This window comes from Amphiura filiformis, chromosome 17, assembly GCF_039555335.1.
Source record: "Amphiura filiformis chromosome 17, Afil_fr2py, whole genome shotgun sequence".
NCBI lineage: Eukaryota > Metazoa > Echinodermata > Ophiuroidea > Amphilepidida > Amphiuridae > Amphiura > Amphiura filiformis.
In genome coordinates, this window is record NC_092644.1 from 54,146,547 (window position 1) to 54,218,635 (window position 72,089).

Sequence of the window (72,089 nt, forward strand, 5' to 3'; positions counted from 1 at the left end):
ATATTTTATGAAAAGACCAAATCCAAACATAATGACGCTTGTGCATATGAATTTTACAATGTCCCATTTCATCAAGCGTCTCTCCAATATAACTGTCCAATCAATGTCATATTGTTCAATAGCATCTTTTGTAATTGTTAAGAGTGCCTGTTTCAAATCATTGTCTTTGAGCCTATTTCGGCACAAGTCCATGGTAAAGATATACAGTGTGAGTGCTCTAAAACATTGATTTTGAAGATTTCCATTCGCAAACAATGAATTTACACACAAAGTTTTAAATTTGTCGGTTATTTTATCCTGTCCAAGTGGCCAATCTAGCAATATTCTATAGTCATCATGTTTTCGGATGAGGCGAATCATATTTGCTATATGCATCATTTCATCACAGTTCAACAGTTTGCTCTCAAGTCTCTCCTCAGCAAGATAAAGTTCGATATAGTCAAAAATGCCTCTGCTTTGTACAGTATTTACATAATCCTCTAGGCTGATATGTACATTTTCTTCTTCATAGTCATGATAGTCTTTCAAGAATTGATCCTCTTCTCCAAGACAAGAAGTTTCAGCCGAGCTGTCAATAATACCATCACAACATGTACAGAAACCTTGCTGCTTTCTTCCAAATTGCTTCATTCTGTGTGTCTCCAGTATATGTTTCTAATTCTTACCAATACTGTTGATGACACGATAGTCCATGAAAAGGTTACTTGCTGATTTAATAAATTGTAGTCGAAGATTTATCAACACTTTCTTTTGCAAGTTCAAACAGAATGGGACGCCAATATATTCTCTTCAGGAGCTTGCGGCTGAGATGGATGATCAGTTTGACATCCAACACACTGAACGTTCCTTCACAAGTGTACTGAAGGCCTGGTTGATATTTTCAGCATATACGCATGATAAGTAGAGGCGAGAGTAGAGGCCTATGCTACCAGCTGTTGCAAATCTTGGATTGCCATGGTTGCGTTCAACCCTTTACAGGTTGTATGTCATATTAAAGTTATTCAAGATCTTGACTGCTTCAAGATGAAAATTGCAAGTGAAAGTATCTGATTAAAAATCCCGCTATATATCACAATCTACTAGGAGGTGTTATTTGTGCTTTTCATTGTGTCTGTTTTGCATTTCTTTCCACTTTCCATTGTTGGCTATTTGGTTCAATAATTCCATCATACGAGCCTTGACATCCTTAGTAAGTTGCAATTCAGCGTTGTTGTTTTTCTGTTTTGATACTCCTGCTATATAACCGCTAGATACTTTTTTCCATTTCGATTTTCTTTCACTATTGTCCCTTCCATTACTTCTGTTTTTCTTCTTGGAGATTCCATCTATGCGACCAGTAGTTATTGTTTTCCGCTTTGATTTTGTGTCATCCATTTTATCATCCACTGTATGAAGTTCTGTAACATTATCAGTCACAATTATTCTTTTCGTTCCATCATCTTTATCAGAAAAACTAACCATGCTAACAGTGCTTTCACGATTGATAATAAGTACAACATTTCCATTTCCTGAAATACGTACCATGTTGAATCAGATCTATATTCAAAATGACATTGATGGCAGAAACTATTTTCTTTTCTTATAAAGGAATTCATTGTTTATCATCATAGATTCTTTGTTTTTTCTATGATGATTAAAAGTTTTCTAGTTGATACAATGAAGCTAGTTGACGGAATGCGAGTAATACACTTGTAGAGCAAGATCACGCTTATATAGCCATAAGCGGTAAAAGTCATTTATATTGACTTCCAATTCAAAATCATTCACTCTAAAAGGATATCAAATAGTGAGCGGTCAAGTTGATCTAACAATTATATCAACAAACGATTAATTGCAAACCTTGACTTTTCTTTAATTCAAAACTTCTTTAAGACAATGCCATAAACCCAGGTGTGTTCGAGTTTCAGATCTTACATCTTTGTTCAATTATTCTTCAATTTATTTTAACTAGAGTTGATACCCGTATGCGTAAATGATTATTAAGCTCAATATGCCCATATGCATAACAGCAACATAGCCGGACCCACATGACCTTTGACCTGTTTGATGCCCTTTGACCTCGGATGACAATTAATTAATTCATTCATTTATGTATTTATTTAACTGACCATTTCTTTCTTCAGTTAAAGGGTTTTATAATACAATCACCAGCATAAAGTGGTATGTCTAATCCTAGGGACTTTTATTTAATACCATAGCCTGATTCCTCAGATTTATTTTACCAAGTTTAAGCCCAATCCAGCTGATAGGGTACTGTTTCACCCCGTTGACCCCTTTTGACATTTGACCCTGGATGACCTGTTGGATGACCTTTGACCTCAGATGACATCACTTATTTACCGGTAATTCATTAAATCAATTAATTAATATATTTTTATTGTTTTACTGACTACACTTTCTTTCTTCCTTCATTTAATGGGTTAATATAAAACCCACATTGGCTTTGTACTTTTATAGCAAGAGTTGGTATATTGTGCAAGGCCTATACATGTATCAGCTTGATCATAGCATATCATCAGAGCTATTTATAGATTAACTGAGAGGGCATTCAGGGTGCAATACCATACTGTGGATTTTGGATAAAACAAACAAAAATCACGTTTTCGCCGATTTTGAGCCCAACTCTTTACCGATCTCAACCGAATGTGACCCCGCATTCCCCTCACATCAAGGATTCCACCCACCGAGTTACAGCCCAATCGGACCAAGTTTAAAATTTGACCTTTGACCTTCGACCTCCGATTTCGACCAAAGGTAGCTTACGACTCTCCCCGTATTTTCCTGCTTCCCCCGTGCGAATTTGGCGAGGCTGGGATCAAAACTGACGGAGCCTTTTACCCACATACACACATACATACATACATACACGCATACACGCAACATAAGGCAAATTATAGTAAGATTCCAACTTCTTTGACATAATCCCAGGTGTTTTGGAGGACATCTCTACTAAAAACAAAAGAATTATATTCAATTTATCTTAATTCCAACTTCGTTGACATAATCCCAGGTGTTTTGGAGGACATCTCTACTTAAAACAAAAGAATTATATTATCAGATGCAAAACTTGCGGGCAGTTGAAAACCCTGACTTTTCTTCAATTCACTCTTCTTTGACACGATCCCAGGTGTTTTGGGGACACTTTTACTTAAAACAAAAGAATTATATTAACAAACAAGTTATAACTTGTTCAGCGACCTTGTCCATGACGCTTCGCGCCACCATTTCAGGGGGGAGGGGCAGGGGGAGGGGCAGGAAGAGGTCATAGGGCGATTTGTGTTGAAGACAACCCTATAGTAGTTACCAACCCCTAGTTACGCCACTGCCCCCAATGTTGAGGCCTGTATGCCTATGTAGGTTTCTGACCAAATTAACCTTACATATGGCCATTTTAGTCTAAAAATTGCAAAATTTTTTGCGCTTTGCATGAATTTATTCCACTTTTGCACCATATTTCATCAGTTTAGCTTCAAAATTGCCACAATTTCCACGCGCTTTGCGCGCATTTGTACAATAGACTTGTCGCCAAAAAGACCTGGATTACTATGATTTTAAGAATTTTTTTCAAACCCCATCCCCAATGTCAAAATCCCAATCTCTGTGACTGAATTAATAAAGTTTGCTTGAAAGGGGAGGGAGGGGGGGGTTATGTGATTTTGTTTGATTCAATAGGGGGTTACGTGAAATTGATTCATCGCAATAGGGGGTTAGGTATTTTCACCCATAAAGCTCAACATTCCTCCGACCCCCTCCCGCGTTAATAATGAACGGTCCCTTAAAACGTTTTTATACCCTTTATATAATCCGACATTTAAATGTTTTCTGTAAAACATTTATGTTTGCTATGCAGTAAATTACCAACAAATGTTTTTTAATGTTATGAAAACGTTTTATACCATTAATGTACCCTTTATATAACCCGACATTTAATCGTTTTACTAAGTGTCGTCATTTTTTGAAACTACAATATTCATGTGCGATTTTAGAGAACCGCAAATCACACAAGAAGGCTCCTACGCTCAGTACAATGATCGCACCGTAACATCTTCTGCTATCTTCGGGCCATGATCATAGTGTAAATCACTTCTTTACTATAGCAGTACCAGAATCCCAGATAAGATGGCGATATTGGTCCGATGGTGACCCGATATATGTTCAATAATGGCCCAATATTATTTGCTCATGGGCTCAAGATTGGTCCAAGATTGGGGTTGGGCCAAATATTGGGTCTATATTGGACCAATTTAGGCTGCCACTGTGATGCCAATATGAAGATTACCAATGGTAAGCCAAGATTGGCCCAATATGGGCAGCAAAATAATGCCGATGCCAAAATTGGCGTTCGAAAACCAACGTTGGGCCAATAATTGCATGTTATCTGAGATAGAGAGGGGAGGGCGTTTTCACCCGTTTTCATTTGGCCAAATATTGGGTCTATATTGGACCAATTTTAAGGCTGCCACTGTGATGCCAATATGAAGATTACCAATGGTAAGCCAAGATTGGCCCAATATGGGCAGCAAAATAATGCCGATGCCAAAATTGGCGTTCGAAAACCAACGTTGGGCCAATAATTATATGCATGTTATCTGAGATAGAGAGGGGAGGGCGTTTTCACCCGTTTTCATTTGTTCAAACTATACTTTTTCTGCATCCTTATAACGAGAGGACTACAATGGTATGGTGTTTTTTTATTAAAGCTTATTAAGAGTTGACAAACTTTTACCTGCCACATAAACGGCCATTTTGGATTTATGCAAATTAGGCACTGTTCCACTACGAGGATTTTCAGGGGCTTATGATGTGTAATTAAGTATGCTTTTCTCAGTAGCGTAGCCAGCGGGGGGGCAGGGGGTGCAGAGTGCCCCCTGACAAAACAATTAAAGAAAAAGTGCCCGTCTGACAAAAAATGAAAGAGAAAATCAGGAGGGCAAAGGAAAAGAAAAAGGGCAAGGAGCCCCTTTTCTAGCAAAATTCATGGCCAAAATAGTGTAAAATACAAAAATGTTTCCGCGCTACGCGCGCACATTGTAACAATAAAGCCCATTTTAGCCGGATAATGGGCGAAAATAGTGTAAAATACCATTTTTTGCGGTACGCGCGCACATCATCCCAATAAGGCCCTTTTCGGGAAGCTCGAAGACACACAGTCTCTATGTATTGTATGATGCAACTGCAATTTTTTTCGTCTGTGCCCCAAAAATTTTATTTTGCCCCTCTCCCCCCCTCCGATCAAGAAAGCTGGCTACGCCCTGGCTTTTCTGAAATGAATGGTGATTAAATGGATTCTGTTGCAATTAGTGTGGATGATTTCATATTTTGACTGGCCTACTGGCCTAGTCCTTCAAGAATGACTCTCGGCTTGAGAAATTTAAAACCCCCTAAATCGAAGCACGCGCGACTCGGCCTTCGGCCTCGTTGTTCGCCGAGCCTCCCACACACATAGCCAAGGTCATTCTTGAAGGACTATACTGGCCTCGTAACAAAATACTGTTGTTCCATAGATTGTTCAATACTTTTATTATATCGTAGGGAGGCTATCCTCCTACGATTCTTGAGTTTGTACGTGGCCACGAGCTTACTTCATTGTCAGTGAAATAGTGTGAGTGCTTGGGTACATGGTATTAGGTTTCGATAAATGGTGGTGTAGTAATTAATGGATATTGAATTGTTTTTTCAATTGCGATTTGTGTAGTGGAGCGTGACAGGGTAGGAAAATGTGTTTTGGGAGGAGTTGATGATTTAATGAATGTGGTGTTAATGAATGTTTGGACTGGTTTTTGTGGAGTTTCAAGGGTTAATATTAATTGGAATTTGCAGTGGGAATTGGTAAGTTTGTTTAGTTGAACTTGGCCAAATTGTTTGTTTTCAGTTGATGGAGATTAATGGAGAGAGTATTAACATATGGATTGATAAGGTTGTGAATGCACAATGATCCCTTGGGAGTAGTGAAAGCTGTTTACTGGAAGTGAAATACCAGTAGTGATTTTAGGAGTTTTAAGTGCAGCAAGTAATGTGATATTGATTGAATGCACTTGAACCGAGTTCAAGGTTGTAGGAGGTTGTAACCAAATAATTTAGTTACTTTGAACTCAGAAAGTTTTGTAGATGCATTGTGTGATGTAGCTGCTGTAAGGTGAGTGGGTGCTGTTTGTGTTATTCTTAATTGTGTGTAATATGGAACGTTTGTTTTAAAGCAGCTGTTATATTAGTGGCAGGATTGGTGTGGCTGTTTTATAATGAAGGGAGTGGTGTTCACACTAGCTAAGGGGTGTTCAGTTGTAAGTATGCGAAGGGACTTTCACACTGGCTGTATTGGGAGAGGGGGTATTTAACTTGAGTAAACAGGGTATTTATACCTCGAGTAAAGTGCCCAGTTGTGGTAAGCGTGTGGTACTGTATGCTTACCCCATTGACTCATTACAAAACGTTTGTTTAAGAGCTTTAAAGACAGATATTACTAGTACTTGAGGAACATGTCACTAACCATTTGCTTGACTCATCAGGGTATAGATAGTACCCGGGAGATAGTAAACCTTAGAGGAGAAGGCTCCGTAAGAATGGGTGACCATTGGGAGAGTCTGTTTAATATTCCGTAGTAACACTAACATCAATCCCCATCGCACCAGTTCTTTTGCCCAATATATCTGTACAATAATTGAATGACCTTTGAATGTGCTAGGTACAAAAACTCATATTCCAAAAGATGAGGTCAAATTTGAGCAATGATTGGTATTATGCTGGTGAAGATAGCCTTTACCGAGATGGTGTCACTGCACTGTACATACCCACAGATTATAGGGTATATATGAACTTGACCAGGTCAGTGACTTTCTCTGTCAAAACATATTATGGTAGGCCTATTGTTTCAGTGCGAAAGGGGAGATATCTGAACAAAATGATCATAGTGCAATTATCTTGATTGTATCAAACAATTATAAGCCTTTTTGAAACCAGTTTTATGATGTAAGTTGATGTAACAACTTATATATGAACCTTTGTTTGAGATAAAGAGGTATTGCAACAATGTTAATATGTCTTCTCATCGGAACTGGATAATATTTTGATGGATTTGGACAGATTTGTTGGGTGTTTTGTGTTTGTAATTTTTGCTATTCGTGATGTGTTTTTTGAGTTGTGTTGGTGGAAAAGGTAAGCTTCTGAACCAAGTTTGAACTGATGAATGCCATTGGAACATGTAGTATGAATTGAGGGAATCATTCTAAAAATTGTCAACATTACTGATTGATCAGAATTTTCAGCAGTAGGCCTATTGATCAGAATGAAATGGGGGGAAATGATAAGTACATTCAAGATCGCTAGTTCTTTATTGACAGAACGAACTCATAAGTTCTGAATATTGGGAAAATATCTCAGGTTTGGGCATCTAGCCAAAAAAAAAAAATTGGTATTTATAAACAAGCAACAAGTTAATAGGTCATCACTGGAGTGATTGGTTTCTGGCCCCCAAGTAAACAATATAATAACAAAGCTGTTGTGGCACTCGACTGCCCATCTATAGGCTTGTTCAGACGATCGCTTGTAAAGTCGCTTGTAACTACATTCAAATGTAAACTTGCATGTAGTGCCGTCTAAACGCACTCGCATGTAGCTACATGCAAGTTACAAGTGACGATTTTACATGTAAGATATTTTACATGTAGCGAGCCCGGGGGGTACTCCCACTTTGGAGGTGACGCGTATGTAGGGCTGTTAAGACCCGGGGGGGGCACTTCAATATGAAATGGATATAGATGTAGGGCTGGCACTTTCGCACTAAGGGGCATTCGGTGAGAGCAAAATGTAAAAAATATGGGGTCATTGGGTGAGAGCGTGAGTTTTGGCTTTCGGTGAGAGCAAAATGTAAAAAATATGGGGTCATTGGGTGAGGACATGACCATTTTTTAATGGAATCTTTGGGTGAGAGCTGAAACAGCGCCACAAAAACCTCGAACATCGAATTTCTAGTTCTAAATGGCTTCACATTTCATTGGTTTTTTTAAAATAAGTAACAAAATCAGTGATAAATGAAAGTTGCTGTTCAAATTGAACTTGTAAAGGGTCTTTGGGTGACAGATCAAATGGAAAAATAGGGGGTCTTAGGGTGACAGAGCATGTGTTCGTGAAATATGAGGTGTTTGGGTGACAGCGATTCTGAAAAAGGGGGTCTGAACAGCCCTACATACGCGTCACCTCCAAAGTTGAGTGCCCCCGGGTTAAGACCCCTTTTCAGCGTCGCTCTCACCCAAAAACCCCAAATTTTTTACGAACACATGTTCTGTCACCCGAAGGCCCCTTATTTTTCCATTTGATCTGTCACCCAAAGACCCTTATTTTTCAATTTGAACAGCAATTTTCATTTATAATCACTGATTTTGTTACCTATTTTTTGAAAAAACAAAGAAATTTTAAGCCTTTTTGAACTAAAAATTGTTGAGGTTTTTTTGACGCTGTTTCGGCTCTCACCCAAAGGTTCCAAAGGTCATGTTCTCACCCAATGACCCCATATTTTTTACATTTTGCTCCCACCGAATGCCAAAAATCATGCTCTCACCCAATGACCCCATATTTTTTACAATTTGCTCACACCAAATGCCCCTTACTGCGAAAGTGCCAGCCATACACCTATATCCATTTCATATTGAAGTGCCCCCACCCCGGGGTAGCGAGCTACATTCGAATATAAGGCCAGTGTGAACAAGACTTGCTTGTAAACTCGCATGTAAGCATGACCTTGATGACCCAATTATATTCTGATTGTGCATAATCATGGCATAATTTACCAGTGAAGGTCACTCTTACTTTTGAGTTGGCTTACAAGGGACACACACTCGCTTGCAGCATAATTTAATTGCCCGCTTGCTTGTAGGCTCATACTGCAGTTACTGTCCGTTTTCCTATACACAATACACAGTGCTCTCACCATTGAGCTGTGACCTGTACAAATCGTGCCATGTTAGAAGAATAGGCATTTGTCTAGTTAACGTCAATGTGTGAAAAATAACCGGCCAATATTAAAAGTACTCTCAAAAACTTCTAGCAAATATATTCCTCTAACATGACCTAAAATTACAGCTAGGTTAGATGCTCAGAAATATTCGTACTTTGGTAAAATAGTGAGTGAGGGCAAGACATAGCTAGCCAACGTCCCGTGTTAATTGAATGGAGATTTGACCGAAAATTTTGGTAAACGGACCGCTCACTTCTGAAGAATGCCACACGAAAACGGTACAAGCTACATTTAAAGTACTCTCTGTTCGATCATCATGATGAGTTTCTTACATAGTATGCCGAAATTGGGTACTGTAGGAGGTTGACAAGGGGTCGTACTTCGCTGATGAGTAAGTGACAGTGAACATGAAATTCAGCGCATATAACCCAAGTTAGTAGCTAGTTAGTGGAGGCCGTCACGGGACTGATTATTGATTATTGAAGTGCCTTATTAATAGATACGCACGATTTAGGGCAAGAAAAAACCCGGGACACTTTTGGAGACATCATCATCATCATCATCATCATCATCATCATCATCATCATCATCATCATCATCATCATCATCATCACTTTCTACATATTTTTCTAAACAACATACTGTTTTAATAAGATTTTTTTCTTAAAATGCATTTAACTATAATTATTGTTTAGAGCGTGGTGAAATAAAACATCACGATTTTCATCACAAAACAAATATAATGCATAAGAAATCGTTTGTTTTAGAGCGTGATGATGAAATGAAACATCACGGTTTTCATCACGAAACAAAGTAATGCATAAGAAATCAATTTTTCGTGAGTGATGAAATAAAACATCATGATTTTCATCACGAAACAAAGTAATACATAAGAAATCGTTTGTTTTAGAGCGTGATGAAATAAAACATCACGATTTTCATCACAAAACAAAGTAATAGGCCTACAAAAGAAATACTTTTTTCGAGAGTGATTAAATAAAACATCACGATTTTCATCACGGAACAAAGTAATACATAAGACATCGTTTGTTTGATTGCAATCAACCGCGACAGTTCGTCTCACACATAACAATGCACTGCGATCAAATAGGTTGATGACAACATTTGATTGAATGGACTGCACTGCGACATGATTACGGTGCACCGGTTCAAATCCTTTGTTTGGAGCCAATCAATAATTTCACGTACAGCCTCTATGCAAATTAGAGTTTACACACGCTGCAGCTGGGGTAATCGACCGAAGCTGGTTGTCGTTAGTGATCGAATGCATGAGCTTATTTGCTTTACAGAATCGATTTACTGGATTAATATCCTGTTAACTGGGTTTAATGCCACAAAGGTCGAATCGGGCTTGCCATGGACCATAAGTGCATCATGTACCGTCTAAACACACCTAATTTGCAGTTGGTGGTGCAATAGGAAAGGTTTTGGGAAGGATATCAGCCTTTGGTAGGGCATTAGGCACAACTAACCACCAACATCCTAACAACCAAGCCCCAACCCCACCTCATCCCCGTCCCCATCCACAGTTACAACAGCCATCACAGAAAAAACCTACGATATATGTGGCTCGAGAGCCACAGCGGCTCTAGTTTTTATTGTGGTTGTGTTTGTGTTTGTCCGTGACAGAAGTCATTTGACCTGACCCATCATAATTTATATATAATAGGCATAATTCATCTTGCTCGCTGATAATGACGAAAAACCATTTGCCCATATCCAGATACCATTATGCGAGGTGCGTTGATTAACCAATGAGATGCACTATTGCTTGATTCGCCGCATGCTACGATCACGTTCATTGGTTAATAAAGTCAGCGCTCATGCAGATTCTTGTATAGCCAGCGATCAAATTAACTGAGTGGAACTTTATTCAGTAATGCAGGGGAGACGGATATGATAGGGATATGGTGTTTGTTAACATAGGGCAGGAATAATCATTCTTTCAAGATGGATCTCGATGTTGCCTCTCAAGTGAGTATTAGCTCTTTTGTATAACCTAAAAGCTTTCTAATAATCAAATAATACAGATTGATTCATATTACTTCATTCGCATAAAATTATTTTTTTCATGCTAACCTGACCCTGAACCTGGTTTGCCAATCAAAATGAAGATGTTGCTAATACCACGCTGACATAAAGATTCGGTTGCGCATTATTCGGTTGCGGGGGCACGGTGGCACAGCGGTACAGGCTCTACCTCGCAAACGGAGGTTTGCGAGTTCGAGTCTCGGCGGTGCCATCGTGTTGTGCACTTAGGCAAGGCGCTTTACCTCACTTGCCTCTCTCTACCCAGGGGCAAAATGGGAAGCTGTTAGGAATAATGTCCATTGAGCGCCGCCCAAAGGTATAAGCATGCCTTGGGCATTGTATGGCAGCTGACATATTCTAATGACAGCGGAATAAATGTAAAGCGCTTTGTTACATGTGAAAGGCGCTATATAAATGTCAACATTTTTTTAATTATTACTTTAACTTAAATTAATTTGGTCTTTACACTCCCTGTGAACGGCTTCAAATATCATCCGTCATAAACATCCGTCATAGCCATAATGTACGATCTTATAATATGAAATTGGTTAATTTTTTTAAAACCTGATTTTTTGGCATGTTTGTAATGTTTACAGATGTCCCAACTTGCACCTAAAGGGAATCAGTCTAATTTGTTGTGTTTGTAAGTCAACGGAGCAATGCCGACATGGTGTGGGTTGAGTGCAAAGTTGGCAGTGTCCATATTAAGATTTGCTGTTATTATCGCCCTCCTCGTCGTAACATAAACACTATTCCCATATTGAGCAATAGCTTAGCTCTTACTTCTGGATCCGGTTTGCCCATTGGAGCTAGCCATAAGATTATTGTCATAGGTGACTTCAATGTCAACCTCTTGGACCAATCCCACTATCTGTTCAATGATATCTCTGATTTTATGTCTGCTCATAACCTCCATCAATCTGTCTCTGAGCCAACTTACCACGCACCCAACACTACTCCCTCTCTCATTGATCACATATATTGTAATGATCCTGATTTGATTACCAATGTCAATCACCTTCCTCCTGTTGGTGCTTGTTATCATTCTGTTATTCACTGCAGTCTTGATATTCAGCTAACCAAACCCGACGTTGTACGCCGCAAAATCTGGCAATACAGCAAAGCCGACTGGGAAAAGGCCAATTATATATTGTCCACTTACCAACTCACCAAAGGGGAGGATGTTGATAGTGCATGGAATCATTTCCATTCTTTTTTCATTGACGTTATCACGGAATGTGTCCCTCAAAAGACTGTCTCATGCAAATCAAAAAATCCACCTTGGTTAAATGGGGACTTGCGAAAATGTGTCGCAAGAAACATATTCTTTTCAGAAAATGGAAAAAACAAAAATGATGAACTCTATGCCAAATACAAAACTATCAGAAACAAATTAAGTAATGAACTTAAGTATGCTAAACAATCTTTCTTTGACAATCTCCTTGACAATGATTCTCCTAGCAAACGTTTTTGGAGTTATTGCAAATCCAGGTCAGTTAAATCTCCAATTCCTGATAGTGTTCACCATAACGGCACTTCTGGTACCACTTCGGCTGAGATTGCAAATATTTTTTGTAATTTCTTTTCCGAATGCTTCAACGATTCCAATATTTCTGACATTCCATCTCTCCATTATGACATTTCTTCCTTTATCTCTCTTTGCAGTTGTTCCAGCGATGACATCCACCCCTTAATCTCCAAGCTTAACAACAACTCAGCCGCTGGGATTGATGGAATCACAAGCCTCATGTTGAAACACACTGTGGTTACTGTCTCGCCTATTCTTTCTGATATTTTCAACTTGAGTCTCATAACTGGCCGTATTCCTGATGCATGGAAACTGTCTCGAGTGATCCCTGTGTTCAAGTCTGGGGATCATCACGCTGCCTCTAACAACAGACCTATCTCTTTGCAACCAATTTGCAGTAAGCTTCTGGAAAAGGTTATTCACAGTCAAGTTTTGCAGCATCTCATCAACAATAATATTCTCACAAACAGACAGTTTGGTTTCTTACCCAAGTCTTCCACCACGGATGCACTCTCAACTGCTCTTTATGAATGGTACAATCACCTTGAGGATCGCAAAAGCATCGCCATGGCTCTTTTTGACCTATCCAAAGCCTTTGACCGCGTCCCCCACAGCCCTTTGCTCCATAAACTCAGAGCTGTTGGTATTTCCGGTCCACTCCTCTCTTGGTTCAGGTCTTACCTGTCCAACAGGTCCCAGTTGGTTGCTATCCGTGGTGTGGACTCACAATCTGTTCCTGTGCTTTCTGGAGTTCCCCAGGGCTCTGTCCTGGGGCCTCTGTTGTTTCTTGTCTATGTTAATGACTTGTGTCTTTCTTCCTTTTCTTTAAACAGTTCTCTTGTTCTTTATGCAGACGATACTACTCTCTTCAAGCCTATCTCTGCTCCTGATGACTTGGTTGATTTCCAATCCGACATTGATTCCATCCATTCTTGGTTCTCCCTTAATCACCTTTCTGTCAATTCCTCCAAAACAAAAGTCATGGTCATTTCCACTAAGAAGGACCCTTTTCCGGATCTCAATCTTACTCTTAACAGCCTGCCTATTGAACGTGTGTCATCTGCGAAATTTCTTGGTATCTGGCTGTCTGACAAGCTTTCCTGGAATCTTCACATTGATAACATATGCAGAAAAGCTCGCACAATCATCGGCTTCATTCATAGATCTTTCCAATCAGCCCCTTCAGCATCCGTCGTTCTTTGTACTTGGCCTTGGTTCGCCCCATTCTGGAGTATGGTTGTACTACTTGGCATCCTCTTAACATAACCCTTACCAACCGTCTTGAGTCTACCCAAAGATTCGCCTGTCGTGTCATTCTTCAGTCTTGGAACCTCTCCCATGAGGACCTTCTATTGGATTCCGACCTGCCTCTTCTTAGTAAGCGTCGTGATGTTGCTTCTCTGTGTCACTTATTTAAAATCTTTGCCAATCTTTGTTCTTCTCCCAACCCTTTCCAGCCTCATCCCAGACCTGGTCTACGAAACCTCAATTCCCGCGCTGTTCAAGTTCCTTTCCGCCGGCTTTCATTGTCCCAGAGATCATTTTATCCGTTTGCCTCCTCCATCTGGAATTATCTCCCTGAAGCTATTGTCAATGCTTCTTCCCTCGAGGCCTTCAAATTGGCCATCCAGTCCCACCTCCTCTAACCAGTTCACATAATTTATGTTTTGTTTTATTTTATTCTGTATTGATTACATGTATTTTCTAGTAATGTTTCTGATTTTAATGTTAGGGCAATCCTTCAATTTATTGTGTAATCAATATTGGATCTGCCTGGCCTTGTGCCAAATGTTATAAATAAAATAAATTAAAGTTACAATTTGTGATTATGACATTATGTCCTCCTATAGAACTGCATGTTAAACGGCCAAAATAAGCAGTAGAGTTTCTTTCACTTTACCATGTTATTTCAACTCAAAATGGACAGAAACCCTTCCCGACAATTATTACTAGTATTATTTCAGCATTTTGAGTATAGAAGAACAAATTTAAAATTTGAAGGAAATTGTACATTAAGACTTTACACATGTTCGTTACCATTCAGAATTGGTGGCTGGGCGATGGCACCGGTCAAGTACAAACTTTGTACTCGGATGACTACAGCAACAGAGGTCAATATGGAAAAAATGGACAGCAGCAGGCCGGGTTCGATGGCGGCCCACAAAGTCGTCGTCGCGTCCTGGCGCGCCTCTGTCTCGGTGGTTTAGTATTACTGGCCTTGTTACTGTTGGTTGCTTTGGGTCTTACTATTGGTCTCACATCTACAGGTAAGAGAATATTAAACTATAACATTCAAATGTTATTACGAATTACGCATAGCTAACACGAGTCACGGTCTAGAGTTTAAAAAATAGAATCCCGAAATTTGCCCCGCCCCCACCCCCAACTCAATACAAAAATTGACAACCATGCATGAGAGTTACCAAATAGCGCGGAAAATGGGCAATTTTTTTACCAGTAGCGAGGACCGCGAAATTGGGAAAATAGGGCGTATTTAATTTGGACAGCACGCGAAATTTGACCGTCAAATCAGCATTAATAGGGAGTATTTAATTTGGATAAAAGGTGTATTTGGAAAAATCCGGTAATTTTATGTCAATATTTAGTGTCACTGAAAAGGGGTGTTTGAAATTCTAGTCATTGAAAAGGGGTGTTGGAAATTCTGGTCATCACAAAAAAGCATTGTTTTTTTGTCAAATTTTTTTACTCGATTTTGCATGTAAAAGGGGGTAAATTTGATGAAAAATCATTGCAAAGGGGGTCTTTAAAAGATTTGGTAACTCTCATGGTTACCAACTTTTGTCTTGAGTTGGAGCCCGGGAATTTGCCCACTTATGTATTTTCGACCACTCCCCTTTATTATAAGTTCTATTATAATAACGTAGTTTCATTTCTTTCCCTGCTTCTTTATTCTTCTTCTTGTGTAAACTTTATACCACCTTGCTCCGGACCTCCATCTTGTGAAAACTAATAATAGGCCCTATAAACTTTCCTTTCCATCTTGATTCACTGTGTATACTAATGTAAACATTCCTTGCTCCGGAGCCGGGTCCGGAGCTCGATCTTGAATCACTGTGTACAATAATGTAAACTTCCCTTGCACCGGAGCTCCATCTTGAATCACTGTGTACACTAATGTAAACTTCCCTCACGCCGGACCTCCATCTTGATTCACTGTGTATACTAATGTAAACATTCCTTGCTCCGGAGCCGGGTCCGGAGCTCGATCTTGAATCACTGTGTACAATAATGTAAACTTCCCTTGCACCGGACCTCCATCTTTAATAACTGTGTACACTCCCAGCAAACACAAAACGTTTTCGACATCATTTGCAAAAGGTTATAGAAGGTTATCAGAAAACGTTTAAATGTCGGGTTATATAAAGGGTATATTAAGAGTATAAAACGTTTTCATAACCTTAAAAAACATTTTTTGACAATCTACTGCTCAGCAAACAAAAATGTTTTACAGAAAACGTTTAAATGTGGGTTATATAAAGGTATAAAAACGTTTTCATAACATTACAAAAACATTCTTGAAAATTTTTGGGGTTGAAAAAATATTTTGCGAAAATGTTTGCCCAAAATATTTTCAATAACGTTTTAAAAACGTTTGCATGACCTTTATATAACCCGACATTTAAATGTTATTATAACGTTTCACTGTGTATATTAATGTAAACTTACCATGCTCCAGAGCTCAAAATCTAGAGTCACTGTTTACACTAATGTAAATTTTCCTTGCTCCGGACCTCCATCTTGAATCATTGTGTACACTAATGTAAATTTTCCTTGTTTCGAACCTCCATCTGGAATCATGTCTACAGTAATGTAAACTTTCCTTGCTCCGGAGATCCTTCTTGAATCACTGTGTATACTAATGTAAACATTCCTTGCTCCAGAGCTCCTTTTTGAATCACTGTAAACTTCCCTTGCTTAAGTAATTTCACTTAGTAAAGCAAGGGAAATGATCCATAGTATTGTACCCCTACCCCTTAATTTAGCAACTCAAATAATATTGATATTTAAATATATACATGTCGTTAAAATATAAATAACAGTGACTATACATAATAAATAATTGTAATTAATTGATACTTAGTCATCCAGATGGTTGATATCGCAGTAGTGACATAAAACTGATTAAGGGTAGACGAGGTATTGTTGGTCGAAGCAACCGAAAAATCGATTTTCATTATCTAAATCAATATATTATTGAAAAATAACACTTTGATCTCTTGCAAAAGGTCATTCTACAGATCATTTACTTTGAAAACTTGCTTAATTTATTACTGCTAATGAGTTATCTACGTTTTACAAAAGTGTTGTTGTTTCAGCCCTTTTTACAACATGACTCAAGAACCACAGGTCCTACAAAAGTATATCTGTGATATTTAGATTCTTCTACACGCTCGCTATGAATTGAGCAATGCAATTTTTGCCAAAGCTCACTACCATTCGCAAGATGCTGTGTAGGCCCACTACCAAATCGCAACAGTTTAAAGTTGTTGCTAACCTTAAAACTGTTGATTATTTCAATTTCAATTTTCAGAAAATTGTCAATAATATATGAATGAACTAATTTGTCTTTCAAGCAGTATTCTCAGTTTCGTTAAGGGGGTACCACACCCCTCGATAAATTAAGGCCTATTTTTGCATTTTTCAAAAACTAATAACACAGTGGTAACAAAAGATATGTATATTATAGGGGCAAGGAATCCAATTACTACACTGGAATTTCATTTACCCAAGACAAGCGGTTCGGTATTTATGACTAGAAATAAGGTACCGCTAGGATGTACCTCATTTCCTATCATATATACTGAACCGCTTGTCTTGAGTCACTGAAATTTCAGTGTAGTAATTGGATTCCTTGCCCCAATAATGTACATAACTTTTGTTACCAGTGTGTTATTATTTTTTGAGAAAAATGAAAAAATAGTCACAAATTTACCACAAGGGTATAGTACCCCCAGTAATTATTAAAATCTCAAACTTGAAAGCCTTCAGAGTGAAACCAGACTGTTTTTACTTTTACAGTACTAGACACTTATAGATGTTTATTTAACACTGCAGAATATATGCCATGAACAATATTGTACAATTTCATATCCCTTTTCATGATATAGATCGGACAAAAGCAGACGAACCTATTCAAGGTAAGAAGATCTATTAATCATTTAACAAAAGGCGTATTTTTGGGCTAAATATTAAATAACACGCTTCAAGTGGTATCACTTTATTTCGTCGTTGTTTGCATTGAACATGTACGTGCGATTTCATATACGTGTACTATTATAGAAGTCTATAATCTGAAACCAATTTTACACAACTCCGACCTGTTTTATATTTACACCTGACACGCACATGGTTTTGAATTAAACTTTTGTTAACAAGTACTACACCCTTGATAAATTTGTGACTATTTTTGCATTTTTCTCAAAAATAATGACACACTGGTAACAAAAGTTATGTATATTACAGGGCAAGAATACCAGTTACTAAACTATACTGGAATTTCAGTGACTCAAGAGAAGCGGTACGTTATTTATGATAAGAAAAGAGGGACCGCTAGAATGTACATCATTTCTATTATAATGAACAACAGAATAATAGAAATTTCAGTGAAGTAATTGGATTCCTTGCCCCTATAATATACATAACTTTTTTTTTACCAGTGTATAGTTATTTTGCAAAATTAGTCACAAAATTTATCAGGGGGTGTAGTACCACCTTAAGGCGTGCCAGAGTGGTGTTTGCACTCACAATATTGAGACATAGGCTGAAGCTTGCAATGACAAAAACAAATGATGTAACGTACTTTAATGTGTGTACCTTCAAGTTACCCAAATGATGTAACTTACTTCAACGTGTGTACTTTCTTGTTACCCAAATGATGCAACGTACTTTAATGTGTGTACCTTCATGTTACCCAAATGATGTAACGTACTTTAATGTGTGTACCTTCATGTTACCCAAATGATGTAACGTACTTTAATGTATGTACTTTGCCACCCAAATGATGTAACGTACTTTAATGTGTGTACCTTCATGTTACCCAAATGATGTAACGTACTTTAATGTGTGTACCTTCATGTTTACCAAATGATGTAACGTACTTTAATGTGTGTACCTTCATGTTACCCAAATGATGTAACGTACTTTAATGTGTGTACCTTCATGCTACCCAAATGATGTAACGTACTTTAATGTGTGTACCTTCATGTTACCCAAATGATGCAACGTACTTTAATGTGTGTACCTTCATGTTTACCAAATGATGTAACGTACTTTAATGTGTGTACCTTCATGTTACCCAAATGATGTAACGTACTTTAATGTGTGTACCTTCATGTTACCCAAATTATGTAACGTACTTTAATGTGTGTACCTTCATGTTACCCAAATGATGTAACTTACTTCAACGTGTGTACTTTCTTGTTACCCAAATGATGCAACGTACTTTAATGTGTGTACCTTCATGTTACCCAAATGATGCAACGTACTTTAATGTGTGTACCTTCATGTTTACCAAATGATGTAACGTACTTTAATGTGTGTACCTTCATGTTTACCAAATGATGTAACGTACTTTAATGTGTGTACCTTCGTGTTTACCAAATGATGTAACGTACTTTAATGTGTGTACCTTCATGTTACCCAAATGATGTAACGTACTTTAATGTGTGTACCTTCATGCTACCCAAATGATGTAACGTACTTTAATGTGTGTACCTTCATGTTACCCAAATGATGCAACGTACTTTAATGTGTGTACCTTCATGTTACCCAAATGATGTAACGTACTTTAATGTGTGTACCTTCATGTTACCCAAATGATGCAACGTACTTTAATGTGTGTACCTTCATGTTACCCAAATGATGCAACGTACTTTAATGTGTGTACCTTCATGTTACCCAAATGATGTAACGTACTTTAATGTGTGTACCTTCATGTTACCCAAATGTTGTAACGTACTTTAATGTGTGTACCTTGATGTTACCAAAAAGATGCAACGTACTTTAATGTGTGTACCTTGATGTTACCCAAATGATGTAACGTACTTTAATGTGTGTACCTACATGTTACCCAAATGATGTAACGTACTTTAATGTGTGTACCTTCATGTTACCCAAATGATGCAACGTACTTTAATGTGTGTACCTTTATGTGACTTTTAAAAAGTGGACTATTTTGGACCTTTTCCAAATATTTTGGTCTTTTTTGACCAAGAAATGTTAAAAACCTAATTCGCAAATTTTGATCTTATTTGACAGCATAAAAAACCTGTTTTTCCGCTTGCTCGTAAAGTGGACCTTTTTGGCCTTTTTTGGCTGATATGTAAGGGTATGGTTATACTAACAGATTGTAACTGAAATAACATCAGATATGTAACCAAGCAGCAGGATGAGTAGAGATGGGCATTAATAAAAGAAACATTTTAATTCTAAAAAATTATGTCAGCGTTCAATTTTTACTGTTATGTCTGATGGTCTTTCAGAGCATGAGAATCTGCTTGAAAATCATCTGTATGAGATGACTGTTTAAGCTCTGTCTCCGATCCGAGCTGAAAGTTACAAATAAAGACACCCAACCACTTTTTGTTACTTTTTGTTTTACAAATTAGATTCCTCGGTGTTCAATTATCCAAAACCATTTCCATAGCAGGTTTAATATGCTTCCAGTTTAATAGCCAATTTACTCTAAAAAGTAACAGCATTGTGTGCCTGCCACTGTAGCAGTGAACCTTAACTAATATTAACAATTGACCCTATCTCCGCATTAACTCAAATTATTATACATATTATGAAAGGCAAACAGACCATGGGCGTCAAAAGATCATGAACTTGATTCCCTCTATTTGGGACCTGGGAATTAACGGTAACAAAAATGTCCAAGCTGCTTTACTTTCTACATAGGAAGCTACATAAGGACTTAATTAGGTAGATACCCAGCAAACACGAAAGTTTTCGACATTATTCGCAAAAGGTTAGAAAATATTGCCACGTTTGAATGTCGGGTTAATACATGTTATATAAAGGGTATATAAAACATTTTCATAACATTTAAACCATTTTTTAAACGTACTGCAAAGCTATTCTAACATAATGTTGGCGAAATATTTGGCAAAAACGTTTCCAAAATATTTTACAATAACTTTCTGACAACATTTTAAAAAGGTTGTTGAGTGTGTTTTCATACAAAACGTCTTAAAAACGTTTTCATGACTTTTATATGACCCGACATCTAATGCTATTAAATTTTTTTACCAAAACCAAAACCCCAAAATAACCAGTTTAAGGGCTCTGGTATGGTATGAGTGTTTCGACAGTATTTTTTGTGGGACATGAGAGCTCATCAGACATATCAAATTGAATTCTGAATACGAGGAATGTCCTTCTGATATCAAATAATTCTGATTTTTGAAATTCGCCATATAATTCAAATATTATGACAAATTTGATATCTTTTACATTTTTGAGGTAAACCATCTAAATCTAATGATATGTATTTAAAGTGTACGTAGCTAGGAGTAAAAAGCCGAGGGTCAATTGAAAATTTTGACCTTTCATATTAAAGATATACATTTTTCCCCTAAAAAACCTAATTTTTTTGATGTTTTGGGAAAACAAATCCATATCTTCAATACGAAAGGTCAAAATTTTCAATTGATCGTCGGCTCTTCATCCCAGCTACATACACGTTAAACATTCCTTGCTCCGGAGATCCTTTTTGAATCACTGTGTACACTAATATAAACATTTCCTGCTCCGGAGCTCCTTTTTGAATCACTGTGTACATTAATGCAAACTTTCCTTGCTGCGGAGCTCCTTTTTGAATCACTGTGTACACTAATGTAAACATTCCTTGCTGCGGAGCTCCTTTTTGAATCACTGTGTACACTAATGTAAACATTCCTTGCTCCGGAGCTCCTGTTTGAATCACTGTGTACACTAATGTAAACATTCCTTGCTCCTGAGCTCCTTTTTAAATCAATGTGTATATACACTAATGTAAACTTTCCTTGCCGCGGAGCTCCTTTTTGAATCACTGTGTACACTAATGTAAACATTCCTTGCCCCGGAGCTCCTTTTTTAATCACTGTGTACACTAATGTAAACATTCCTTGCTCCGGAGCTCCTTTTTGAATCACCGTGTACACTAATGTAAACATTCCTTGCTGCGGAGCTCCTTTTTGAATCATTGTGTACACTAACGTAAACATTCCTTGCTCCGGAGCTCTTTTATGAGTGTGTACACTAATGTAAACATTCCTTGCTCCGGAGCTCCATTTTGAATCACTGTGTACACTAATGTAAACATTCCTTGCTCCGGAGCCCCATCTTGAATCACTGTGTACACTAATGTAAACTTTCCTTGCCCCGGAGCTCCTTTTTTAATCACTGTGTACACTAATGTTAACATTCCTTGCTCCGGAGCTCCTTTTTGAATCATTGTGTACATTAACGTAAACATTCCTTGCTCCGGAGCTCTTTTATGAATCACTGTGTACACTAATGTAAACATTCCTAGCTCCGGAGCTCCTTTTTGAATCACTGTGTACACTAATGTAAACATTCCTTGCTCCGGGGCTCCTTTTTAAATCACTGTACACTAATGTAAACATTCCTTGCTCCGGAGCCCCATCTTGAATCACTGTGTACACTAATGTAAACATTCCTTGCTCCGGGGCTCCTTTTTAAATCACTGTACACTAATGTAAACATTCCTTGCTCCGGGGCTCCTTTTTGAATCACTGTGAACATTAATGTAAACATTCCTTACTCCGGAGCTCCTTTTTGAATCACTGTACACTAATGTTAACATTCCTTACGCCGGAGCTCCTTTTTGAATCACTGTGTACACTAATGTAAACTTTCCTTGCTCCGGAGCTCCTTTTTAAATCAGTGTGTGTATATATACTAATGTAAACATTCCTTACGCCGGAGCTCCTTTTTGAATCACTGTGTACACTAATGTAAACATTCCTTGCTCCAGAGCCCCATCTTGAATCACTGTGTACACTAATGTAAACTTTCCTAGCTCCGGAGGTTCTTCTTAAATCACTGTGTACACTAATGTAAACTTTCCTAGCTCCGGAGGTTCTTCTTAAATCACTGTGTACACTAATGTAAACTTTCCTTGCTCCTGAGCTCCTTCTTGAATCACTGTGTGCATTAATGTAAACTTTTCTTGCTCCGAAGATCCTTCTTGACTCACTGTGTACACTAATGTAAACATTCCTTGCTCCGGAAATCCTTCTTGATTCACTGTGTACACTAATGTAAACATTCCTTGCTCCGGAGCTCCTTTTTGAATCAATGTGTACACTACTGTAAACATTCCTAGCTCCTGAGCTCCTTTTTAAATCACTGTGTATACAAATGTAAACTTCCCTTGCTTAGTAAGTAATTTGACTTAATAAAGCAAGAGAAATGATCTGGTGCTATACCTACCCCTTAATTTAGCAACGCAAATATTTATATTTAACTAATTCATATTTAACTATATACATGTCGTTTAAAAAATAATAACATTGACTATAATATGCATAATAATTGTAATTAATTGAACCAAAATCAAAACATAAATGGGGTCACAGATCTTTTGAAATTGCAGCTCCGCGTTTATGGAATTCACTTCCTGAGCATTTACATGATCGAATCTGTAATTTATGTATTGACAGTATATAAATTAGCAACATGTATTTGAATGGGCTGTTTCCTTCGGTTTTTTACCAAATGACAATTTGAATGACTTATCCTTCACTTTTAAGCAATTTATGAATAATATTTTTACACTTGCGCTGGGATCACTGAATGCGCCCATTTGAAAATGTTACGAAAACGTTTTTGATTGTTGCTAGTTTGGTTTAACCTTCAAAGCCTTCAATATAAACAACACAGCGAAAAATACCCGAATATTTAAAAGTATTGCGACAAATAAAACCCGCCATTATCTTCGCGCTGAATTCAAATCAATGCAAATAACTACAACCAGGGGCGTAATAAGGATTTTTTGGTTTTGAAGGGGTGGGGGCGGGAGGCTGATAAAAAAAAAAAAAAGACTTTTTTTGGACCTTTCCCAAAAACTTTGAACTTTTTTGACCAAGAAAGCATAAAGAATCTGATTCGTAAATGGGAAATATTTACCTTATTCAGTAGCATATACAGCCCTTTTTTAAACGAGCGCACCCGGTATCATTGTCTTATTATATAATATAAATCAAATCGGATATTGACGAATGTGCCTCCGCACCATGTTTGAATAACGGAATATGTCTTGATCTGACCATGCTGATATGGTTAATATGCACATATCCCGGGGGTCACTCCCATTTAGTGATAATAAAAACGAGTAAAAAGGGTAGTTTTCGTGGGTAGGCACGATACGCGAGTATCGTGTTTAGGGTGTCAAAAACATGAAAAATTGGAAAAAAAAAGGGTAGCAAAATTGCAATTGCTAATACCCGGAAATGAAATTTAGGGTATGAAATTTGATGCAGGGAATAAAATCCCTGTTTAGGGTGTGAAAACAGGCCCGTATTACCTGTTTAGAGTATTGTTTTAGCCAAGGGTTAAATCCTTGTTTAGGGTGCTTTTCAAATGCTGATTATCGCGGATGGTGTACAAGCCGCAATGGGAGTGACACCCCCGTGGCACATATGTCAATGCCTGCCTATATAATTAAAACCCCGCCATAAGTAAATATGAACGAAACCTTTTGAATGGAAAAGTATCATTATTTTCATTCCAACTATGATATTTGTTTACACCTGCTTAGATATTAATGACTGTGCAAGTGTTACGTGTGGGAATGGTCTATGTATGGATGGAATCAATCAATACACATGTGTGTGTGACCAGGGATGGACAGGCACTAACTGTGAGAGTAAGTACCTCAGTGACGAAGCTGAAGACAGGCGGTCATTTCAAATATTGAGGCTTAGTTTTGGTCACGTGGTTTCCTATTATCCTGCCTAGCTCTTGAGTGATGTCATTATCCATATCTTTGTTTGTACCCTTTGTTAGAAACTTATAATTTGTAGCAAGCCGTTTCAGTTTTCATTTGAGTTTGTTATATAACTGTGCGACCACAGGGAATCAGGTTTGAAGTTACCTTCATCAAATTATACAAAAGAAGTTTTTAAATTTCGCAGTGCAATATTCACGAGCAGAGAATTCGAACAAGTCAATCTACATTTGAAAGCATTGATTTATTTTTCGAAATAGCTAAACTATTTCACTGTGGATATAATAGACCATCGAAATATTTCCACCGACTTTACAATAGACACTTGAGTGATATATAGACTTGAGTGATATATAGACGCCTGAGTGATATATACACTATTATACACTACACTATTTATGTGCATGTCGAATGACGGAAGATCAATATGATAGAAAGCTGGTTTAAATTGACTTTTATTCAATATATTAATTAATTTGGATATCGCATGATGTGAAGGATGCCCGGTATATAGGCCTAAACTTCAGACTAGAGAAGAGTAAAGAGAGAGGGAGGAGAGAGAGAAGTTAACGAAAGGGTGTGTGTGGGGGGTGTAAGGGGGGAGAAAGAGAAACAGGGGAGAGGGCATTGGAAGTGGAGTACTCAAGAGAGGTGTGGAATAGTAGGGGAGAGTCGATATCGAGTGTGTGGGGAGGCGGGGTGGAGGATATATAGGTGGGGAGGGAGCCTAGGCAAGAGGTATGGGTTGTGCTTTCTGGGGAATAAACTAATTTATAATCAAATCATCTCCATCATCATGCATCGTTTATATTTCATACAAATAAACAAAGCACCCCACCCCTCAATATACGCGCATGATTTCTAGGCCTCGTAGAACTCGGGGTGTAATTATACGGTGACATGAAAGTATGCCACCTACGACAGAGAGCTTCAACTGTCGCCCACGTTATCCGATAATGAAAATGTTCACACAATATGCCATTATATACTTACATTTGTTTGTTTTTTTATTATCTGTGTCTCTAGCTCCGCTAGTACCAGTAGTTGATGTCGACCCCGAGCTTACTCTGTCTATCGACTCAGTCGAATATCTCTCTGGTGAAGAAGTCGCCATCATTGATAACAGGAACCATGTATTACAATGCAGTGCCACCAACGTCCATCCTGGTACTACTATAACATGGAACTTTGGTGACAACATCGTCCAGGCGAGCAGATGGACTCTGGCATCAGACGACAAAGGAGATGACCTGATTGATTTGATCAGTACCATTAATGTAGACGGCATTGCTCAAGGAGCCAATAATGATATTATTTGCTTTATGAACAATCCTAGTAGGCGACGCAAGCGACAGGTTCTTATCGGGGATGCATTTGTTAGAGTTAGTGTAAATGTACAAGGTAAGGCTAATTTTTGTTGACAAATGTCTTATTAATTCAATTCAATCAACTAAAATAATTGTTTTTTCCATCAAAATTAAGACACGCAAAATAAAAAATGAGATAACATGATGAAAGAGGTGTAATGAAAATCAGAAGCGGCAATAAATTTGGATATCCAACTACAAAGAACCACTTATGTTAAAAAAGAACCACTAACCGCTAAATTTGGATATCCAACTATAAAGAACCACCAATGTTAAAAAAGAACCACTAACCGCTAAATTCGGATATCCAAGTACAAAGAACCACTAATGTTAAAAAAGAACCACTAACCGCTAAATTTGGATATCCAGGTACAAAGAACCACTGATGTTAAAAAAGAACCACTAACCGCTAAATTTGGATATCCAACTACAAAGAACCACTAATGTTAAAAAAGAACCACTAACCGCTAAATTTGGATATCCAACTACTAAGAACCACTAATGTTAAAAAAGATCATTAACCGATAAATTTGGATATCCAACTATAAAGAACTACCAATGTTAAAAAAGAACCACTAACCGCTAAATTTTGATATCCAACTACAAAGAACCACCAATGTTAAAAAAGAACCACTAATTAGCTAATTAATTAGCTAATTTTGACTGATGAGACATTAAAAGAGAACATCATGAAAAACATATATGCCAATTTTCAAAAAATCACTATACGTCACTATGGAATGCAGCCGACGATATAGTATAGAATAATGTCCTCACTTATATATTGGTTTACCAATACACATTCATGTACGCCCCCCCCCCCCCCACACACACACACACACATACACCATGCATGACGTGGTCCCAGGTTTCTGATGATATAAAAAACTTAATGTGATTAAAATACCAAACAAATATCATACAATAAACCTGTATTCGCCAAGTGCAATTTCGGATCCACCATTTGTTCTCTGAGCTTGTAGTCATACCATGCATGGTTTATTATGTTTAGTGTGTTTTTGCAATTTAAACAGGTGAGCCAGTTGCCCGAGGATTAACTCTCAAAGTAGATAACGTCGCTTACTCCAGTGGAGCAGAAGTTCAACTGGACGAAGGACGTCACACATTCGAATGTAGCGCAACTGGCGCCGAACTGAATACCGCATTAGCCTGGCAGTTTGACGGAAAAGTTGTTGTACCAGGTACAGTCCAAAATCGATTGCAGGGGACTTTGCAAGATGTAGATAGCACCATCAATGATTATCAAGTATCTGGAGATGATTGTGGCATCAGTGTTCGGTGTTTTATTTCACCATCTTGTAGCCCGAATGTTGTGGAAGGTACATTGGCTGTCGAGATTGACCTCTTGGTTAGAAGTAAGTATTTGTTCTAAACAGATCAAACAGGTTGACACAAGTAATTTTAATCTTTCCCCAGAGCAGCCAGTGCACATGAACGTTGAAAAATAAAACCAGTGATTCGAACCGGAGACCTTCGTAATACTAGCACGACGCTCTATAGGCAACCTGGAGAAGAATGGAAGGTATAAATCTATAGGTATTATTAGGTTATCTAAAATAGGATGGGTAATCATATTTACCTACCTAGTATTCGTGTCTTTTTTGTTTGTTTAAGTATCCAGTCCATCCAACTTTGTATGATTCCTTGTGTGTAGAACAAGATAGCTTTTTGAACATGACGGAAAGCCTGTGTGTCTTGTCCCCACACATACAGTAAAACCTCGTCTACAAGCATATAGAGTGCTTCTGATGAAAGCTACCGTAAAATGGGGTAACTTTGGGCACTTTTCAGAGTTTTTAAACCACTGCTGCCAAACAAAACCAATTATATTTCCAATTAACTCTTTTTTATGACATTAGGGTTCCCCACTACACTTTGAAGTTGAAAAAGATTTTTTAATAATTTTGTAAGGGTGCCCTAGGGGCTAAAAATAGCATGACCAAAGTTACCCCGCATTTGGGGCAACTTTGGTCAGAGTATTACATTCCATGAAGGAAAAAAAATCAGAAAAATTGATCTTCGCTGTATATGGGCAAGTTGTTGTTTTTTGTGACATTTGACCCCTTGTAAAATTAATCAAGCACACATCCTGGCACACAAATATCGATTTTTATTTTTTCTGAAAAAAATGTAAAAAAAATGCTCATTTTAGGTCAAAAATCCTGATTTTTTCATAAATTTTGAGGAGATTGGACATGATCGACTGCTATTTCTTCCAAATATATTTCTCAACAAATTAACACCACATATGACTAAAAACAATATTGCTGTACGAAAATATGACCATTTCCAAAAATATGTTTGACCGACCAAAGTTACCCCGCTGACCGAAGTTACCCCATTTTACGGTACATTCACTAAGGCGCCACTGTGGAGTTTGAGCAAGTAAATTACGCTTGTTCCGAATTTAGCTTTCATCAAAAACGCTATAATGCTTGTAGACGAGATTTTACGGTATACATTATATCAATTTGTGAGATCGTAAATAAATATTTTGGTAATCTTTGTCATCTTTTGTTTTCTTGTTAACAGGCATACCTAATTCCGTTGTTTTATCGCCAATGGGTTCCCTACCGTGGAATCCATCGACTCGCACCGTCACGGTTTATGAGAACGTACAAGCTGAATTCACCTGTGAAGTGTCAGGATCAGATGACGATCCCACTGTTACTTTTACTCTCGATGGTGGTGTCGTCAGAACCTTCACGGGTTCTTCTTCATCGCTCGACTGTGAACAGGAACCCGTTGTTGAGACATTGATACTATCTCCGGAACATAATGATCACCATGAGCGAAGTCTTCAATGCTCGGCTAGCAGTTCTGCAGGAGCCGCCCTCAATCCTGCAATACTCTACCTAAACGTACAAGGTAGCCACTAGCTTTTTATAAAATAAACAGGGTATTCCTGTGTTATAGTACTCTTTACAATGAGGCTTAAACATTCTTTTGCTAAAATCATTGCATTAGCCAAATGTTCCAATGTGTTTTTTCATTGAGAGCGAAAAGTAAAGCTCAAAGGCAGCTATTAAAAAAATGATGACGGACATCCAGCCCGTCAGAAACCACCGAAAGCAATATTCTCTATCACTAAAAGTATTAGCCTGTGAAGTGTCAGGATTCTTGTTTCTTGATTTGCATTTTAATGCTTGTTAAAACATGCATTTTATCGTTTCATTCGCCTCTGCAGTGCCACCACGAAATCTGGACGTGAAGATCGACTCCACATCTATTACTGATTCTGTAGTTATCGTTGACGTTGGTTATCATGTTTTCAAATGCTCAACGGATCTTACCAATCCAATTTCAACGGTGACGTGGCGCTTTGCTGGTAGAGAGGCAGTGGAAGATGCTTCAAGTACATCGACAGCGGGAGGGTTATCATCTACCAGTATTAGTAGTACGCGATATCTAGCTGGTATGGACTGTGATACTTTCATTGAATGCTCAGCGACCAACTCTGCTATTACATCCCTTGGCCAAACACCTGTTTCTACTAGTACCACCTTATTAGTTAACAGTAAGTATAAGATGGTCTTTGTAAATTTGAAGTTTGGATACTGTATTAGTTAGCAGTCTATAGTTAGCTCAATCATTAAGGCGCCGGACTATGGTTCGTGAGATATGTTTCTATTGTTGTGGAAAAATTGAGATAACTTGGAAATTTCCCTGGACAAGGAAAGTACTCTAATTGTCCCGGTTTATATGTACAAACATTGTACTCGGGATTTGATCCTGGCTGCGATGGTTATATGTAGGCTGATACGGTTTCGGCGCCTGTGTAGAGCTCGTCCCTGAATAATTAAATATGACTTATAAGGTGTGTCTTAATTGGGGAACAGTGGTCAGCGAATTCTTGTAAATTGTGCTTATACTGGCAATTTTAATTGAATGAACACAGCTTTCAACAGCTAGCTAACAGCTGTACATGATCCAACCGCGTATTTCAAACTACAATGCGAACGCACGACCTTGGAGACAATACTAACCAATCACGAGTGTGTTATAATTGGTTGGATTCACTTCCGCATTACGCACGCACAGGCGCACACACTGGCGTACATCTCACAGTGTACGCTATACCAGGCTGTGTTCATTCAATTGAAATTCCCACTATAGGTTTGTGGGTGTTTGCCTGTTCTGTTAACATGGTTAAAGTGATATTTAGTAAAAAGGGAGAGAAAGGAGTAAGTCATGTAGGCAGAGGTATCTATATAGGTAGAACTATTTTAAGCATTGGTTTGTGTAACGCTTTCCAAATCTTTGAATTGAATAATATCATATGTTTGCTTTTCATTGTTTATTAGCTCCGCCAACGCTTGTCGAAGTATCCGTTTCCTCTGGGGTTGGCTCTACTTTCGATCCAAGTAGTCTATGTATGCCAACTGTGACTTTAATCCATGGGTTAAGCTATGTGTTTGACTGTAGCGTCACCGGAGCAGACGCAGAAGCAGATGTCACTTGGACATTGACACGGGCTGTAAGCGGGTCTCCTGCAACTGAGGTGGATACGGCTAGTACCAATATCGTAGATTGCAATCGGCAAACAGATGTTGAAACCTTTGCGATAACTGTTGACTATGACGAGCACCAAGACCAGACTTTGACATGTGCTGCTGAAAATTCCGCTGGGAATGCGGATCAAAGTATTGCTATTAATGTCGAAGGTAATCATATTTTAATCATAACAACTGTGCCAGTTTCGATATTACGACGCGTGTCATTTGTCACCAGCAAGCAATCACGTTAGCCAGTCAGCACATCCAGTTTCAGTCGTATAGGTAAATGCTGGAACCTGGTGGTTGGATTTTTGAATGTTCAAATGCGATGGCTGGACCAATACACGAAACGTTTTGTCCAGGTAATATTTACTCACTGCACTGCACTGCGCTTAGATGCTGATGAGGTAACAGTTTGTTTCCTTGCATTGATTTCAGTTGCACCTACTATGTCGGAAATAAGTCTCTTTGTCAACTCTGTACCTTACGATCACCAAGATACTGTCAACAATTTCTTGGAAGGGGACTCGCTTGATTTCGAATGCGTGGTCTCTGCAGGTGCGATTCCTACTGCTACTGTGTCGTGGGATATAAATGGTGTTTCATCTGATGGATCTACCACTACCAGGGTTATTACTGCAAGCTCCGTAGCAACAAACCCCGTAGCAACATGCTCAGCGTTCAATTCTGCATCTTCTCACACAGGAGGTCCTGTTTCTAAGGAAGTTAATTTAGAACCAGCAGGTAAGCTGATTTAATAACGTAATAAATTTCATCGGCAGGCACCAGCAAGTTTTATCATAATTATTAGAGTTAACGCGTATTATAAATAGTTATTGCGATTTCAAATTTCAAAGCAAAACTTACTTGAGTTCAGCTTAATACTCTTCATGCTCTTGTGTATTCTCAGAAACAATCTTTAGAATAACTAAGAAAAGGCGAAATGTTTATTTTCCAGAACCACAAGATTGTTATGAGATCTTGAACACATATGGAAGAACCACGAGTGGTATGTATTGGATCTATCCCATCGTAAGCGGCACCGCTACACGTATGCAAGTTTGGTGTGACATGGACACAGACGGTGGAGGCTGGACGGTGAGTAAAATGTTTTTGTTTGTTTTATACCTTATAATAATCAATTTACATGCTTGTAATGTCATCACAATAGTACATATCAATGTAGATTCATATCACACTACCCTGAAGTTAAATGTGGTTGCTTTTCGTTTAAAGTTTAAAGGACACGTGTGACTCACAACTTAAAGATATTGCATGTGGTGTCCTGCAAGGATCGATATTAGGTCCACTATTTTTATACCATATTTTAATGATATCACTAGTACCTCTAACATTCTGGATTTTATACTATTTGCTGATGATACCACTATCCTTTATTCGCATGAAATGTTGAGAGTCAAATAAATGTCGTGAATGCTGAATTGAAAGAAGTAAGGAATTGGTTTAGAGCAACTAAGTTATCAGTTAATGAAAGCAAAACAAATTATATGTTATTAGGTACGTCTCATATGACATCAAAGTGCAGCAAGATTTAAACATCGTCCTAGACAACACACCTTTAAACCGAGTGAAGTACACCAAATGTTTAGGTGTCTTAATAGATGAAACCTCACCTGGAAATGTCATATTGACTGCGTTTCCAAAACTTTGTCGAGCAAAATTGGTATCATGAACAAATTAAAACACTTTATTCCGGATCATACTCTTTATTGTACTTTTATTTTGCCGTACCTCAATTGAAGAATTCTAATTTGGGGGAATACATGTACAATTTACTTAGATAAAATTGGCAATAAGAACAGTTTCTAATAGTCATTATAGAAGTCATATATACCTAACTTGTTTTTGGCAAATACAACATTTTAAATATAGAAGACATATATATTCTCTTAAACTGGGTGTAAAATTCCATACATGAGCTACCTAATTCATTTAATTAGTATTTAACAAAACGTTCTGATATGATATCCATGACTACCAGAGAAGACAAACAAAAATGATCTCCAGTTAACAAAAAATAAAAGAGTTGTTTCCGACCATTCCATTCGATCGAGCGGACCCATTTTTTGGACCTCGCTAGACAAAAAAAAACCCAAAAAAACCCTCAAAGTCTGTAAAACATTTCAGCTTAAACTAAGTACAATTAGGCCCTTCTTGAGCATCGCAATTTGTGTTGTATAGTTTAAATTTATTTTTATGGAAATAAACGAATGAATGAATGAATGAAAAGGAGAATGGTCCGCTCAAGAACCTCATCTCCACTTTTTGAAAATTTGAATATCGGTGGAAAGCCCATAAACTACATTTTCCAGTGATCTTGTTAAATTTTTGAGCGGGTATTTTTAAATGTTTAAATACCGGTGGGAAGTGGGAGTTTAGATCAGTCAATCATCATTGGTAAATCCGAATTTCTATGTAAAAAGAGTATAAATACTTCATATCAAAAATTATATAAAGTCGCTGTTTTGACATACTGTCGTATGACGAAAAATGCAGTTTTGAAAAAATCGCATTTAAAGTTTTTCCAATTTTTGAAGACCCACTGGAGAGCACCAACATGACCAAAGTAAAATATGGTTATTATTATCAAAGAATATAATCAATAATATATCTGTCTTTGTTCTCAACATAATACAAACTGTTTATTCAGTCACTAATTAGTAGTAATTAATCTGCAAACTCATACGACGGTATGCCAAAATATGCACAATTTGAAAACCTATGTATTAATAATGATACGACATTATGATACGACAGTATGTCAAAATAATAGGCAACTACAGTTACACGGTGGCCTATGGCGACGTATCATGATACGACTGTTTCAGTGTTTGTCAAAATACAGAATGACGTTTTCGGGGGTTTACATAAAAAAACATGTCGTATCACACTATATAGTGCCATATCTCATTAACTAATTACATTTAGGTCTCAAAACTTTGAGAATATATAGAGTTTCATTCACAGATTTTGAAAGTTTATATAACTCATTTTGCCCAAAAATCGTCATAATGTCAAAACAGCGACGAAGTATAATAATGTAAATTCATCTCGTTAATATTATAATGCCAGGTGTTTCAGAGACGTGTTGATGGTTCAGAAAATTTTGAACGTGACTGGGCAGATTATATGGCTGGATTTGGTGACCTAGCAGTAGAACATTGGCTTGGTAATGAAAACATCTATGCCCTTGTCAACAATGGTAAAACCTACGAGTTGAGAGTAGACTTGAACGACGGCAATGAGTGGAGGTACGACTCATATGCTTCATTTATCATTAGCGCCGTGGGGACTAAATATATATTGACGCTTGGAGTGAATAATGGCGGAACAGGTAAGGGCGCGTAAATTAAGCAAGCGGGTGCAGGCCCGTAGCCAGGATTGTGTGTGTGGTGGGGGGGGGCTGTTTTGAAAACGTGGACCTTTTTTTCTTAAGGGTGGGGCAATTTTGTGAAAAGTGGACTTCGTTCGCCAAATTTGGACTTTTTACCAAGAAAGCTTTTAAAATCCCATTTTTGGCTTGCTACTCTAGCAAATTCTTACATTTTGGGACTTTCTGTATAATAGGGCTCTGCTAGGGCTCTGAACGGGTGGGTGCGTACATGTATGAGGATACAGACTAGTCATATGTACAAGGTGTCACAAAAGTCTCCATACTATTTTGAAGTGTCAGATCTTTCACAAGAATTGGTCGAGGGGATATCACAATATATATCTGGAAGTTCATACAATTATTTGAATATCAAACATGACACGTACATTGTTGACATATTTCTTTTTATACAAATCCAATAAAAATGAAGATGTTAAACTCACATTTTAGTGACGTTTCACCACTACACTAGTGGTTTCATCAGACTGGCAACTCATCACATGTGGCTGCTTCCTTTTATAGGCAACAGGAACTGCTATAGAGGGCGTGGTGAGTTGGTCAAAGATGTTGTTGAGTGAGTAGGCCCCCTCGTCCTTGTTTAGAGTGTCTTTTCCTTATCGGCTTATCCAGATGGCTTCTTTCAGCCACCTGGTGGTCTTGTCAGCTTCTCTATCGATGACTTTTGAGTCCTCCCAATTGATGGAATGATTTGTAGAAGCAACATGATCAAAACACAAAAGAGAACTGGTTTCAATCCTACAAAGGCTTTCTGTATCCCACCTTGGAAAATGTTCCTCGAATTTATGGGAGTCCCAAAATTCATAAAGGACGGTACGCCGCTTCGCCCTATAGTGGGGTTTATGTCCCGGGGGGGTTTATGTATCTGCAGAGGCCAAAAGAAAACGAAACAATATGACCCGGAACAACAACAAACAAACCTCAAAGGGAGTTCTCTTGACCCAAAAGCTTACAGTAAATTGTTCACTTGATTTTTTGGACTGACCTTCTTTTTCTTGTTCTTTATCTTCAAATCTGTTTCTCACTTCTCTTTCCATATAGGCCAGTATGCCCATATAGACTTTTTAGACTGACTTGAGCATTTTGTTTGAGCCTGCCTGGTCCCATCAGGAGCCAAGTGTATCTCTACACGGAGCAACCGTTTAAACAAACTGTTGCATACCGGTTGTCAAGGGTGTATGTAATCATAGATAATGCTTCACTATCTATGTAATGTAGGAAAATTCGACAATTTTATTAATTACCTGAATGATTGACAATAAGTCTTTTCTTGATTTTCCTCAGCCGGCGATGCAATGTATTTTCAACGAAACCAGCCTTTTTCAACTTTTGATCAGGATAATGATGTATCAAGTGCCGATTGTGTCGATTTATATAAGGGTGGCTGGTGGTATGGCAATAATCTTGGGAATACTCACTGTCATCAAGCCAACTTGAATGGTCAATATCTTAATGGAGCTTATGCTGCACCGGCACAGGCGGGTATGGACTATTCGACATGGAGGGGTTACGGGTATTCAATGATTGCGACAGAGTTGAAATTACGCCCAGCTCCACCGTGACATGTTAACGGTTATTATTGTAGTTTTGACTTTAGAAGAGCAAATTTGTCAAATATTTTAGGCCGAATACTTTAAGATGTATGCTGTGTAATATGTATATGAAGCCAATTGTAGAGGCAGATAATTTTATTTAAAAAAATATTGATAAGTTCAATAAAAAAAAAGGTGATGGTTGGTAATTTTATAATAAAAAGGATAGCTAGAGAGATTGTTAAATATTACCGAAATATTTAATTAATCAATATCATCTGGAATTGTACCTGAAAGTCTAAAAGTAGCAAAGGTCATACCAATTTATTAGAAACAAGACGCTGAGATATTCTCAAATTATCGTCCGATTTCTCTGCTGCCATGCTTCTCCAAAATTCTTTAAAGACTTGTTTTTTATAGATGCATTGATTACATCAATGATCATAAAATTCTTAATGAAAAACAATTTGGATTCAGACCATTAGTGATCCCAAATCGAAAGTGTAAAAGAAATTAAAGGATATATCATTGTCATTGGGTATTTTTGAAATGAACAATTTGGCAAAAAATAGGACTGCAATTTGACAAAGTTGGAGCAGAATGGTAGGACTGAGCCACATTTTGAGCAGGAAACTCACTATAAATATTATTATCATACTGCCAATACCAAACCATAGGAATTAAAAGGAACTGTGCAATAATTATGAGCCAAACGGCGTGCCACAATTGCAAAATCAAAATTTGATTTTGAGAAATTTAGCTTGCCCCCTTTTTGACTTGCAGCCCCATTTAACCCCTTCTTGCTCATAATTATTACACAACCCCTAACAATTTCTGCCGTTGGGACATCACTATCGTTTCAATAAAAGTCTAATTCAAAAAAACATTTTTCAAATTGTTCTTTCTTCCGTTTGCCATCCGTCTATTTTGAATGAAGGAATGAGTGGTCTTATTATACTCAGGGCTCTATCAGCGTGTGTATAGTGGGATCAGATTTGTTAGGTTCTCATAGAGCTATTGTCAAAATGGGAAATCGCCCATATTTTTATTTCTGCTCATTTAGCACAATTTTGTAGAATTCAGCACAAATTTGTTGTTTCCTTATAGCAGACTTTAGTGCGATTTAAGGCGATTTTACCTGATTGGTCATAATTTGAAAGAATTTTGTAACATTTACCGCAATTTCTTATGATTTATCAAAGGTTAGCAGGATTTGCAATAATCGGGCAATATTTAGCAAGATTTGATGTGGTCAGTGAAGATTTAGCATTATTTTATGCAATAGGCCTATATTTCAAGCTATTTTTTAAAAACCATAATAGCATATTGATCAGAAAAGTTGATGCACACAAAAACTACAAAAGATACAAAACAGAGCTGCCAGACTTGTTTTCAAGGCAAACCGTATGGAACACACCACTCCTCTGCTGAAAGAGCTTCACTGGCTTCCAGTAAATGAGCGTATTACCTACAAACTACTCACATTCGCTTATAAAAGTAGACATGAAACAACACCACTGTACATACAAAATCTCCTAAAATCTCACACATTTTCTGATGGTATGTTCCTACGATCACATGCTGATAACTCACACAACATATGGGAATAATGCCTTTTGCAATTCTGTGCCAGCTCTCTGGAACAAATTACCTGTAAAACTTCGCACTTCACATAGTCTGGCCACTTTTAAATCTAATCTGAAAACCTATTTGTTTCCAAACTAAGTTTTTTATTTTTAATTAAGTTGTACAATAAGTGTAGCCTAAGATGTAGTGTAAGTTGTACTTTTAAGATCATTGTAAAGCGCTTTGTTCATACTTATGCTAAGGCGCTATATAAATTCCGTTTATTATTATTATTATTATTATTATTATTATTATTATTATTATGCAATTTTGTAAAATTTGCCGCAATGTCTTGTGATTTACCCAAACTTAGCTCGATTTGCAGAGATTGGTCAGAATTTAGCATAATTCTATGCCATTTATAGGTTTAGGGGAGAGCGGGGAGTGTTCGCCCTAGGGGAAGGTTCGCCCACCCCTTGTTTCTTAGCACTTCGCAATCGGGGAATTTGGTGATGGCAAAATTAGGTGACATAGGTCATTATAAACTTCTCATATTAGCTACGCGACATATAGGGACGCAGTGTTCATCGAACTGCAGCCAAAACAAAAACAAAAAAATACACCAAAACGTATTTTTTTCTTGCATTAATAATGTTGTATTATCATTGATACATAAATACAGATGGTTTTAATGGAAATCTGTATTGGGAACATATCCTGAAGAAAATACAAAAATGAGGCAAGTTCACCCTTTTGAGGATGGGGCATGTTCGAGTAGTAATATGGCATGTAGGGACGTTTACTTCCGGATCACGAGGTCAAAGGTCAAACAAGAACAAAGGTCAATCGAGGTCAAAGGTCAACTTGGGTCACGTTTGGATCATGAGGTCAAGGGTTAAGAGGTCGAAGGTCACTTCTGGGTCAAAAGATCAACCGGAAATGATTAAAGGTCAACCGGAAATACCGCCATTTTAAAAATTAAAAAAATTGGAATTTTGTTTGGATAAAATAAGTCCATCGAAATTATCGTCGTTTTTGAATCGTGAACGTTAATATTAAATCATGCAAGCTCTATACAAAGCACGACACATATCGGACATTTCATACACGTTCAAAAATGTCTCAAAACGAGGAAGTATTACTGCGAGTCGTCCCCTCTCGATTCGTTATATTCCCGATTCAGTACCGGGACATATGGGAAATGTACAAGCGGTAGGCGTCGTCATGGAATAATTGATAGGAAGAGGCACTCCCTAATTAGCATGAGGCCGCATTCTTATTTTAATCCTTGATATTGCTCAATGGAATAAATCGTGAAATTAAATCAATAATAAAAGAAGCAGAGTTTTATTTTGGGCTTAAATTGGAGACAGCTCTACTAGAGAAAAGGGAAAATATTTGTCTTTGCTCTAAAGAAAATATTTAAGTTAGAAAATAATCAAATAAATTTAAATAAATATTTTGAAACAGAATGTTATGCCTCTATTGGAAAAAAATATATTACAATAACTTGTGTGTACTATAATTTATTATTTATTTATTATTAATTACTTACTTACTTACTTACTTACTTACTTACTTACTTACTTAATTAATTTATTATTTAATCACTAACATTTATACTCACTTCATCACTCACTCACTTAAAATTAATCTCATTCTGATGACAAAACAACCCAATTAATTATATCATGAACAATATTATTTAAATTATTAAAATTTTGTAAATTTGACCAAATATTTTTATAATTGTCCCAGAAAGATTAATTTGATTGTAGGTGCATGCAGTAGAAAATAGTCTAAAGACAATATATGCAAAGTTTAAGGCCTTTTATGAGCTACATTTTATTTCAGGTCGAAATATGGTGAAAAAATGAAATGTGTAAAAAACGCGTTTGAAAATGAAAAAAAAACCGTTGTTTTTAAATTTTTTTATCCGATTTGCATAACTTTTGAAAGTTTGTTTAATGTATTATCAAAAGTGCATTATCACTGATTATGTTAATGTGTCTAATAATGAAAAACACATTGATATAATGATGATTTTTGGATTTCTCTTAACACCTGTCTCACTTTAATTTCAAAATGGCAATTTATTGCTCGCATTTATTTCAGAAAAATTAATTCATCCACCAATGTCAAGAAATCTACCGTCACCACTGTCTATTTTACCATAATGACAGATTCAGTAATCATCCATCTTACAAAATAATATTGTGTGAAATAATATATGGTCAGTAAATCAATCAACCAATCAACTCCCTCCTCTCAATTACTCTTGCATTCATTCATTTACCTGTTATACCTTCACACTTTATTCCAACAATCAATCATCAATCAATCAATCAATCAATCAATCAATTCATCAATCAATCAACCCATACATCAACATATCAATCAGTTAATCTGTCAGTCATTTAGTCTCACGTCATCACAAGTCATAAAATTAAAATTGATCGACAACTTGATTGGTCGATCAGTTCATTGTTTCATTGTTTGATGGTTTGATAAGTCTATTGATCGAAATTGACTATTATATAATTATTAATATTGTTGTTGTTTGATTGATTGATAACTTGAAGAATTGATGTATCAATTAATTCTTTGAGCCGTTGCAAGTGAGTACGTGAAATGTTTAAGAGCTGAGTTACTTCAATAGGCCTAAATTAAATAAATAAACAAACAAGCAAATAAATTAATTAATAAATGAATAAATTAATAAATAAATAAATAAATAAATAAATAAATAAATAAATAAATAAATAAATAAATAAATAAATAAATAAATAAATAAATAAATAAATAAATAAATTAATTAATTAATTAATTAATTAATTAATTAATTTATTTATTAATTAATTAATTAATTAATTTATTAATTTATTAAGTAATTAATTCATACATTCATTCATTAATTAACTAATTAATTATTAGATGAATAAATAAAAGTTGTGCAAGAAAAATCAATGCAATAGATGTCCCATTTCGTTTACGGCTATCTATCTGTATATTTGTTTTGTTTTCATAAGCTGGAATGAACTAGAAAATAATATCCAAAATTCTCCAACATTATATACTTTTAAAAATAATCTAAAAAAACCATAATGACATGCCTGTAAGCATGGTAAGTAACCATAAGAGTATCATAATGGCTTTTGACAATTAATAATTTTGTGATTGTAATATGTTTAAGCCTAGATAATAAGCTTTTGTAATTGTTTGTTATTTTGTACATGTATGTTTGTTTATGCACGGCCCCAAGGAAGAACAACTTTTGTTGAATTGGGCTTTCCGTGTTGAAATAAAGTCTAATATATAAAATTACTGTAGGCCTATTTCTCTTTTGAAATCATTAGGGGCTGTGCAATAGTTATGATCCCTGGGGGCGCGTAAAATTTGGGGGGGCAAGAATTTTTTGGCGAGCCGCAAAGGAGGACAAGCAATTTTTGGCCAGCCGAGAGGGGGGAAAGCGATTTTTGGCACACATCCATGGGGTGCGTTTTAAATAAAACGCTCTAAAAAGGCTTCGAAAAAAACGGTACGGAAACGCTTATAATATGCAAATTTGCCTGCTCGCCGCGCTCGCAACATAATAAGCCATACCGCATGATACCCGCAAATCATTGGCATGTGCAAGGGGGGGCTAAGAATTTTGGCGGACCGAGAGGGGGTGCAAGCGATTTTGGCAGGCTGAGAGGGGGAACGATATTTGGCGGGCCATTCGGAAATTTTACCCCCGGTAACGTACTGTTATCCTAAGCCTTTTTAGAGCATTTTATTTAATAGGCGTAGGCCGACCATGAATAGGGCCTAGGGCCTATGTGCAAAAAAACCCTCCCCCCCCCCGGCTCAGAATTATTACACAGCCCTTGATAATCTCCGGGGATAATTATCTCCAAAATCATTCAATCATTCTTTTGATAGACCTAAACTCTTCTAGTAGGCCATAGATTTTAAATAGGCCCTACTATGAGTAGGCCTAGGCCTACACGTATTCAGCAAGTGACATGTACAAGTGCTATAAACGCCGTGCATCAGTGTGTCACTTCATTAATATTACTGCGGCTCACACACTGTAGTGTATAAATCAAAATTCAAAACACTCAGGTGATTACATAATCAGTGGCCTCAGCTCAATTGAGGGCGTTTCAATTTATTACGTGATTTGGGAAATGCACAAGATCAAATAGAACGGCGAGTAATGATTATTTACTTGTTTTTAAAACAAACTGCTTAGGGCGGTAATACAACGTGTACGTCCGATAACTATAGATTGAATGATATTTATCATCACACGAGGAAACAAAAACAAACGAGGTCAGTGGAGGTCAGTGGTCTCAGCTCTCACAGGGGGCGCACTTTCAAGCTTTGTACTCGCATTGAACAGACAAAGTTCGCAAACTGAATGGCGGCTTTATTTGTCAACCGTAATTAACATAATCAAGGGGTCGAACATGCTAATATCCATAACCGATCGATAACTGGACTCATTTTCTACCAAGCAAACCAGCGGGATTTGTCATAGGTTTGCGTGCGTAATAGAATAACCGTGAATTTAGTGTCACCCCCGTGGCGTACGGTTCTGGACGGTGACGGAGGTATATCTCTCTAAAGATAAACGACATTGGGAAAGTCTCAACGATGGTGAAAAGTATTTCATTTCTCACATCCTCGCTTTCTTTGCAGGTAGCGATGGCATAGTCGTCGAAAATCTAGCGACTCGATTTTGTAGTGAAGTGCAGATTCCCGAAGCGAGATTCTTCTACGGGTTTCAGATCATGATGGAAAATATTCACTCTGAAATGTACAGTTTGCTCATAGACACCTACATCGAAGACAAAAGTGAAAAAACATACTTACTCAATGCCGTAGAAACTATTCCGGTCGTGAAAAAGAAAGCCGAATGGGCTCTACGTTGGATCAACGATGGTACTGCCACTTTCGCCACGAGACTCGTAACGTTCGCCATCGTCGAAGGGATTTTTTTCTCAGGATTGTTCGCCGCGATATACTGGTTGAAAAAAAGAGGTGTTCTGCGAGGTCTGACTTTTTCGAACGAGCTCATCAGTCGTGATGAAGTACTGCACTGCAATTTCACGTGTTTTATTATTCTCGTACGTCGAACAAAGACCATCCGTCGAAACGACGTTTAACGCAATGAAATAGCAATGGTCATAAACGACGTTACATGAACTGCTGTTGCCCGTCCAAAACAGACAATTCATACCGCATTGTGTCGTAAGACGACACGACCTTGCCCAAAACTCCTTTTCGCAAAATGTTTCTGGGGCGGCATTCTCCCCACACAAATGAATAGGAATTCTGCCTGTTCGAATTCGCGTCAAATCTATTTACTTCTCATATATACTAGGTCAAATTGTAACCCCCAAAATGGATTTTATTACATATCGGACTCTACTTGTTCAATTTGAGTACTTTGAATCGATTCATAATATGACAAACATAACATTTTTCTGCATTTTGTAATGCCTTTTTTCGTCATTTTGAAACGTCATTATTTGCTACCAACGGCAACATGACTGCCTTACGGGAATTCTACGATTGACCAATTCACAATGGATTTCTCCATCTAGAGGGCATACTAACCTATTTTCGACTAGTGTAACATGCGGTTTCCGTTCCCGTATCACGTTTCACGTAAATTTCGCAATATCTCTAATGCTCACGAGTGACCGACGCGACGGCCTACCCTCATCTGCTGCATGTTCGTGCGCCCTTACATTTTGTCGTCTTTGTTGTTGCCTTCCACACACGAATCACACACACATCCACTCCAACTTTGTGCCGTATATATTTTTGTATGCAATTTTCTGAGTAAGTTTAATATAATAATTTTGTAAAATTGAGATAATAAGCTGGTGCATCATTAATTAATTTGAGATTACCCCCGTTTATTGCGGGAAGCCGGCTCCAGATCAAGAAGAAATCGCCAGAACTAAATCGTGATCAAGGACTGGAATTCGCCAGCGAAGTGGTTACATAACTCCCTGGTAACTGGATCACGCACCATTAGAAATTGATAATGTATGCCATAGACTTTGTGTTACGATCATTTCGGTCGTGGTGCAGAACTCAAAAGCGTGATCCAGTTGCCATAGTGATAATCGGATTACACGTAACAATTCGCTGGCGAATTGCCAACCTTATACAACACCCTCATTCGACCTAAAGTCGCCAATGGTCAACAAAAGGGCAAGTCCATCACAATATCCTAGGACTTCTTCTTCTGAAGATTTGTGTCACACATCAAAAATTCAAGGTTAGTTGGATTTCTGTGCTGAAAGTCAGTTTAAACTTTTAGAAGAAATTGTTTATCACCAGCACGTATGAACTTACATTCGAGTATTAGACATACAATTATAGGTTATACTCACACCATTTTCCAACACAAAGCAGATCAGGATACTCAGGGAAGAAAGACCAGTATTCGATGCGGGAGAAAACCGGAGAACCAGAACAAGTGATAGCGTCAGAGCAGGGAAGTACCACTAGTGGTACATCCCTGGTCAAAGCGAGTATGGGTTGATTTTTTCGGTAAATCCCATAATTCCTTGCGGTTAGACCCGAGATGTTTTCATTTGAAGCCACGTCGACTTGCAAACGATGTTCGCTAAACGATGTACACATCGACGTGACGTCAAATGACGACATTCTCGGGTCTAAAGAATTATAGGATTTACCGAAAAGGTCAATTGGAAACAGGAGGATGTGAGTTCATAAGGATAAAGGTCACAGTCGATGCGAAAACATGATATACCACCAACAGCCATTTTGTTCATTATAACGAATGGTTCATACGTCAGTTTTTACATAGACATGGTATAGACGAATCCAATTTCACGCATTCTGACCATGCCCGGCTTCGTCTATATACGAATCCAACGAGCCAAGTCATGGTCAGGATTTGGTCGGCCATTATAGGGTCCCTGCATGTACCAAACTGATGTTGTGAGTGCCCAATTGGGTGGATTAAACCCGCTTAAAATTCGATGTTAGATTCTTTTGTGTTGTAAACTGTCATCATTCCTTTGTCTACGTGTAACACGGGTGATAGAATTCAATTTAAAATACCCTCCAAGGCCGCATCATTTAGCTTCATTTCACATTTTAGGTTAGATAGAGCCGACGGGGACCCAGCTAATGGCTGCCATTGAGGTGTAGGAATCGTCTATACCACTTATCATGCTTATGGACCACGTGACTTTGGGTGACGTTGAGTCAAGAGGCATTTCCCGATAGTATATTAAGTTTCTTGTTGGAAATCAAATTCACGCAAAGTCGTATGGGTACGACCGGGGCTCGAACCCAAGACCTCGGTGGTATAATAGTGGAAGGACAGAACCGTTACACTAACCCGCTCCTGTATAGATACATGTATATTTGTAGGAATATAACGATGACTTAAATTTTCTCTTCCTACAGCACTTTTCTCTTACATGGACTGGTCTTAGGGAGTGTTCATTAATACTTTGGTAGGGGGGGCTGGTCTAACTCAAATTTTTCGCTCGAAAACTTTTTTGACCCCCCCTCGATGGACCGCTAAACTTTTTGACCCCTCTTTTGACAGACAAACCTTTTGACCCCCCCCCCATTATCGTATAACAAACATAGGAGCATAGTGTTGTTTCCATTGGTGTGGTATCTGGGTCACATGTTCATTGAGGGAGGCAAATGTTTGAAACATTCCCGGTGCGACAATTGCGCATGAAACACAAGCACTAAGAAATTTTCATTTTATACTTAATTTAGATTTGTCCCAAATCTGATTTTACAGGGATAAATGAAATAGAGGATTTATTTGGAGGTTCATAGGCATATGGCTATTATGATAATACAAATGCGTGCGAACCGCACAAAAAAAATTGGCCATATTGAAACTTGAATGGTCAAATATTGTTAGAATTGGAACTAATTTATGCAAAAAGCTAAAATGGTCAAATATGAGATTAATTTGGTCACACAAATGTACACAGGTATCAGTTTTGGCCCCCAAAGACCGTGGTACATGGGCCTGTGCCCACTCTGCCCACTCTGCCCTATGGTATATCTACCCATGGGCCTATGTGTACTAAAATAATTTTGCAATGAGAAATAGTAATCTGAAGTGTGCAGTTTATGTGCAAAGAAATCCAATTTATTTGCAATATTTTCTTGATTTAGTTGTATTTTGATCAGATTGTTACATAATAATATTTGTAGCCTACTTTGAAGAGATATAAAATTCTATGATAAAAAGTGCCAGTATTTATTAGATCAACCCAGAATCCCCCCAGATGTTGCTGATCATCTTTAATGTTATATTAATTAAAAGATATGTGTACACTAAGTGCCATCATTTTTTCAAACAAAAGCACTGGAAACCGAAACTTGCTTATGTTAAAAGTGATATAGAGGGTGTCAATGCGCGCGATGCGCGCGAAAATTTTGGGTTTTGAAGAGGAAAACTTTTTTTTTTTTTTTTTTTTCCTACCACCTAAAACTTTTTGGTCCCCCCTCTTTAAGGTCCAAAACTTTTTGGCCCCCCTCCCTTTTACCAGCCCCCCACCAAAGTATTTCTGAACACTCCCTTATTCAGGTTGAATCGGGAATTTATGTCTTACATTTGATGGTACGTTCTGCCGGAAGGCTAAAAGTCAACACGTGCAATCAAGGATCTTCGATTCAGACATACAAAGGTAATAAATCAGTGATATTGTGTATTCCAGAATAGGTACACTCTGTTCAGAATGACATGCACGCGCATTGAGCAATAAAAGTACTCGTATTGTTCATAATAAGTGCCCGCTCTAATCATTTTCTATAATGAAAAAGTGTACCGAAATGATAAATGTCCATGCCATACATGATGCAGTCATGTCTACAGTAGAATTCACCACGACCTGTGCAGGACTTAAACCCCATTAAAGGCTAATAAACCAAGATAACACTCATTGAAAACAGCTCAACTATGTTACATCAGATCTTCTCTGGTTAAATCCACACCGTACATGTTTCTGTTTTACCTGTGCAATGAGCAATGAGCTGGTATTATAGTTTCAGTTGGGTGAACGATTATAAATCAAACGCAAAATAACAATACTGTGTGGGCATTTGTTCACGAAATGAGACAATAGTGTGCATATTGTTAACCAGAATTCTTGAAAATGAGAAGCACAATGGCTGTGGACCGTAACACGGTTTGGAAATAATTTCTTCATATTTTTTGGTGTTATCTGTCGTTTACATATCCTTCCTAAAACACCAAAGTGCGAATATTTCCAAACACCTAAATTAGCTAAAAATTAAGGACATGTTACAAAACCATATTTTCTAGAATTTCAGAAGAGTACTTTAAATATTGGCCGGTTATTTTTCACACAGCTACGTTAACTAGGCAATTGCCTATACTTCTAACATACACTATTTGTAGAGGTTACACGACAATGGTGAGAGCACTGTGTATTGTGTATAGGAAAACGGACAGTAACTGCAGTATGACCATGTCAGCATGGTGAGTATAAGCTAAAACTGGCATTTGCAGGCATTTGACCAATAATTACACTATTTCCATGGCTGCTGCTATTGAGCCGGAAGTCAGTCGTACTTGATGATAAATCGCCCCGATTTTATTAATTCTGCTTCCAATAAACGCCCCTCTTCGACAAATGTCCAAGATCCCGGAGCGCTTCTCAGGAGTAACGCGGTGATTACTATTTTCTGGGATAGCCCAATTATATTTGGAGTCAATCCATAAGCAGTACGAGTTCTTGTTCAGCAATGTTTTATTTTTGTCTTTGCCAGTTTCAATACATCAACCAGGAATAATAAGTTACGCAATGTTGATTTAAGGACATCATTCAAAATTATTCCTTATAAAAACAGGCATGTTGAAAGAAGATTTTCATATTACTTGGTCTTTAAAGAAAGGGCCTGGGGAAAAGAGCAGATTATTTACACACTGGAACTATGAGAAACAAGCAGTGACAAGCATACACGCAATTGCTAATGTGCTTAATTACACGATACAATAAAATAATATTCTTGTCCCGGCACCGCTAGGACGTGTGCGACGTATGCGGTTAATCTATTAGGCATAGGCGTAGATCCAAATTTTCCCGCGCTTCGCGCGCATTTATTCTACTTTTACACCATATTTAATCAGTTTAGCTTCAAAATAGCAAAATTTCACGCGCGCTTCGCGCGCATTTGTAACATAAACTTATTATGTCACAAAAAGGTGCTGGATTGACTATACTTCGAGAATTTTTTTCAAACTCCATCCCCAATGTCAAAAAGAAATCTACGCCACTGCTAGGACATGTCCGACAAGACGAAACTATTTGCTGTAGAAGTGATGATGTAACAGGATTAACTACCATAGCATTGGTTCAAACATTTTTTAATATACCGCACTGCAATTTAGTACGTTCATGCGGTACCTCTGCATTGAACCATAGATGTCAAAGAACAGCAAAGACCGGGATCGTAATTCTATAGAATATTCATATCATGCTGATCACTCGCACCTGCAAGATAAATATCTTTGAAAAGAGCGGTATTGTATCCAATCTATGATTGCAGACATACACAGGGGATGAGTGCACAGCAATTATATTCAAACATTCTTTGAACCAATTGCTTTGGTAGTTAATTCTGTTACATCTATCACTTCTATACGGCAAATACAAAGTTTTCTAAGTGCAAGTTATGTGTTTATTTTTAATTCTCAAAATAACGTAATGCAGGAATTAAAAAAAAGTGGCAGATGCTAAGACGTTAATGAACTAACCCATCAGATTACATTAAGTCCATGTGATGGAACAAATTATCAGTTTTAATGTAATTTACTGTAATTATTATTTATGAATTATTTAATACCAAAGAATGTGTGCCCATATTTAACTTATTATATAAACATACTAGATCTAAAAGTTACAAAACAAATATATTATTGTGCAATTCTATGGGGATGAAACAAACGTTAACAACCTCATTTGCCTTCAAAGACATTTTCTCTAAACTACATGTAAGAGCTTGTAAGCTTACCACATTTATTGTTAAAATATTTACACATGTAACACTTTGCTCCTTTAACACTTATACGTGTTCCCTTCCTTCTTTTTCAGTCACTTTTTGACAATTCAAGCTAAATGCCCCCTTCATGACTAGACGTTCGCCTTTTGTATCTCTTTCCTTGTTGGAAAGGTATAACGTTGTGGAGATAGGAACATGTACGACCATCCGGGACCTACTCTGCCATGTTTGGCTGAGTAACGCTACGTTGAACACGGTCTTTTGTGCCTATGTAAATTATCCTCTGACAGGTATTGTGATGAGAAATGACCTCACGACTTTCACGTGCTTAGAATTGTACCATTGACATTTATCAAATTTTGACGTTCGGACAACGATCGGATCTTTCTATATATGCAGATCATATTCGTTAGCCTGATATCTGGCCTTTAAACTTACCAATATTCTTCAGAAACTTGCTCATACATCTTTACGACATGAAATAGACGACATTTGTGTGATATTGGCAATGTCAAAGGTTACGATAATCTGGACTATTCTACTTTACGGGGGAGTCCGAAAATGAACTTTGGCAGGGGCTGAAATGCATTTTTTACAAGCGCAATCTCTGTTTGTAACTAAAGCATTTGGAGTTCCAAGACAATCCAGCGTGTATTTTTTATTCCAACGGGCGGCCGGCCGGTCGGTCGTGCGTGAGTTATTCTCGTTTTATACAGGTGTTTTACGTTTCATGTTAATTTACCTAGTCCACTACTCCGTCATTTATCCACCCCACAAGTAAAATGGACATGACGACCCCGGGATGTGGCGAGGTCAGATGCGGTTGCATGATGGTATAATTGAAGACCGAATTAAAAAGACTAGTTTGCGTCTGACGTCAGGGCAAAGGCGCGACGTGATTGGTTACTGACCAGCGCAGTACGGCATTTTTGGTCTGGTTGACAGGACGTCATGTCACGTCATACGCAAACTAGTCTTTTCAATTCGGTCTTCAATTATAGGGAAGATTGTTGCAAATGGAAAAAGTCACATGAAAGGTCAAATGATGCCAATGATGTAAATAACGGAAGAACCGAACAATTCCCTCCAAGTAAATGCAAGCGTTTTCACGGCAAATCGAATCGTCGAATTGAAGGTAACACAAATGGGTACAATATGATGGTCAATATTGAGGTTCATTTAAATAGGTAGGAAAGTGTGCATAAATATGAAAATATGTTTTTCAAATGGAATTTTACAGCTCTTGCGGTGACCCACGAACACAATGAAAAGGTCAATTTTCATCATTTATTTGTTCTGTTGCGTTCAACCATCTCCAACAATTTTTTTAATGTAAGTGCCTCTGGCCCTAGTGGAAGTAAAAACGGATACTATGGCCAGAGTTCTAGTGCTACTTCATGACGGACTGACACCACTGCAATAACTAGCCTCGTTATTGTCGTTAAGGGGTTGGTCGCCCACCTTTACACAGTATTTTTTTGAGGAGCCTGTTTGCACATTAAAGTATCAGACACACCAAATTACATCATGAATACGATGAATGTGTCCTTTATAATTTTGATTTTTTTTAATTCGCGATATAATACAAATTTGGTGGAAAATTATTAAAAATTGATCATTTTTATATTTTTGATATTTAACAGCCTGTAAGTAAATTTGACAAATCTAATGATATGTACTTAAAGTCAAGTGCATATAGCTGGGATGAAAAGCCGTCCACCATATGAAAATTGTGTACTTTCGTATTGAAGATATATATATTTTTCCAAAAACACCTAAACATTTAAAGCCATTTTGGGAAAAACTGTATATCGTCAATACAAAAGTCCAAAGTTTCATATGATGGATGGCTTTTCATCCCAACTACATACACATTCGATTTATAAAGTTTACTTCGAGTAATTGTAAATATCAAAAATATCATTTTTTAAAAATAATTTGTCATAAAATTTGTAATATATCGCAAATTTCATAAAATCCAATTATTTGATATCAGAAGTATATTCCTCGTATTCAGAATGTAATTTTGGGTGCCTGGTGTCTTCTCAGATCCCACAAAAATACTGTGCAAATGTCGCTATCCGAGCCCTTACGGCATTAATTTTAAGGAGCTGGGCGCACCTTCATCTCCGTTGCAGCTAATGAATAATGATAACCCTTCCACGACATATAGTCAATACCCGTATAATCCTGAGGAGTGTAAGCCCCTTTAAGATAAAGACCATTCAAGTTGGCTTCATGGCAGTTGTTATTCGCATTCCCATACCACCAACCACCTTTGTATAAATCGACACAATCGTTGGTTGTCCCATCATTATCGTCATCGTGAGTTGAAAAAGCTTGGTTATTTTGAAAATTCATCGCATTTCCCGCTGGAAAAAAAATCAAGAAATACAGGATTATTGTCAGTTATTCAGGTAATCAGTAGTGTCCAATTTTCGTAGTTTACATACACCCGTGCCAACGAGTGTTACTTTTTATCGAGTATCGAGTTACAATTTTCGAGTTTCAAGTTCGAGTTTCGAGTTTCGAGTTTCGAGTTTCAAGTTCGAGTTTCGAGTTCGAGTTTCGACGTGCCAACTGGTATATGCGAGAGTTTGTTGTTGTTCTGGGTTGTAGTTCATCATGGTATGATCATCATCAATAGTCTATCAATAGGCCAGTGTGTCAAACTCCGATGTAAGGCCTACACCTTAGTTGCCTCTGCAGATCAATATGGCATACACGCACCCACATTCTACACACACACCCCCCCACACACACACCCCCACACCCCCCCACCACACACACACAAACACTTAAACCAATATCCACATGGCCACATGGCGCACATACACGCTCACCCCGCGATCGCACCACCCTACACACACACAAAACACCCATCCCTTTTAGCAATATCAATGTGATGTAACAATACAGACGTATGCCATTTTGCCCCCCCCCCCCCAGTTACACCACTGACTTGTCCTCCATCAATATCAAATCCAAGCGTCAAAGTGAAGTCACTTCCCCGGGGGGGGGGGTGCACTCAACTTAAATTTTGGTAGGGGTGTGCGGCGCGGAGCGCCGAACTTTGGGAGTTAAGAACTGATTTTCGGGCAAAATAGGGGCTTGAAGAACTGAAATTAGGGCCAAATTATAGGCTGTTGAGCTAAAAATTTCTAAATTATTTCCAAATTTGAGCTTAAGGGGGTACTACACCCATTGTTTTTTGTTTGCATTTTTTGCATTTTGTGAAGAAATTACAAAAAAAATTGGACAAAGTGGTATGCAAAATGAAGGGCAAATCTTCTCGTTTTATTGGTGGTATCGGTATCAATGTAGCTTACATGCTGTTACAGATAGAAGCCAAAAGGAGGTACATCACTGATGATTTAAATTCACTTCATTTTGGAAAGCTTACTATCAACGGATTTCGTTAAAATTTTGGATATGTGTTGCTAACACATTAGGGAAATAAAGTTGATATGTAAAATGGGAATAAGTGGTTCCTGATTTCTTTTATGACTTCATGAACTTGGTGCTCCACAACTATCAAAAAGGAACTGGTTAAAATGCTTCTATTTTCAATGTTGAGCTATATTTTGCATTTTTAACTTGCGACATTATTGCACTGAAACTTAATTAAGCCATAGGTAACAGGTTACAACAACCATACTACAGCAATGATGAAAAAATTGTATTTCTTGTCACCTATACAACCATATTGGGTAGTTTTCCGTAAGCTTAAGTTTTGTGATTTTGGTAACTATTTTATATTTATTTGTGAAATCCGTCTAAACTAGGCATTCTAAATTGTACTCACCATTTACAACCCAAGGTATATTAGTATATCCACCATGCACTTCTCGATATATATCCAGTTAAAGACAGAATATCAAAATTATGCCTCATATGATATCACAGACTCTCACATGTGTATTCAAAATTGATGCTTAAATTTGACCTGAACCAATTGACCTATAACCTGACATACGGTGACCTAATAGCCTTTTCTTCTCCTAACAACTAATGACTATGCATCCATTGTATAAGTGTTTATTTAATTTATTCAGTGTTATATCATGGTAGGTATTTTGCATACACCACTATAGATTTTCTATAGAGAGTATAACAAAGGATTTAATGTATTCTATTCATGTACCCTACTTGAACATTTTCAAAAGAATAAATTATGGTTTGTTATGAAACACAGATCTGAGTTACTAGGTTACAGTAAACAAAAAATATATAGGGCTAAAATGACTTACTAAAATTGTTGAAATTCACTTTATATGTAGATATATTTTATAAGTTCAGGACATGAGGTGATAAACATATATATGTACTTAATAAATTTGCAAGAAAAAAAAGAAGAGGGGTACTGATGAAAATCGGGGTATTATATCGCCTTAAAGAGCTACAATTGTCAGAGTTTGAGGCTCAAAGAACTGGGGCAGATCCAAATGTGGGGCTTAAGGAACTGCCGGAGAGCCTGAAAAAGGAACCCTTGAGCGCCGCACATACCCGTACCACCTTAACATGTGAGTGCCCCCCCCCGGGTCACTTCCCTCGTTACCGCTCGTTACCAATGATTAAAACGAATCATATAATACATGCACGCACGCACCCGCCAACATACAGACATTTTCTTCCTTCGTACCTCCGTCAGAAAAGTTATTTATTTTCTATATCTACCTCTTGCATATAAAAACGTACACAAAATAAAGTTTAGGAAACAGGAATGGTGACATGTTGCAGGCGGTGTCGAGCACGCTGCATTCGCTCGCAAGTTGAGCGAAGCGAGCCACGTAACAATGATGTTATGTAATGGCTCAATGCCTGGGTTCAATGAGCGTTCGATAACGAACATAAATTGCACAATTCTTGCCCTTACCTCCTCCATCAATATCCGCTCCAAGCGTCAATGCGTAGTCACTTCCCTCGTCACCAATGATAAATGAAGCATATAAATCGAACATCCACTCAAAGCCATCATTTAAGTCTAACCTCAACTGGTAGGTTTTACCATTGTTGACTAGAGCATAGATGTTATCATTGCCAAGCCAATGTTCTACTGCAAGATCACCAAATCCAGCCTTATAATAGGGATAACCATCAAAATTTCATGTTGACCCTATTGCTACAAAAGATTGTTTTCTGAGTAGAACTAATCAACAGAAGTATGTTGGTGGTTAAATGGTCAAAATCGGTCAAAAACTTTTCGAATTATGAATTATCAAAGTTTCCCATTCTGACCGGTCATTGGAACGAAATAAAATGACAAGGTCCAAAAATAGCAGTTGGGAGCAAAATTGGCATAAGCATATATTTACCTTTATATATTTCTTTATTTTAACATATTTGCAAACATGAAACAAGCATATTGTGAAAGTATCAAAGGGTTTCTTATGAAATGGCACTTAACTAGTCACTGGCATAACTTATTTTTTCAAACCAAGGCATTGAAATCATGCATTTAGAGGACATTTGCCAAAAATCATCCAAGATAGCCGATATGGCACAAAATCAAAATTGCACTAAGTAGGTGAACTTTTTTTTCACAACCAAGAATTTCAATGCTATTTGGTTTAATATGACCAATTAGTAGGTGTATGTAAACAAAATCTTAAGTTTTGAAGGTCATTGACTCATTCACAACAATAGAGATTATCCTCATCATGCTCATGTGTATTCCTGTAGTATTCCTCATTCAAACCAAAGTAGCACTCAATACATTATGAGTATCTTTGTTCAAACCAATTCAATGCTTGACCTCGGAGTTACCTGCATGACTATCGCGGGCTATTTTGAAACAGTTATGGTTGCACATTCAGGTACTTCTTTTGAAAGTCCTAAACAAGGTATAGCCAGCAGCAAGTTGTAGATGTTATAGGCCTAAATATAAGAAAACGTTTAGGGTTAAGATCAGGTGAACAATACATCAAATGAGCACGAAACTTCACATTTATGTTCAGAAAGGTGTCTTCTTAACATGATTTGAAAGGAATATAAAAATTCCAAAGGGAAGCTGGTGATTTAATTTGTAACTCGAGATCTACTTGTTCAATTTTTTAACCTTTTTACAGAGGGTATGATAGAGGTATTACTGGCAACTCTGCCAAATTACAGCTCAGTAGGCCACGTTTTTCACCTGATCTTACTGATTTGAATATTTTGTGCCATTCTTGAGCAGTGCTAAACTCAGCCACTGGCAATTAAGCGCACTGTGGCGATGGACCAATTTTGACTCGCACTTACAGAAAAACGAAATAAGTTATGTTGCTGTAATTTGCAAGATAGTTACAAAATATAATTGGCAGTAACTTCCCCAAATTTTACAGAAAAATATTGAAAAATAAAAGAATGAGATCAATTTAGAAATGTATGTGCAAGCAGTGCACAGTTGAGCTCCCTGCATGTCTATGGGAGTGTTCTAATCAAGTTGATGGTTCATTGGTCATATCCCTACTTATAATCTGCCCAGTCACGTTCAAAATCTTCTGAACCATCAACACGTCTCTGAAACACCTGGCATTATATATTAAGGAAATGAATTAACATATATAATTTTAGTAATTCTAATAAAACCTTTAGAACGAATCCCGGACCATCACACCTCTATACTCTATAACCCGACGATGATTGACTGATCTTAACTCACACTTCCCACTGGTATTCATTCAAAAAATACTGGCTCTAAAATCTAACAAGATCAATGGAAAATGTAGTTTATGGGCTTTCCACCGATATTGAACTCTTCAAAAAGTGGAGATGAGATTCTTGAGCGGATCACCCTCCTTTAATCTTTAAACGTAAAGCAACCACATTGCCTAGTGGTCACAGGTCTGGATTTTGACGTTGAATCAACGTTGATATACCGTCGAAGTTTCAACCTACCCTAATTTCAACCTAGAGGTTAGTTGAAATCAGGTTGAAATTTCAACGTTGATACAACGTTGAAATTTCAACCTGATTTCAACCAACTTTCAATGCAAAAAGTAAAGGAGACTGAATCGGGTTGAAGTCCATTTGCAAATACAACGTGATTTCGACGTCCGGACGTCGAAATTTCAACGTGATTTCAACGTCAGTTGTGCCCACTGGGTGAACTTCAGAGTGTGCATGAATCTACATTGTTATGTACTATTGTGATGACATTACAAGCATGTAAATTGAATTATAACATGTATAAGGTATACTAGACAGTGTTCATAAAACACAACCTAGCCGCGCGTTTCAGGTCCGGAAATGACCCCTAAACTGTGGCCTTTAGGGTCATAAATATGTTTAACATGTTTAGGATGTCGTAAGGATCATTCCTGTTGAATTTGAATTCGATTGGACCAATTTTAAAATTTGACCTTTGGCCCCTAAATGTTGACCTTTTGGCCATAAATATTTTTAAAATGTTTAGAATGTCGTAATTGGACCTTTCCTGTTAAACTTGAGCTCCATTGGACCCAATTTTATATTTTGACCTTTGACCCGTAAACTTTGATCTTAGGGGTCACAAATATTTTTAATATGTTCAGGATGTTCTGTGGCCCAGAAAGAAAGAAAGAAAGAAAGAAAGAGTGCAAGACCTAGCTGTATATAGTAACGGCTAGGTAAAAAGAAACAGAAACATTTTACTCACCGTCCAGCCTCCACCGTCTGTGTCCATGTCACACCACACTTGCATACGTGTAGAGGTCCCGCCTACGATGGGATAAATCCAATACATACCACTCGTGGTTCTTCCATATGGAGGGTTCAAGATCTCATAACAATCTTGTGGTTCTGGAAAATAACAATTTCGCCTTTTCCTAGTTATTCTAAAGATTGTTTCCGAGAATACACATAAGCATGAAGAGTATTAAGCTGAACTCAATATTTGCTTTGAAATTCGAAATCGCAATAACTATTCTCCATTTTTATAAAACTTCCTGGTGCCTGCCAATGATAGTTGTGTTATTAAATCAGCTTACCTGCGGGTTCTAAATTAACTTCCTTAGAAACAGGACCTCCTGTGTGAGAAGATGCAGAATTGAACGCTGAGCATGTTGCTACGGGGTTTGTTGCTACGGAGCTTGCAGTAATAACCCTGGTCGTGGTAGATCCATCAGTTGAAACGCCATTTATATCCCATGACACAGTAGCAGCAGGAATCGCACCAGAGACCACGCATTCAAAATCAAGGGAGTCCCCTTCCAAGAAATCGTTGACAGTATCTTGGTGATCGTAAGGTACAGAGTTAACAAAGAGACTTATGTCCGACATAGTAGGTGCAACTGAAAACAAATTGATTGATTGATTGATTGATTTTATTTGGTACTATAAGAATAACATACAAATTACACTACATATACAGTATTATTATAACAAAATAAAATATATTGCACATCAAAATTGTATAACGAAATTACAAATCAACACAAGTACCAAGGATAGCCCAAAAAGCCTTGGGAAAAGCTTATTTCCATTGGGGTCCTTTACAAGCAAGAGAAATATAGGAACAAACTGCCATTATAGTGCCATACAAAAACAAGAACAGAGACAACGTGCACAAAGGACGCAAAAAGCAGAAATGTGAGACCTGCTCAAACTCTAAAAATCAAATGGACCCTTGATCAGCTAAAAACTGTTTGACAGATTGTTTGTACAATTTAAAATCATTGATGTTCTTGATTTCATTTGGCAGTGAGTTCCAATGATGAATTGCACTATTAAAGAAAGTGAGGCTATTTTGGCCCTTAGAGCATGTAGAGTGAGGAACCTTAAAGTTGAATGGACTACCCCTGGTACTGTAATTATGAAGAGATGATACTCTAGTAAAATGCATTTTCATATATTCAGGACAACAGTTATGGAAAATTTTAAAAACATGACTAAGTTTTAATTGAACTACTCTGTCTCGACTTGATAGCATACCCACCAAATCCAATTCTTTCTGCCCAATATGAGTACGTGGCCCCACATCCAAAATAAAACGAACGATCTTGTTTTGCATAATTTGTAATTTGTTTTTGTAGTTTTTAGATAACCCTGTATACCATGAAGAACATGCATAATCGAAATGACAAAGAATTAAAGCTGAACACAGTGTCTTGCGTGTTTTCATGCATAAAAAGTCTGCATGTCTGTACAAGGATTTGAGTCTCCCGTTTGCTTTTTTGATAATATTAGAAGCAATTGATTCACCGGAAAGAGTGTTATCGAGGGTGGACCCCTAAATATTTCACAGACGGAGAGGTAATAATTAGCTCCCCATTGCAAGCAACAGTAAAACTATCAACTGAATTTAGCTTCCTTTTGGTACCAAATAAGATGGCCTCAGTTTTACCAAGATGAAGGGAGAGCTTATTATCTATCATCCAAGAGTCTAATTCGAGACTCAGTTTATCAGCGATCTTTTGCAAACAAATGGGCTCAAATTTGATTGCAAAGGTGGTTTCTAGAAAAGGGGTAAATTTATTTTGTTGCAAAACCCCTTACATCCACAAAAGGTGCGATATAAAAGAAATAATAAAATAAATAGGAAGCCTTGAAAATTGTCCCAAACCTATTCTTTTAGTTTCTATTCATCAACACTTTATACAATCCCAAATTGAATCAAATCGAACAAGTAATACTTGCACAATTAAAAAAAGCTGTTTTTCTCAAAAAGTCAAACTTTTGCATGTACATTATGTAACTTGACTAATGCTTTGAAAATCAAAAAGAAAAATTGAAATATCTCATTTACTTTTTTAATTATGAATTTTTAATTAAATTCAGGAAAATGGCATTTTTTGGGTATTTCCGAAGCTACACCTTTTGTTAATTAAAATGATTTTTTCAAACATAGTGACCCAAAAACAGTTCCTTTTGGTTTTAATAGGTAAAGAACATTCCAGGCTACCATTATACATCAAAAAATTTAAAACAAAACAATTCTATATTCATTTTAAGTTCAGATTTCCGGAAATTCCCTAAGATTTCCCAAACGGGAAATATGCGATAACTCCGGAAGGGAAGGTAGTATGAAGGTCAAACAACCACCAAAATGTGTATTTTTACCCACACTATAATATTATGCCAATAACTCAATTTGGCCAAAAGTGGATGTAAGGGGTTTTGAAACAAAGCTCTTCATATATTGGCTCCTTCTTATTAAATACAAAGCATTCGCAATTTGAGCATTCACAATTTTAATTATATGAAACAGTAAATGAGTATATAATTGACTCCTTATTTTATCCACGAACACCTTTCCTAACCATTATCGCTTTTTTTCCTGAAAACCGCCCCAACCCAAAAACCGTCCACACCATCGATATAGAATAAAAACTAGATAACTAAAGGACCAATCACAGGACGAGCTAGCTGGCGGAATGGCGACCATATGCTAATTAGGAGATTGTTGTTTATGTCCGTGACGTCATTTTTTGCCAAAAATTTTTGTGCCGAAAAATGACGAACAATTTCAGTTTTTTTTTCATTACTGTTTATATTGTGAAAAACCATATAGCTGTGGAGTTAGTCCAATATGTTAGGAAAATATTCAAACCGAGGACCCCATGTTGACACTGGCTAAATAAGCTGTATTTTCACTCGTAAGGGTGACAGTCACTGTTGCAATTTCGTCATTTTATTTTTCACAGACGAACTGAGAAGATTTGACCTTTTGAGGTCATTTAGTAGAAATGTTTACCAGTCGTTTTGATTTTCGTAACAACAGTTCGCCCTTTGAAAAGTGAACTTCGACGTCCGTGGTGCGAAACTTTCTTGCCACCAATTGACAAGTTTTCTTACAGTGCTTCCCGAATCTTTTTATCGTGTGGTTGATCAGTGCATGAGCGGTAATGACACACGGCACCAGGGCATTCGCTTAACTGCCTTGGTCCACACCAGATTTTAAATTTCTCTTTGCCGAGAACCGCCGTTTCTAAAGTCGCCATCCTCTGAAAGAGTTGTCAGGACGAGGATGTTTAGATATGTTGTACTCACCGACAAAATACCCCTTCCGAAAACCGCCCAACCAAACATCACTTCTCTTTGCCGAGAACCGTTATGTCTAAGTCGCCATCCTCTGAAAGAGTTGTATCGCCTTTTTTAATTTTCTGCAAACACCCCAAAACCGTCCACACCAGATTTTAAATTTCTCTTTGCCGAGAACCGCTGTGTCTAAAGTCACCATCCTCTGAAAGAGTTGTCAGGACGAGGATGTTTAGATATGACCATCCGTTCCCAAAAACCGCCCAGCCCCACACCAGATTTTAAATTTCTCTTTGCCGAGAACCGCTGTGTCTAAAGTCGCCATCCTCTGAAAGAGTTGTCAGGACGAGGATGTTTAGATATGTATACTCACCGACAAAATACCCCTTCCCGAAAACCGCCCAACCAAACATCACTTCTCCTTCTCTTTGCCGAGAACCGCTGTGTCTAAAGTCGCCATCCTCTGAAAAAGTTGCCCGCCCACCCCAAAACCCTCCACACCAGATTCTAAATTTCTCTTTGCCGAGAACCGCTGTGTCTAAAGTCGCCATCCTCTGAAAGAGTTGTCAGGACGAGGATGTTTAGATATGGAGTACTCACCGACAAAATACCCCTTCCCGAAAGCCCAAACATCACTTCTCTACTTAAAAAAAGCACGCGCAATTTGCCGAGAACCGCTGTACTCACCGACAATATACCCCTTCCCCGAACCGCCCAACCCCAGTTTTCTCCATTTCCAGAAAAGTAGTACTCATCGACAAAATACTCCTTTTTTCCATCAGAATGGATCAAAGTACAAAAACGCAAAATAGCGCGAATAGCGCACCCCCTATATAGATCTATCAATCAACCACCAAAATAGCAAAATCGCGCGAATAGCACTACTTCTTAAGTACGTAGGGAAAAATACCATAATCGCGCGAATAGCGTTTCAGTGTTAAAGCATTTTTTCCATCGGAATGGATCAAAGTACAAAATAGCAAAATAGCGCACCCCCTATATAGATCTATCAATCAACCACCAAAATCGCAAAATCGCGCGAATAGCACTACTTCTTAAGTACGTAGGGGAAAATACCATAATCGCGCGAATAGCGCTTCAGTGCTAAGGCATTTTTCCCATCATAATGGACCAAAGTACAAAATCGCAAAATAGCGCGAATAGCGCACCCCCTATATAGATCTATCAATCAACCACCAAAATCGCAAAATCGCGCGAATAGCGCTTCAGTGTTAAGGCATTTTTCCATCAGAATGGATCAAAGTACAAAATCGCAAAATAGCGCGAATAGCGCACCCCCTATATAGATCTATCAATCAACCACCAAAATCGCAAAATCTCGCGATTAGCACTACTTCTTAAGTACTTAGGGGAAAATAGCATAATCGCGCGAATAGCGTACCACGTTAAGCCGTTTTACTGCTGTAGAAATATTTTAAGTTTGAAAAATATAAGTGTTAATAGCACAAATAGCAATTCTTCAAAATCGCGGTGCGATTATTGCGATTATACATACAAAGTAATGGCAGAAACGCGCGATCGCAAGACATGTGAATAAGAGTGCTATTATTGCTATTGTCAGTTATAGCGCCTTTCTCTAATTTCGTCCTTTCTTTTCCACTATCCGCCTCCTATTATCTTCCATCCTTAGCACATGGCCAATCCATTTCCACCTCCTTCTTTTTACTTCTTCACTTGTCCTGTTCATTATTTTGGTTTTCTTTTAATAGTAAGTCATTGTTTGATATGACATAATTATGGCCATCTAATCTTCAGTATTCTCCTGAGACATTTAAATTGAAAAGTGTCCAACTTCCTGTTATCACTATCATTGATCTTCCAAGTTTCACAGCCGTATAATAATACTGATATTACCAGAAATTTGAACAGCTTCAGTTTGGTTCCTAAAGTGAGCTTGCTTGCATTCCAGATTTGTTTGAGCTTCATGAATGATCCCATTGCCTTGCAAATTTTGTTCCTCATGTTTTCTTCCCCTCCACCTTGGTTGCTGACATTTGCACCTAGGTATGTATACTTTTCTACCTCATTTATTTGCTGGCCTGCTAAGTCTATCCTGGTGTTGGATTTGTTGTTTATTCTAAGCACTTCAGTTTTCTTGGTATTAATTTTTAAACCAGTTCTTGCTGCAAATTCACTTAGCTTTGTTGCCTTATCCTGCATGTGTTGGATGGTAGATGATAGAAGAGCTATATCATCCGCAAAGTCCAAATCCTCTAATTTTGTCATAAATTTCCATCTGATTCCTGTGTTATTTCCCTCTGTTGCCTGTTTCATAATCCAATCAACCACAATCAAGAAAATAAAGCCAGACATAATTTACATCTCCTTGCTTCACACCGGTTTTCACCTTGAACCATTCTGACTCCTCCCCTTCATCTAATACTGCGCACTCGCTATCTTCATACAAGATCTGGACCATTCTTATTATCTTTGATGGAATTCCATAGCTAGCCATAATTTTCCACAGGCTTTCTCGGTGTACGGAGTCAAACGCTTTTTCAAACGTAATGTATAAGGTTGACTGCCACTCTACGACTTGCTCAATAATATTCCGCAAAACAAACATCTGCTCCACTGTACTTCTTCCACTTCTAAATCCAGCCTGTTCATCTCTCAACTTGTTGTCCACTCCATCTCTAATTCTATCAATAAGTACTCTTCCAAATGCTTTACTTGGGACAGAAGTCAACGTAATGCCTCGCCAATTTCCACATTCTGTAAGATCGCCTTTCTTTGGTAACTTGACAATGAGCCCCTGCTTCCATGTTTTGGGTACTTCTTCTTTATCCCAGATTGCGTTAAAGAGGCCTGCGGGCTAGTCTACAGTTGTGTCTATGTCTACTTTCAACAATTCAGCCGTAATTTCATCTTTGCCACCTGATTTTCCGTTTTTCATCTTTCTAATTGCTGCTCTAATTTCTGCTTTTGAGATGTGTTGATCACTTATTTCATTACCGTTACTTGTTCATTTAACTCCTCTGATCATGCTGATACTGGGTTGGTTGGTAGTAGTCTATTTAAAACTTCTTCAAAATGTTCTCTCCATCTTGTTCTCCTTGCTGATTGTTCCGTTAATATGTTCCCAGATTTGTCCTTTACAGCGTTGCTTGTTCTGCCTTTATCATTGCTTCAAGTCTTTGTAATGTCACATACCGTAATCCCTTCATTCGCCCATTTCCTGCTGCTTGTTCTGCCCGAGCTGCGAGCTCAACAGCCCATTCCCACTTGTCCCTTCTCATACTTTTCTTGACTTCCTTGTCTTTGCTCCGGTATTCGTCTTTTAAGTTCTGTTTGATTCTGCTTGACTTTGTCTGTTCAATGTCACCGTTCAGCTTTATCCTCTCCTCCACTAAATCCCATGATTTCTTGCTGATCCATGGTTTCTGGCCCTTCTTTTTGTACCCGAGAACCTTCTGTGCAGTTTCTTTGTAAGCTTTGTTCTCTACACTCTCTTCTACATCCTCATAATCTTGAAGTCGAGTACATCAAATCTATTTTTAAGTTCAATTTTGAATTTTGATCTGATGGTAGTCTGTTGGAGTTTGGTTGTATCAAATTTCCTTCTTGTCACTTTTGGTTGTTGCTTTCTTTTCAACTTAATCTTGAGTTTGGTACGAACTCGTTGATGATCGCTGCATTGCCTGCATATATCAGCTCCCCGCATGGCCCTTGTATCCTGTACAGATGAAGCCAAATAAATAAATAAATAAATAAATAAAGATGTCCTGTGCTGTCTGCTAACCATTACATGATCAATTTGGTTCTTAGTTCTTCCATCTGGAGAAACCCACGTTTGCTTGTGTATCCGTCGATGAGGAAAAATTGTTCCAGTAATCACAAGGTTATTTAGATTACAAAAGTCGACAATCCTCTCTCCATTGTCATACGCTACAACAACTTTCTAACTCAGACATGTCAGATCTGCCACGAAAACATGTTTTCATTTTGGAATAGATTCATCAGGATTGTATAAAGTCAATAAGTTCACAATGTATGTAGACGAATCCTATTTCTACTCACTGTTAGACAGTTTCATCACCCAGGTCGGGCGACTTCTTCTATATACTACAAATAAAAGAATAGTTCAACGCCAGTTGTTTTATAGTTTGAAGATTAACATTAGGAGCTATTAGTATTAGGAAAAGGGTTAACAATCAATTTATATTAATCAAGTTGATTAATATTATTAATTAATACTAATTAAATCCATTTTAAATTAATAATTAAAAAAAAGAAGAATACAATTAAATGAAAACCAGGGGTCTAGTACTCCTAGTGCACATAGCTCGGTCCACCAGTTAAAGGAAGTCTCATCATAACATCATGCCTTTTATGTAAGAAAAATAATTATCAAGCACGAATCACATGGATATTTGAAGGGTTCTTTGACCAAATCCAAAATTTGACCGACCAATTCCTGCACATCGTCGGCTGCTTCCGGATGGAGCTGGCGTAGATGGCGCTAGGACTTGGTCGTAAATATGTGGAAGAAAGTAGTTCCCCTCATCTCTGTTGAGTGTCTTGACCCCCTCTTTCTTATCCAGATGGCTTCTTTTATGTGTCTCCTCTTCCAGTTCTGTTCTCTGTCTTTGACTCCTCCCAACCGAGTACATGGTTTTGCTCGGCTTGTGATCTGTGATAGCAGATATGCAGATTTATTCTCCTCCCCCGTAATGGAGGCCTGTCTTTGCGCTCTGGTGTAAACTTTCTTAGAAGCTTTTTCGGCTTCTGTTTTGTGTACCAAAGAGTCTCGATGTTATATGATTTATCACAGTTGAGGCAGGGAATTTCGTAAACAGTCAGATGTTTGCTTCACATCCCGCTTGTCTTGGGATGGACCAATATATTATGAAGAGTCTGGTGTGGCTAAAACGCGGTATTGATACCATGTTTCTTAAAAACTCGCCTCACACATTGTGAGAGACTTTCTTTGTACGGAACACAGTGTCGACACCATTATATTATAAAGATTTTTTCCCTGCAACTTAATACTCCGTTGGTGAGCGACGGGCGAATGGTATTTCACCGAACGCAAGAAAAGGAGTCCTATCTGATTGGCTAGGAATTATGAATCGATCGCTAGATCGCTCAGTGCTGAAGTACAAACTGAAATGTAGAGATGTATTCAATTCAGTTAGCAACCTGGACAACCGATTCTTTTGTTATGCAAGGCTAACTCAGTCATTTAATGAGGCAATACAAACTATCGAATTTGGTGTTGAAATGAGCTAAATTTTGGATTACATCTTTTCAATGTAAAATTAATTTTTCAGCCAACTATTTCTCATAGTTTTGTCAGAATTTCCGTTTTGATTTCACCATTTTTTACTCCCGCCTGAAATTTTTTTTAAATCAACGCGTGAAATCTAAGGCTCATACTAGCATTGTGGATCGATATCCCCGGGTTTAATAGGAATACCGGCATGGATACAGTGTTGCCAGAACTTCAATATACTAAGTAGCAACGAAATTCCCAGGCCTAATAGCGCTCCTACTGATCACAGCGGCGTAGCTGGGATTTTTTCCAAGGGTGGGGGGGGGGTATGGGGCGGGGGAGGGGGAGGGGGGGGGGGGGGGGGGGGGGGGGGCCCAAATAGACAATTTTGCCAGGCTTATTGAATAATCGTACGGATTCTCCATCTCTCTGCCCCTCTTCTCCCTCTCTCTCTCTCTCTTTTTTCTTCTTTCTCCTTCCTTTTTCCTTTTTTTTCCTTGCACTAGGGGGCGGGGGCCCAAATAGGCAAATTTTGCCAGGGGGCAATTGCCCCCCTGCCCTCCGGCAGCTACGCCACTGACTGATCATGTTTATAGCACGATGAGGATCTTTCATCACGTGAGTGATTAATTATTTGATTTCATCATCACCGTGATCATCGGACCAATGTGTTGAAATTTGCTTCTCCTCAAAACAACTTTGCCCGACAATCTTACATGCAATTGGGCAAAACTTTCTTTTACAAAGCATAATATTACGCTGTATGTTTTATGATCAAGCAAACTGTTTGGAACACACTTCCAAATAACCTTCGTAACGCCCCGACTTTCGTTTTTTAAACGCCAGCATAAAACCAATCTTTATAAATTGATTGTTTTCATGTTTGTTTGTAAATTTCGTGCTTTACGCGCTTTGAGTTCCTCATCAGAGATTGTGCCTTATAAGAACCATTCATTATCATTGTGAACTTAAACAGGTTTTTGTTTTAAACAAAAACCTTTTCAAGCAATAATATTTAAAATTGCTTGCCTAAAAACAGAATAACTTGGATGTTAATACTTGACATATGTGACTGGGTATGGTGACTGGGTATGGTGGCTTTTGTTTGTGTTTGTTTGAAACTACTTTTTGGAAACCCACCGAAAGTCATAGGCCCTAATGAAGCAGCCAAAACAATACCAGGTTAAACATGGAAGTTTATAAAAACCTATTAAATAACCTTAAGGAAAAAAACCCATTTGTGGCAACAATAAATAAGCCTTGCATTGGAAGTCATGGTTAAAGTGTGTTGAGTACCACCCCAAAGTTTCCCTACATACACCCCCACTACCGGGCCCCACTACCCACCTCACACACCTCTGCACCCACCCCATAGGCCTACATGTACCTGATATTACATAATAATATATAGCATAGCTATACATTTAGGTATACGCCTGTAAGGGTGTAATGAAAATGCAACCCGCGATGGGAGGCGGGGGAGGGGTAGGTCATACAAAATTCACCTGGAGATAGGAGGGACAGAAGATTAAAATCCCGTATAATAACACGCTAATTTTTCTAGGTTTGGACCGTGGATTTTCCCTCAAGCGTGCGTCTCTTTATACGGACTAACCTAGGTAAACAAACAAACAGACAGACAAAATGGTTTCATAATCATGGAATCCATGAATTGAAATTGCAGTTGCAGGCTATCACGGGAGCAAATTTTTAAAATTCACCTCATTTACCAGAAAACTCAATTGGGGATTTGGGCTACTAAATCGCTGGTCGGGCAATATTTGCTTTTCAATGGAAAATTGCCCTGGATGACAACAATGAAAATATCGACTATTTCTGCTGGTTGCTCACGAGATAAAAGTACTGAGTTTGACATTTTCGGAGCATGAAGAGAAAAAGGGTAAAATAAAAACGGAAATTCTGACCAAACTATAATATATAGACCCACACGATGTGCCTTACAGAGGTGGGAAATATCTTTCTTTAGCAAACTATATTAGTTTGAGACGCTAAAAAACCAATTCCGTAAAAAGCTCGCGGGCGAACTCAAGGCCTATAAAAATCAAAAATATCACACTAAAAGACACAATTTGATGCTTAATTTTAACACCAGGATTTAAAAAAATGTATATCCAAGCACCAAGTTTTTAACTGACATTACTGAAGAAAAAAAAAATATTGCTTTATATTTGACCGAGAAATTTAATTTCATAGCAAAAGGTGTATCTCTGAATTGTGCTGATTTTAACATGTATCGATCGACTTTTAGCGCGACTAAGCATTTCTAAAGAATCGGTTGTCCAGGTGGCTGACTGAATTCGATAAAAATCAATATTCTATTATTGATGAAGTTGCATAGTGTCTGGATAGCTCTCGATATAGTGCATTTTATTATAGACTTGTGATTTAATATTCTATAGAGCACGTGGATCTGATTTTAATTCTCAAACAGTTGAATAAAAATATTACAATTTTAATGTATGATTTAAAAATCGCAATGTATAAAATGCAGTAAACTATATGCGTATGATGACAACAGCAATCGCCTATTAGTGTATTGAATTTCCAGTTAGTGTATTGAAAACAAAACCTGGGTTTTACCTGACAACAAATCGAATTTTCTTGTAATGGCAACACCATATGGGGTACTGAGCAGGCGCAAATCGTAAAAACGTGTAGAATAGAGACTGTGGTATCTCATATCGTGTAAATGGTATGCCTAGCCTGAGTCGCTCGGCCTATCTCGAACAAAATCGCCATGCGTACTATCACGGCAATTTTTGACACGAAGATAAAGATACAGGGATGATGACGCTGTACGGAAGGACTACCATCCCCCTGGATTTTGTCACCGATTGTTCTTTGCGTTGTGTCCTGCTTTTGCTTTCCGTTTGTTTAATGCCAATTTGTCTCCAATTCAGGGTAGCCACATAATTTTAATGCCTCCTTGATTTTGATTTCTTCCTGAATTTTGTCTTCGTCTTCTGTGCTTACTTATCTTTCAGGTGCATTAATATTCTTATGACACAGAGCTTGTGCTGCAATGGGTGATGAGAGTTGAAAGGTAAATACTGGTCACTGAGTATGTGTCTTTTTGCGATATACCAAAGGCTTGATCGAACCATCTTGTTTTTGACGATTAAGTGTGTCGATGAACGGAATTTGATGGTTATCCTCCGTGTCAAATGTCTTATCAATTTGATTGATATGTGTGGTTAGTTGTTCCGCTATATCTTTCTTCACAATCTCTAGCACATTGTCCACATATCTTTTCGATAATCGTGGCTTAACATCTAGACTACCCCGTAGTCCACTTGCCCATTGTGCATACTCTGGATATTGTTTAAAACTCTGATTTAATTAATGTGTGCACAATTGATAGATTTTCACATCTGATCAGTCACCCTACTCCCTCTGTTTGTTAGCTTCCCAATTTCGGGGTTCGCTATCAATAAACTGGCAGATCTCAAAATCAGCATTGTTCAGTATTAAAGTGAGCCGTTATAATTATGCAAGATAATGTTGCATTCAATTACTTTTATTGTCACTAATCGTCTGATATTTTTAACTCTTTACGACCATTTTACTATTGAATACTTTAATTTTAATAAACATCAGTATAATTTTGAGTTCAACGAAATGGGTTCATCATGACTAATAATAACATATTTTAAATAAAATTCGACTATGGCATAGTCTACTTAACATCTAAAGGGGCTGATGCTATTGCTTCTTGTTCCAGCCCTTCCATATAGGTGTGGCAACAATAAATAAGTTTCATACCGAATTTCAAAACATGCCTACTCAACTCTTAGGAACCAAGCCACTGTTGAAGCTGAAAACAAATGGGTTGATTGCCTCGATGTGTTTGATGAAATTGAATGGAACTGTGTGCATAGTAGCAATTTTAAATGTACTATTGAAACCCAGTTACGATCTTTTTATTTTAAAGTTTTTCATAGGGCAATTTGTACAAATAATTTTCTTCACAGAATTGGTAGGGTGGATTCACCCAATTGTTACTTTTGTAATGAATTGCCCGAAACAATTTTGCATTTATTTTGTGAATGCAAGAATGTGTCTCCCATGTGGGATGAACTATGTTTTTATATCAACAGTGTCACTGGGGATTCTTTTACATTTTTCAAATTTGATAAAATGTCAGAACATGACCTGTGTATTAATTTCCTTTTTCTGTGCCTTAAATTTTACATTCATAAGTGCAGATTTAAACAGACTAACCTTAGTTTCAATGCTTTTCTGAATTTGGTCAAATTGAAGCAGAAAATTGAGTATAAAATTGCTGAAAGTAAAGGTAAACTGCGGCTCCATTTCAAAAATGGACCATTGATCTTGAAGCATCTTAAATTGTTGTCATTTTCTTCAATTATTTTCAAACTGATTATGGCAGGATCAAGATGGGTGTAACCAAGTAATGTGTGCACTTGTTTGACACAAGACTGGTGCTTGTGTTTTGTTTGTAAGAGTGAATGTTCTCTTTGTCCATCGTCTTTGTCTCTTTTGTGATTGTCCTTTGTACCTGTTCTTAAAAATGTTGACAATAATATTATGTTTTAATTCATGATCGTTGGGAACTGGTGGCCCATTGTGTATGTTTTTTCTCCCTCCACCAGTTCCAAGAACAGGGAATAAAAAACTTCAAAAAAAAAAAAAAGTAATTGTACATTTGACCTGAATGCCACCTACTTTTAACATGGCCGAGGCACATCCCTGCCATTTCAGATAGGGAGTGCCTCCCCCGGGCACCTACCCTAAAGAAGACATGGGATTCCCAATAAGTTTGCGTTTTCCCATGTCTTCTTTAGGGGTAAAAGCCGTCCTCAGCAATTGCGAGCACCAACATGCGAGGGGGGGGGGTATACACCCCCCAAACCCACACACACACACATTTGAACATGAGAGTCCGTGATCATTATTTTTAGAATCCAATTAAATATTCATAGCTGATTGATCATTGATTATCGGTTATCGACTATCGATTAACACCATCTCAAACGCTGCTTACCAGCGTGCTAAGGTAAGACTGTGATGAAATCCGTAGGCATGATACTCTATGCACTACTGCTGGCTATGATCTGACCTCATTGTTTACGAGGTCAGATCTTAAAAAAGATTAAGATTTTCCCATGTCTTCTTTAAGGGGTGAGCCAAAAATATCTGGATGCGCCCATATAAGGCAGGGTCACGTGACACAAAAGTTCGGACGCTCTGAGAGGCTGTATATCAATCTTCTGTCACAGTTCCATAACAGGGATTAAAGAGTGAAGTGAAAGCAGCAGGCGGAGTTGGGTGTATGAGGCTATTATTGTCTTTAAGTGTCCAATATTCCAATATAGTTTGTTTATTTCTTTATCATGTAGGCCTACTTGTACACGAAATTAGGGTCAGGGTTAGGATTAGGGTTATGAGTAGCATTAGGGTTAGGGTTTGGGTTCGGGGAAATCATTTAGGCCTACATGAAGTATCAGCTTAGAATTTGTTTTCGTTTTTGTTTTGTTTTTTGTTTTTTTAAGTTATTAAGCATAGGCCTATAAAGATCTTATAAAACGATTTTGAAGAAAATTTATTTTCGAGTCCCAATTTTTTTTCTTGAGAAAAAGGCAGTTTTGTGATTTTTCTTCCATAGATGACAATGTTAAAACTATTTTTGCTGTTATCCGTTTGTCAAAATGGAAACTCGGATGGCTTTCAAAATACAGTACCACGTGCCCACGGATATGATGATTGATATAAAAAAGTTTGAAATTTACCATCAAAATCCGTAATAGTTTTCATTTTATACCAAGATTTTCCAATTCAGAACAAAATATTTGAGCCTCATTTTACGAAAAATGTCATTTTTAAGTTGTTGAAATTCAAAACGGAAACAAATTTCGTTCCTTCAGGTTGCAAGAGATACGATGTGCATAGAAATGATCAAAGAGTGTGCTTTTATAGCACTTTGGAGAAAATCATTTTTTCAAATTAATGCAGATATCCCGTTTTGGCGTTTGTGTAGGCCTATACATTTTCAAACATTGAATATGGATAATTACTAATCGATTGATTATTGATTATTATCGATAATCAATTATCGATTATCAATTCCCCTCCCCCCCCAGGAGATCATCCTTAGCAATTCCTAGTTTTGTCGGTTGCGGAGGCCTATACATTTTTCAACAATGAATATGGATAAATTAATGATTGATGATCGATAAATGATAATTGGTTATCGATAATCGATAATCAATAATCAAGTAATGATTATCAATTCCCCTCACCCCCCCCCTGCCCAGAAGGAGATCATCCTTAGCGATTCCTAGTTTTGTCGGTTGCGGAGGCCTATACATTTTTCAACAATGAATATGGATAAACTAATGATTGATTATGGATAATTAATCATCGATAATCGATAATCGATAGTCAATAATCAATTATCGACTATCGATTCCGCCTCACCCACCCCCCCACTACCCAGAAGCAAATCATCCTTAGCGATTCCTTGATCATCATTTGCGTGTTTGGGTTTAACTGAACGTTTATAACTGATTGATCATTGATTATCGGTTATCGACTATCTGTAATTATATATATATCCATCCCCCACCGCACCAACTCTAGCACTACTTTACAATGGCACACACCGTCAACAACCAATAAATAATTCTTTTAGCACAGACGGAAAACTAACCAATAGAAATACGCCCAGTGAGTCACGTGGTTGCCAGTGACGTCATCGAAATTAACTCTAATTTTGATTAAAAATTGATCTACCCGATGGTTATTTTTAGCTTTTACTTCCGTTTCTTTTCACGATAATTGATCGATCATGATCTGAGCATGCGCAAATGATATCTCGAACGTGCTCAATAAAAGTGATTGTCAAATTTTGACGGAAAGGTAAGGAAATACGCTGTTTTTTTGAAGGTCTTCGGCAATTTTGTGCACAATATTCATGCCTTCGACATTTGATGTTTACATTTTCGACTCGGGTAGAAAACTATAAAAATATCGAAATATTTACCCAGGAATTAAAATCTTTACCGAGGATTTGTACATGAACACATGTCTTGAAAGACTACGGTAAGCTTACGTTAGTACATTTAATTCCCAGCGAGTACATTTAACTCAAAATGTGACCAAAATTCTAATTTGATTCAGTTTTTGAACAGTGAAAGATGCGTAATTAGATGCGCAGACGATAAAAAATTAGTTCGCCTATTCACATCACACTGGAGCTTACATTGAATTCATTATAAACTATAACTACTTCAATCATTAACATCCTTGGTAAATAACTTGGTTTTCGCACGAAAATAAAGACATAGTTTGGTAAGTTATATACATATCAATATCAGGTGATGTTTTGTAACCTTAATATGTTACCAGAATAGTATAATTAGTCCGGCTGTGTATGGGACACACCGTCAACAACCAATAAATAATTCTTTTAGCACAGACGGAAAACTAACCAATAGAAATCGCCCAGTGAGTCACGTGGTTGCCAGTGACGCCATCGAAATTAACTCTGATTTTGATTAAAAATTGATCAACCCGATGGTTATTTTTAGCTTTTACTTCCGTTTCTTTTCACGATAATTGATCGATCATGATCTGAGCATGCGCAAATGATATCTCGAACGTGCTCAATAAAAGTGATTGTCAAATTTTGACGGAAAGGTAAGGAAATACGCTGTTTTTGGAAGGTCTTCGCAATTTTGTGCACAATATTCATGCCTTCGACATTTGATGTTTACATTTTCGACTCGGTAGAAAACTATAAAAATATCGAAATATTTACCCAGGAATTAAAATCTTTACCGAGGATTTGTACATGAACACATGTCTTGAAAGACTACGGTAAGCTTACGTTAGTACATTTAATTACCAGCGAGTACATTTAACTCAAAATGTGACCAAAATTCTAATTTGATTCAGTTTTTGAACAGTGAAAGATGCGTAATTAGATGCGCAGACGATAAA

General features: G+C 37.6%; 2 protein-coding genes and 1 pseudogene across 2 annotated transcripts; 2 read left to right on the plus strand and 1 right to left on the minus strand.

The window, feature by feature from the left end:
* Positions 1-10,921: 10,921 nt before the first annotated feature.
* Positions 10,922-35,465, plus strand: LOC140137302 (uncharacterized). The gene is made up of 15 exons (XM_072158945.1): positions 10,922-10,945; positions 11,599-11,645; positions 12,668-13,169; positions 14,575-14,797; positions 17,660-17,689; positions 24,316-24,423; positions 25,531-25,905; positions 26,906-27,247; positions 28,425-28,760; positions 29,080-29,409; positions 30,197-30,556; positions 30,827-31,132; positions 31,347-31,486; positions 33,482-33,743; positions 35,085-35,465. The coding sequence occupies exons 1-15, from the start codon at positions 10,922-10,924 to the stop codon at positions 35,360-35,362; spliced, it is 3,663 nt and encodes a 1,220-aa protein (XP_072015046.1). The 3' UTR covers positions 35,363-35,465.
* Positions 35,466-37,657: 2,192 nt separating this feature from the next.
* On the plus strand, positions 37,658-42,064 carry LOC140137303 (ribonucleoside-diphosphate reductase subunit M2 B pseudogene; annotated as a pseudogene).
* Positions 42,065-49,899: 7,835 nt separating this feature from the next.
* On the minus strand, positions 49,900-53,012 carry LOC140138472 (ficolin-2-like). The gene is made up of 2 exons (XM_072160357.1): positions 52,809-53,012; positions 49,900-50,304 (listed from the first exon to the last, which is right to left on the minus strand). The coding sequence occupies exons 1-2, from the start codon at positions 52,891-52,893 to the stop codon at positions 50,036-50,038; spliced, it is 354 nt and encodes a 117-aa protein (XP_072016458.1). The 5' UTR covers positions 52,894-53,012; the 3' UTR covers positions 49,900-50,035.
* Between the last annotated feature and the right edge of the window lie 19,077 nt (positions 53,013-72,089).

Coding starts and splice junctions, on each gene's coding strand:
- LOC140137302 (XM_072158945.1), top strand. CDS start 10,922: ATGGATCTCGATGTTGCCTCTCAA. Junction 25,906..26,905: donor AGTTAGTGTAAATGTACAAG/GTAAGGCTAATT, acceptor CAATTTAAACAG/GTGAGCCAGTTGCCCGAGGA. Junction 27,248..28,424: donor GATTGACCTCTTGGTTAGAA/GTAAGTATTTGT, acceptor TCTTGTTAACAG/GCATACCTAATTCCGTTGTT.
- LOC140138472 (XM_072160357.1), bottom strand. CDS start 52,893: ATGTTCGATTTATATGCTTCATTTATCATTGGTGACGAGGGAAGTGAC. Junction 50,305..52,808: donor AGCGGATATTGATGGAGGAG/GTAAGGGCAAGA, acceptor TTTTTTTTCCAG/CGGGAAATGCGATGAATTTT.